This window comes from Phoca vitulina, unplaced genomic scaffold, assembly GCF_004348235.1.
Source record: "Phoca vitulina isolate PV1807 unplaced genomic scaffold, GSC_HSeal_1.0 scaffold38, whole genome shotgun sequence".
In the NCBI taxonomy this organism is placed as follows: Eukaryota; Metazoa; Chordata; class Mammalia; order Carnivora; family Phocidae; genus Phoca; species Phoca vitulina.
In genome coordinates, this window is record NW_022589741.1 from 976,832 (window position 1) to 1,042,552 (window position 65,721).

A 65,721-nucleotide genomic window follows, 5' to 3' on the forward strand; every position below is an offset into this window, starting at 1 on the left:
GAGAAATAGATAATACAAAAAAAAAAAAAAAAAAAAAATAGAAGCCACCAATTTCTGGTTGTTGCTGGGCTGTACTGGATGTGATCACATTTCTCCTACTTGTATCCTTCAGAGGTTCTCCATTGGCTGTAGGATCAAGTCCAAACACCTTACCATGGCCCTCCATGATCTAGTCCCTGCCTTTTTTCCAGACTCATATTTTGTTCTCATATTTCATGAGCTAACCGTACTCAATCATTTGCATCTCTCATCTGTGCCATGTTCCTTCTAGTCTCTATGTCTTACTACCTCCATCCCGTCTACCCAGAATATTATCTCTCCCACCCCTGTTTGCCTAGTTCTTCTACTCGTTGCTCAGGAAACCTCTCTAGAATCATCTCCTCCATGAGGCTTCTCGTACTTGCCCCCTCCTTTCCTGGCTGAGTTAAATGCACCTTTCTGCGTTTCCAGAGACTCAGTGTTTAATTCTGTCATAGCACGTAAGGGACTGCACTGACTATTTCTTTCATGAAGTGATGCATCTTTTCAGGGACTGTGTCTTGGCCACCTTTTATTCCTGGTGACTCTTGAACTGCCTATCAGTAGTGGATGCTTAATAACTGCTGCTGGGTATCCAGGTGTGTATTTGGATGGAGGAATGGTTAAATGTGCCTCCTATTCACCCATATTGGAAGTCTCACCACGCACGGTGAAACCACCTTTTTATCTCTCTCTCTCTCCCACTAGTCTGTTAGGTTCTAAATAGAAGACTGTCCATGGGTTTGCAACTCAGCCTATGGATCCTAAAGAAAAGGCTGAGCCTTCTGTGATGGAGCCTTGTCCAGTGATGTTTGAACAAAATAAACATGGAATGACCAAGGATTATTTAATGGTCCTTTAGGCTCTTCTGCTCTGGCCTTTGCTGGTGCCCCTTGTCTGGCTGTCAGTATCGCTGGGTGTGCTTTTGGCAAGATGGGACAAGGGACTCTGAAAAGAATTCAAACTCAGGTCATCTCAATGACTTCCAAAGCTTTATGCTAGCTTTTCAGACCCTGCATGGTCTGGATCCTGTCCACCATTTCTGCCACAACCCTGGTACTTGAGTTGGTTGGGTTATTCTTTCCAGAGCACTCTCTACTCCACTTTGCTTTCTGAGTTCCTGCTTATCCTTCAACTCAGGTTTGGTATCACTTCCTCCCCTGACCTCTGTGTTTGGGTTCAATTTTTTTTTACGTGCTCCTACTACATTGCTATAGTTTCCTTTATCCCAGTGTTGGTCATACTGATTTTAATTGCCATTTGAGTGTGTCCCCTAGACTGTAAACCCCTCAAGGGCAGGGTCTGAGTCTCGCACACTATCATGTACTCTATATCACAGAGCCTGGGTCATGGTGGATGTTGAGTAAAGGATTTCTGATTGACTTCATTTACCAAAATTGTAGAGTATCTATCATGTGCTGATTTGCAGAAACTACAAATACTGACCCACAGACTCTCTGGAGTTACTTGGTCAGGACTGAACTGTGTGATACTATATACCACACATCAGGAGACTCATAGCTGCTTTCCTGGGACCCAGGAAACCAGATACCAGACCCAAGGTGACTGTTGTCAATGACAGTAAATGGAGTGGGGAGAACCCTAAAGTCTCCTGAGCCTGCTCCTTTGTTGGATGCACATATTTTTACTATAGTAAAGTTTTGATTTTTGTTTGAAAAGTAATAAAAATTTTCTTATTTTAGTACCAGGCAGGCATATTAAAAGAAATAAAATCAACTCAGTTGGTCTGAAGGAATAGGTTGAACAAAGATTAGGGTCTAATTCTTTGGCAGGTGGGCAAGTGTTAGAAGAGTAAGTTCATGCCTTCAGATCGACCTTCTAGGGGCCATGGGCCCACAATACCATCCTTCAATCACTAACTCAGAATTACCACCTCCCTAGAGTCTTCCTCAATCCTGAAGCCAGAGATGACTTCTACCATTGGTGCAACACATAGCACACTCTGCCTTGTGGGGTGGTGTGTGGTCTGGGCCTCACACCACACAAGATCATGAAGCTCTGAAGGGTTGGAACTTGTCCAGTACAACTCTGTGGTCTGTCCAATGCCTTGCACAGTTCCAGGCCCACAGTGGACCTTCAGGCATTGTGGGTGTATGAACGAGTGTGCGAGTACACGAAGAATGCTCAGATCATGAAAGGATTAGCATCTGTATGAAGGCATTGTGTGGATAAGGCCCTGACCTGTACAAGCACAATTATCTAATAGATATTGAACACTTCCATCAATGTCATCTTGGAATATGGAAACTGTGGGGAAATTGAGAAGCAAAAAGCAACTAATTGCAAAGCTATTTCAGGGATTCTTTGGAATAATAAAATTTGGTTCATGAAGAAAATTGGGCTCACCTGCTCCATCCTTGGTCCAATTTTCATCCTCATCGAAGTGAGTGTCTCCACCCAGACCCAGACCGGGAGGAAAGGCATGGCCGAGGACTCCCAAGGGGCCATCAAAATAACGAGGACACCAGCCATGGACTGAGATACAGTTCACAGGGGGAAGAAAATGTCAGCCTCTCTAAATCTCCTGAGATGGAAATAGCCATACTTTTTTCTCTGCTGGAAACCTTACCTCGGGTCCTAAAGGCAATCATGATGTCTGCAATCCCCTTGGAAGTCTTGGTGAATGTCAGTGGAGTAACTCTGCTCCACACTTCTAGGCCGTTCTGGATAGCCTCGTCCACATCTGCTCGTGCCATATCTGGAGTGTAGTTTATGATTCTTCAAAAATCACCAAAATAGATCAGTTGGTGATGACACATGCATGTAGGCACACAAAGACAAAAAGATCCTTTCTTATAAATCATATGCTGCAGTAACGGATAGTATCGTGCTGTTCTTGGATTGGTATAATACGTTACTGTTTAAATAAAGCACGTTTACTTATGCTGTGTGATCCAATCCTGTCATCCGCCCTGTTCATCAGGGAGTATAATAACACTTCAACAAATGAGGCTCAGAGAGGGTCAGTGACTTTCCTAAGATCATATCCTGAGAGCGAGAGTATTAATCTCAGGTATGTGCTCACTGTGTACAGGAATGGAGATCTGCTTTCTCAGATGGCTTGTGGAAATCAGTCTTATGCATGTGTCATATATGAAGAGTCTCCCTTGAGAGCTTTAAAGAGTAAGTTACTCAGGAAAAAATTTCCCTCTGGTTTATATTCCCTATCTTGCTAAAGCTATTTTTAACCCCCAAGACTGAAGTGAAGAAAGATTTATGAGAAGCACTTCGGGGCCTGCCAGGAGGGCTTGAGAGCCACAGTCAAGGGCACCGACTCCGGTCGGAAGCACACCTCAGCCCCCTTTCCTTGAGATGCCTGGGGGCAAACTCCACACTTCACCCAGGGTCTACCTGAGATTTGATAACTCTCACCCACAAGTGTCTCTAACATGAACGGGTTGCTCCAGGCTCTTCCCCTTTTCTCTTGAGCATACTCCAGCCGTACCTTCAACCAGCTGCAATCAGATGGCTGTGTTTCTGGTCCTGAATTTATAAGCAAGTGGCCGAGGCTAGAGATTAAAGCATATCTGCCAGAGCCAGTCTGCTGGTAAGACTTGACGATGGTAAATAACCTTTTGTTTCAGTGTCCCTGTGTTTCAGGTGGTCCCGTCAGTGGTGCCTACATCCCAGTGTCATGGGGAGGATGGAATAAATGAGACCCATGAAGGGCCATGCACCTAGGAAGTGCTCGGTGCAATCAACTGTTGTCTTCCCGTGTTTGGGGACTAGGGGGAAAAGAGTGTGCAGAAGCATTACCTGTATGTGAGGTTGTATCGTCTCCACCCTGGGAGAGTGTAGCCGTACTGACCCGCGTCAGGCACCCCGCATCTGGGTGTCTTCATGACCTCAAGAGTGTTTGAGTCCAGTTGTCCAGTCACTGTCAATCCAAAAAATGCTTGCATTTCCCGAATTTTGCCATCTAAGAGACTCCTGTTCTTGCTTTGAACAAGATGACTCCCTTCTATTTCAAGAGAGTAGAACTGGTCGAGATATGCCTGACCAAAGAGACAAAAAAAGGACACAAACTACAGGACAGCAAATCTATATCTCAGGATAAAACAAAATCGTCTGAAATCCTTTTCAGCAGTAGGTGGGAAGAAAGAAGTAAGTAGTGAGGGGAAGGAAGGAGCGAGAGAGGAAAAAAGAAAGGAAGGAAGCAGAGTCATCCTGCCTCTTCAGTTCTCAACAAGTGGCTGAGCTGTGTGTGACCAGAATTATACAAACCCCAGAGCCTATAAAACTCCAAACCTCCAGGGAAGACAATCAGCTGATTCTGTGTGTTAAAGGATCACACAGCTTACACGTCTACTTTCATTTTGGTGTTTCCTTAAAACAAATTCTAAAAGAGATATGTCATTGTTCATTTTGCCAATTTAATTAATGTAACAAAATATGGCAAATTCACTGGACTGATTTTTAGAGGGAATCTCCAAGGCAAAGTATTTGTCATGCATGTAGGGGTAAGGGGACCTAAAGTTGTAGTTGGGTCCCCCTGGTTGGTATGGACATTCTTATATAGAGATCTCCATTTCTCCCAGGGCTGTCCCCTTTCTCCTCCCTCCATCTTCACTTGGACCCATTGCTTGAAATGGCAGCAAATCCTCCTTTCCCACCCCTACCCCCACCCCCCACCCCGTACATGGTTACTTGGTGTCCTTAGAGCTAGGGGAAAGTACCGGAATCTTTTGTAGGAATTTGCTGTCTTTTTAGGTTCCAAGACAATCAATAAAATTCATTTTTTATTGATAGTCATTATTAACATGTATTGAGACAGTACCTGTGCCAGCCGTATGTCCTCTTCAGTGTCCATCTTTCGGTCTGTAGGAAATGCAGAAGAAAACTTTATAAGGAGCAAAAATTGAAGCAAAAGGCTCTTCATTCCTCTCTCTTTTCTGTTGAAGCCTGTTTCTGTTTCCACAGAATTTAGAAAACAAGAGTAAGACGTGGCATGAATTGGCTTGTATCATCATTTAATTAATACCAGAAAAGGACATTTGCCATGAAGTGTGTCATGATATGCTTTTTTTCCCCTTAGGTTAACTTGATTTTGCAATCATGATCTGCAGTTTTTGAGTAAACACAATCACTGTTCATTATTGAATTGAATATAATAGGAAGCCAGCGTCCAAGTTACTGTTGTCCTTGCAAAGTTGGAGCTCTTCTTATCTTCGAAGTTCTTGAGAGATTGTAAAGCAATTTTCTTTTGAACGAAACCCCAGAATATCTTGGATAGAAAGGTATCACGAAAAGACAATTGAATCAGGAGTCAGATTACCGTAATGAACTAGGATAAACAGCCCATGTGTGTTGGGCACCTGCTATTTGCCTGTCACCGTAAACTGAAGCATGTGTAAGACACTGTTCCAATCTTGTTGGGGAATTCAGACGTGTACAGAAATTAATGCCAGATGAAACTGAGGCGAGTGGTGAAATGTGCACTGAAGATTCCAGAGCGTGAGAAGAGCCAAAGGTAGGATCGCCGTCGATGAGTGTGGTCTAGCGGCTCAGCCAGGTGGGGCTTCTGCTGGCTCTTGAAGAATGAAATGGGTGGGATGTGGATGACACAGGGGGTGTGTGGAGAGCCCAAGGAAGCAGGTAGCAGAGCCCAGATGAGCTTTGGGAGATCTGGCCGACTGACGCCAATATACTTGAAGATGGCCGAGGGAGATGGGGCGGACAGTGTAGAGGGTACAAGGAAAATGAATGTTTTCCATCTTTTCATGCCTAAGAATGTCCCTTATTCCATTTGACACCTGATTGAGAGTGCCTACAGAATTTCAGACCAAAATAAATTTTCTTTAAGACATTAGAAGCACGCTTGCATTGTTTTCTAGAATCTAGTGTTGCTGCTGGGAAGTCTTTCATTCTGATTCTTGATGTATTTTCTTCTGAAAAATGTTGGGAATGTTCTCTTTATGCAGATATTCTGAAATTTCATAATGATGTCTCTTGATGTGGTTTTCTTTTCTTTTTTCCTTTTCCTTTTCGCATTAACATTACTGGGCAGTAAGCAGACCCTTTCATTATGAAAACTTCAAGAAAACTTTCCTCTGTAGTTTCTTTGATAATTTCTTCCCACTCTATGTTCCCTTACCTTTTCTAGAATACACATCTGTTGGACTTTGTGGACTGAAACTCTGTGCTCCTGATATTTCTTTTACTACTTTCTGCCAACATTATTTTCCAGCCCAGTTGTGTTTTTAGTTTCCAAGAGCTTTAATTCTCTGAATATTTTATTTATTTTCTTGCATTTTGCTAGTGGTGTTTGGATGTAGAATATACCTTATCTTTTGAGAATGTATAGTATTTTTAAGTCTATCTTGAAATTTTCTTTTGCTCCAAGGATTGTCTCTATTTCTTCAAAGTTTCTTTCTGGGTGCCTGTTTCTCATGTCAGGAGGTTTTTTCACATGTTTAGAGACTCTGTGCTGTGCAATCTGTTTAAGAATGAGAGACCAGAGAGCTGACTGGAAGCCCTATGAGATGACCTTCACTGCAGGGAGCTGAGGTAGGTTTCAGATGTTTCGTGTGATGCTTTAGTTGGGATAAGATTTGGTTGAATAGAGAACTCAAACTAACAGATGATTCAGAAAATAAAAACTTATTTCTCCCTCACTTAAAAGAAGCACGGATAGCGTAGCCCAGGTTCATATGGCAACCCCCCATCCCCGAGGATACAGGCCGCCTCCACCTGGTTGCGCTGCTCTCTCAGTGCAATGCCTCGTGGTCTCCAGGTGGCTACTCAGGCTCTGATGGTTGTGTCTTCGTTACAGGCAGCAGGAAGGAGGACGGCAGAGAAAGCAAGCTCCCAGTCTCTTTCCAGAAGCGCACACAACACTCTGCATATGCATTTTGGCAAGAAATTAAACACTGGCCACACCTGGTCGTAAGCAAGACCACAAAATGTATTGTTGGATGTATTACGACCTCAAATGAAATTGGGGTCTTATCGCAGCAAAGGAGTGGGGAGAAGGTGTTAACATAGGTCAGTGTCAGTATCTATAAGTCTTCTTTCCTGGGCTGTGAAATTTCTCCAGAGGAGACTTCTCCAATTTCCCATCATTTTAATCGTCCATCAGCAAAGATGTAGGAGATGCCTCTGGCATGCTTTCTGCTTTCCTCCCAAGTGTTAGCCTAGAGCCACCCTATGCACGAAGGAACGGAAGGATGAATGCCCAGCCTCCCTTCCCTTCCAGATTTCAACAGTGAAAGGTGTTGGCTAGGCTTCTCAGGAGGTTCAACTGGCACCGAGCCCCGGCTGCCCGGCGTAGAAACCTCGAGAGCGCCCTTGTCTTGGTTTTCTCCTCTACCTCACTCTGCCTGCCTCCCCACTCTTGCTTCCTGGGAACATGTCCCCAATAAAATAACTGCACCAAGGTCTGGACTTAGCCTTTGCTTTCGAAGAAATTTAACCCAAGGTAAAAAGTACTCTCATTATTTAAATTCTAAGCTTAGATTCTTGGAGCTCTTGTATTCACATAAAACTTCAGTGTAACAGCCAGAAAATACCACATATTGTCAAGAAGAGAACTTTACAAAAAGGAGTAATTTTTGAATTCTTTGTTTCACTTCACATTGCTGTTCACTTGCTAAGACTCTGCGAAATATGGTTAAAGAAATAGTATGAACTCAGTTTTCATCTCAACAACGTGTGTATATATATGAGGTTTGGGGCAAGAACCTAGCATAACTAGCAGGTGTTCTGAACCTCCCATCTTCATGCTTGTAAAAAGGGACATAAGATGTCTTAGAAAATATGATAGTCTGAAATTGACTCTCATGTTTGCACTTGTTATATTGATGCAATGAATTATTTCTATCACTCCCTTTCCCTAGCACAGTCCCTGGGACATGTAGGTGATTACGTATTGTTGAATAAATGAATGTTAGTGTATCCTAGTTTGTTTTCTTATCTTGTAAAGTAAATGGAGAAAAAATGTGCTGACATATTTGAGGGGATCTGTAAAGGAAATTGAATATTTACAAAATATTTTGTAAATGGAAACTAAAAGTTAATGTCAATGCTGACAAGAAAATAAATGGCTGCAAATATACTGAAATTTGCCATTTGTTTTCATACTTTATATGAACTATGTGGTAGCATCTTAAGAAATTAGAGATCACAAGTCAGTCATTTAATATATCTATTTTGAACTCACTTAATTTTTGAACCAGAATAAGGTACCAAATTACTAAATTATCTGTGAGATGTAAAAATGAGCTGAAAAATAGAATGTTAGTAATAAATAGATTTTAAAACTTACTTATTTAATGTGTAATAAGCTGCATTATATTCTAACAACTGCAAATATAACATTATAATGATTTTGATATTTGGATTAGCCATTATGGTCCCAGAATCCTAAAGTTCTTGACAGAAAAGAACCACTATCAAATGTATGCATCTCAGCTTAGTTTAATTTAATGAGAGTCATTGAATTTTGTGCCCAACACTGTTTGGTTTGTGCAGTAAATCCCGCTTATGGGTAGTGTGCCCTCCTGAGTATCCCTGGAAAAGAAGAAATAAGGAACAACAGTTCCAATCACTAGCCCATTTGCTTAGACTCTAAAAGGATAGAGCTGGGAGGAGACAGAAGAGAAAGTGGTACCTCCCCTTTTTGCTCCTTTTTGGGGAAGGTGACAGTAATTCTTCCTGAGGGTTCAACTTTGTCGTTTTGTGTTGACTCATTTTCTTAAGTGCAGGGGTACGGTATCCAGCTGGTAGATATCCCAGGGCTGCCATAAGGAAGCTCCACAGGCTCCAACCCAGTTTATTCTCTCCCAGGTCTGGAAGCTACAAGTCTAAAACCAAGGTGTGGGGAGGATGAAATTCTTTTCTCTGAAGGCACTAGGAAGGATCCTTCCTTGCCTCTTCCCAGCTTCTGGTGGCTGCTGGCCACGGTTGGCTTTCTACAAGCACCGTTCCCAGGTTGGTCTTCACGTGCGCATGTCCTCATCTGCTATGTGTCTGTGTTGCTTCTCTTCTTCCAAGGACACCAGTCCCTAGGTCCACCCTGCTCCAGCATAACCTCATTCTAACTAACCGCATCTTCGAAGACCCTAGTTCCAAATAGGGTATATTCATAGGTACCTAGGATTGGACTTCAACCTCTCTCTCTTGGGGGGACACAATTCAAGCCACAACATAGATCAACAATATTTTTTTTCCAAGAGTGGAAAATAGTACTACATTTTCAGTAAAGGCAAGAGGGACTGTTTACGCTGTTCCTGGTCTCTACATTTCACCAAAACCCAGTGCTGAATTGTATGTAGCAGATAAAGGAGATTTAGGTATATATAAGCATTTTGGAAGTCAGGTAAGCAAGTAACGAAATAGTGAATACTGAAGTGACAGGGAAGGCTTCATCTCCTCCCTTGAGATGGAATCCATAGGCACTCAATCAGCCCTGGAGACAACAGGATACTCCAAATGTATTTCCACTGAAGGGAGATCCAATGAGGACAGTGATAGCAAACAGCATTACTCATTGTCGAGAGAAGTATAAATAGGACCCAGGAAAATGGCTACGCAAACTAGACTTTCCTTCCACATGCAGAAAATGGATGCAAATATGTGTGACTGCTTCAGCTTTATCTGCAGTTGAGCCATCGATTGCTTCTATCGATCCTAGTAACCCTGTGAGCACCAAGATCAAATGTATAATATGTCTGTCCACTGAAGAAAAGGAAGGCATCTGTAAAAAAAAAAAAAAAAAAGATAAAGTATTGAATTAGTTTGTGGATCTCAGATGTTTTCAATGGAAAAGACCCCATGCCCGTTCCAATATAACATTTAAATGCAAACACGTTATTTTAAAAATTTTAACAAATTTATTATTAGTTTTTTTTTCTACTTACGGTTCTGCTGGAAAACTGCATCAACTTTGCTTTCTATTCCTGGAAAGAGACTTGCTATGCTTTTGGGATAACCTGGTTCCATGGATTGTCTTTGGTTATCATATCTAATGAAAAAAAAAAAAGTCCCATGTTTTAAAACCAGTATAGTATAAAACGACAATGGTTTTCTTTAAATTGCATATACTTTACAAAGCGTCTTCACACATATTTTCTCATTTGGTCTTCATACTGTCTTATTTCCTGGGCCTAAGAATGGTAGACTTCTCTACCTAAGTGTACGATCCTATTTAAAAAATACCTGGGTAGCATTAACACTGAAACAGGCTTCCGATGGCTAGCACAGTGCTATTTTCCAAAAGAAGGGTTTTATTTTCTGAGGATTTCCTTAATGGGTACATAGTTAGTCTCTCTCTCTTCCTCCCTCCCCCTACCAGCACCCCCCCACCCTGAATAGTGAGGTAATAAGTCCAATGTGGGCACCACGTTTTGTAGGCTATCTGAATAGCGTTTTCTTGAGTGTGTTAGAATTCAACTCCTAACTGAGAATTAGCCTCTCTCTTTGCATCCCTTCCTGGTGCCTTATTAAGGTTTGCTGTTTCCTGATGTAGAATCCTCAATACCATTGTGAAGACTTTTTAATTTTATAAAAATGACACTTTCAAAAGCCTTGGCAACATCGATCATTTTGTGAAAAAGAATGCCTATCAGAGATCCCCTGGGTTTTTAAAAACCTTCAGATGGCTGGTTGTTAGTAGTCTGTAGACGGTAAATATGCAGATTTCAATCTCTAACTGAAACAAAGTTTGCCTTACCTCCAGATCTGGTCGTTTACAAAGAAGTAGGTTTTTCTCCTGTAGTAAACAGCTGCATCAATCGCTCGGACACTGCTTGGGAAGCCGTAGTCTGAGATTTCCCTGGGATAACCTTGCTCAATGTCATAGCCCCTCAGAGCCCAGTACCGGCAGCCTGCCAACAAACCAGGTTATACTTTAGATAAAGTCCTTCTGTTCCGATAACATAATGTGGTATCACTTCTTAGTCTTTGTGTAAATTCATCATAGAAACAATGGAACAAGAGTCTTTAAAAGACCAAGGTGGTCAAGTTCACTGGGCTGTAACAGTCTCAGTGGTTCCCCAGCACCTGCCAATAGATCTGGCTTCTCAGCCCGACAGGCAGGGCCTCACAGCTGGGGGACTTTCTCAGTCACAAGCCTTCGATGCAGAGACACTCTCACAGCCGCGGGGACTCGGAGACTGTTAGACCCGGGACGAGGGAGGAAGAACAGCATGGCTGGGAAAGCAGGGCTGAGCAGGGAAGGGTTAGCTGCTCAAGCTCATGCAGCAGTTAGGGGCAGGGACCCGACCTGACCCAGGTCTCCTGACCAAGTCCGGACAGGGTACCATGCTCTCATGGGCTCACCTCCTCTCACCCTGGAAGGGACCACAAAGAAGTCTTCCCCTCACCTCAGGGACAGCTAAAACAGGATGAAAATGTAGGCAGTTACCTTTAAATAAGAAAACGATGTCCTTGTCGGCATCCTCATAGGCCGCCTGTACACCATCGGGCAGGGACGGCCAGAACTGAGAGATGAAGCTGAGTTCGACCCTTCTCAGCTGAGGGTGTCTCCTCCATAAGAACCTAGTAGAGCACAAGGCTGTGAGTGGGCAGCCGCCCAGGATCCCGCATGAGCGCCCGCCCCACGAGCCTGCGGGGAGGTAGGATGATGTCGTGGAGGCAGTGCTGAGCTCCGTAGACAACATGCAGCGATGCTGTTCACCTGCTGGGCACTTCACAGGTTTTAGGGGACGTCCTAGGAATGACCTTCTATGATGACATTTGCCCTGTCCCCTCCGCACGCCCTGACAAGGCTCACTGTCGTTCCTACAAAACGCTGAGGATACTTAGAGTATTCCAGCAAAAGCAATACAAGTAAATCAGGCCCCGATCACACAATCACAAAGCAGCCAATGGAAGACTGAAAAATCCAACCGGTGAGATGACTTGCCCCCAGCTTATCACGTGATGGTTCCCATTTACTGGACTGAATGTGGGTGGGCGAGGATGGGGTTTCGCTGTCTGGTAAACCCCTGTGTGACGTTCCCGAGCACCTGGAGCCTGGTCAGCTACGCTATCACCCACAGCGGAATGTTTATGCGTGTTTGCATTTTTTTTTTTTTTTTAATTTTCCTGGATGTTTCAAGTTACCCAGAAAACACAATCCATTGCAATGAGATGCACAAGCACAGAATTCGAAGGAAAAGCTGAGCGGTATGTAACATGAGACTTGATTAGAATCCAGCTCTAAGTTATGCCAGTAAGTTAAGTCAAAGGAAGAAATAGTTCAGTCTTATACTTGTCTTTAAAGAACAGTATTTCTCCACGGAGGCTGGCGATGGCGTCAAACGTCAGTCTGGGGTCACAGGCTGTGGGTGTGCTCGGGCCGGTCGGTTGGACAGGGTTGTTTGAAAGACCTTAAACAACAACAACAACAACAAAGCTTTTTATAAGCTTCCATGTAGTGTGACTATTGGAGTACCTTAGACACGCCTCAGGAAAGCAAAGGGTTTTCACAAGAGAAACTCTACCAGACTACCCCACAAGGCATTAAAGTAACTGTACATTTGGCCCTCTCAAAGTTATTATTATTTTAAGTCAGAATGGTGATTTTCAGAGATCATTCCAGTTTAAGTTGTGAAGTAAAGCAATTTGAATTCTGTGCCTCCCCCCTTCCCCACCCTCTACTTAAAAATCCTAATCCCATCCCTCTTCTCGAAGAACATCCTAGACAAGCCCACGCCTCACCATGTACGCAGGGTTCTTCCGATGACCTTACCGTAGATGGTCTGAATCCCGTTGATGTCATCTTGAGGGAGGTTGTAGGTGCTGGGGTCGTGGAAAGCGTAGTTGGGATACATCAAGGCACCGGGGTCAGTGGAGTGAGCGAGCCCCAAGGAGTGGCCAAATTCATGGGCGGCAACAAGAAACAAATTGTAATCTGAAATGCAAGCGTGTGTGGTCAGTGGCTCCAAGTGGATCCAAGGGCAGAGACAATAGGATCTCAAGGAATGCAGCTTCCAAGCCAACAGAGCCTGGAGAAACTGCCCTTGCCAAGCCTGTCTTTCTCATTTTCCCTTCAGGCACCTGAAGAGAGAGGCTGGAAGCAATCAAGGTAGGAGTTGTAGGTTCAGGTTGGGGAAGCTTCTCATCAAATCTCAGAACCAAGAAATACTGCCTTTATTCTGACTCAGGTATTCCATGGATGTGGACCTGAGGCTGAGAGAAGGGATGGCAGGCCCCACAGTCCTGTGAGGCTCCGCAGCCCTCTCCAGCCTCCCAGGCCCTCAGCCCCTTCGACAGAGTTTCAGTGCATGGGCAGTTCGAGAAGAAGCCTGCTGGGCTGCCATTAGCCTTGGATGCAGATGGACCTGCTTTGCCTCCCTGCTCACCCATCAGCCAGCACCAGCTCCTCCCTGATTCCCGTTCTCAAAGTAGCTTCAAGGATTCTCTACCTTCCCCCTTGTTTGAAAGAGACAAACCCTGCCTCTTCCCCCATCTTTAACTTCTAGGAGCACAATGCCTTCCCCAGCTGGGAACCCCACTTCCAAGGCTCACATTTCTGTCAGGTACAGCCCAAGCTCCTTGGCCAAGTGCAAGAACCCCTCACTTGCCCAGCAGACACATGTGATGTGAACCCTTCGCTCCGGCTGCCCCACATACACAGTGCACACGGTGTTCCATGCCCACTTCTTAAAACTGAGTACTTTCTACATGCGGGGAAGCGTGATATGATTCAGTCCTCACAATATTTGTGTGAAGTATCGTTAGAAATATTTTTACAGTAAAGGAACTGCAAGCCCACAGAGTTTGGATATCTCGTTGGAGGTCTGGCAACTGGTAAGTGGTCGAGCTGGGGCCAAATCCAGGTTGATGGCAAGACCTGTGCTCTGACGACAGCATTCAACTTCCTACTGATAACTATCCGAGTGAAATTCTACCCGTGCTCCAAGATTTTTCTTCCTGACTGTCACATCCTTGCATTTTTGCATTCCTGAATGCATCTCAGAAAACCTCTCTGAGGGCCTGGAGCACGCTGTGCGGGGCCCTGGGGGATCTGCCATGATGCACAGTCTAGAAGGGAAGATGCACGTCAATGACGTGAATGGCACGAGAGCAGCTGAGAAAGAGAAACAAAGGCTGTTGGGATTCTGAGGAGAAAGTCCTCACTTCCAGCTGAAAGACAAGACGGGGCGGCATGGGGCAGAGCAGAGAGAGATTTTGGAAGGGGCCTGGGGGTGCAATGTGAGCAGATATAGGGAGCTTGGGAAGCACATGGGAATCTGGATCATTTAGTTCAGGTAAGAGGTGATGACCACGTGCACCAGTGGGGAAGGCAAGAGGAATTCAAAGTAGTGGAGTGTTAGTTATCCATCTTTGGGTACACACAGCTCCTAGCATAGGGACTTGGGTGGACAAAACACTCACAATATATATGTTGAGAAAATGGTGGGAGGAGCAGGTTCCAAGCAAAGATGAAAGGGTCCTTTCCTATTTTCTAAAGTGTTCTGTGGTGTACTGTTGCCCCGTGGCCTTGTGAACTACCGCGTGGTCTGCATATACCTCTCCTTATCCTCACTTCTTCCCTTCAGGGTCTGACTCTTCTCATTATCAGTCTTCTCCTGAAAGGGGTGGATTGTCCTACAGCAACAACCACTGAAAAAGAGTTCTTTGAAATGAAATAACTCGACGAAAAACATGGTGGCTGTTTTCTAAGTGGGATAGTTTTCCAAATGAACCCGATTATTTCTGGATTTCCAAAAATAAGGACATCCTCCAAACATCATTAAATTTCAGAATATTACAAAGAAACACATACCCTAAAGCAGTGGTCAGCAAACTTCTTCTGTGAAGGTTTAGATAGTAAGTATTTTAGGCTCTGTGAGCCGTGTGCTTTCCGTAGCGAGTACTCAGCTTTGCTGTTGTGCTGTGAGAACAGCCCTAGGTGATGCATGAACCAGTAAGGGTGTCCCTGTTTCAATAAAACTTTATTTATACAAACAGGACGGGGCAGGATCTAGCCACGGTCTGTAGCTTTTTGATTTCTGTCCTAGGAAAACAAGGTCAAGAGCTTTTTTAAAACCTAAATTTACTTAGCATTATGAGGTAGCAAAAATTTAAAACGATCAGCTTGTGTGAGTTTGAAATGTTGCAGTAACCTGGGTGTGTGTGTATGTATGCAGGAGGGGCTTCTGATGTGAGAAAAGCATATTCAGAGCTGCATGTTGATGCGACCTTGGTTAACTTACTGCTGGAGGTTTTGGTCCATGTTTCTTCTGCATCGAAGTGAGCGTCTCCTCCAATACCTTGGCCCGGCTGAAAGGCATGAGCGAGGATCCCATCGGGTCCATCGAATGGAGAATTGTCGCCATGATCTGAAACAAGACAGTTTGTCTCAGGTCCCTGCCGAGTCCCAGTTTAGCCAGGGAAGGCAAATCTGAGCACAACGGCTGCGAGCCTACCTCCTTGGACAAAGGTGATCTCGATGTCTGCTTCTCCCTGAGAGATCTTGGTGAAGGTCAGGGTTGACACATTGCTCCACACTTGAAAGGCTTTCTCAATAGCAGCTTCCACATCGGTCTCTGACAACTGTGTCGTGTACTTAATAATCCTTCAAAATGAGGAGACGGGAGGAGGACTTGTTATGGTTTAGAAGGGCAGGCCACCAGTGGACCACGCTTCTCCATTTGGGAGTGAGGGGTGTATGTGATGAGCTAGCCCTGGAGGGGGCCTAAGGAGGGGGGCAGGCGTCAAGGCTGCAGACAGATGTGGCCTCTGCACAGGTCCCTCCCTATCGTTAAACTCAGTTTCTTTATTCATAAGAGGAGGATCATAAAATAGTAGCCCTCTCATAGGGTGGTTGTGGGGATTAAGTACATGTCAAGTATTCAGCTCAGTACTTGGCACATCACAGTGTTGAACAAATACTGGGTATCATTAATTGTCATCATTAGGAGGCATGGAACGTGGGGCTAGTCTGTCCAGCAATGAGTGAGCCTTTTTTGGGGTCCTACATGGAGTTCACAGAGAGACAGCCTAATGTTGCCATCATCCTCTTGAGGCTGCTGGAGAAGGAGGACAAAAGCGTCAGGCTGTGAGGTGAGGAGAGCCTGTGGGGTCTTTGCTCCTTCACACCAGAGTGGCCTCTCCGGGGCAGGGACACCTGTGTCCCGTGAATCCCTCATCCTGGGACAGTGCCTGGCACGTCACAGATGCTCGACAAACACCCCTGTTGGGTTCTGGAACTCAAACTATCACCTGTAGGTCAGGTTAGTTTGTTCCCACTTGGGGTTTCCCGGGGTTAACATGAAGTCTCCACTGTCCGGCACCCCGCAGCGAGGCTTCTGCATCATCTCCAGCGTCTCGCGATCCGGCTTCCCCGTCTCGTTCAACCCAAAGAACCGCTGCATCTCTTTCAGCTTCTCAACAATCACACTAGCGCTGTTCTGCCTCGCAGACCGGAATCCTTTCTGCGGTAACTGGTAGAACTTTTCTAGGTAATCCTGGACAAAGAGACACACGTGAGGGGACCTGCTGTGTCCTTACCTTCGGCTCCCTGGGCCTTGTGCATCCTTTCTGCGCCACCGCAGACTTCTAGCAGGCTAATAACCTGATGGAGGAGCAACAACACGGATTTGGGGTCGAGTTTGAGAGAACAGGGACAATGGGTCAGAACAGCCCCTCCGTCCAGCGCTCCGGTTAGTGTTTATACATAAGAACATGTGTTTCATAAAGGATGAGGTCCAAGTCCCCATGCAAAACCCTAGTACACAGTCAGGAGACTGGCTCCTTCTTATAAAAAATAAAGAGCGCTGGTGTATATTGATTTCTTCGGGTGTTAATCGCATCGATGTGGATTCTCTTTTAATTATCTTTCCACTACTCTTGATAAGGTCTAATCATCCTCACTAAGACACGGACATGCACAGATGGAGGGAAATTGCCAAGATGACAAACTCAGGTCCCAACCATCCCTGAGGCTTCTCAAATGAGAACTGACAATTTCAGAAGAAGAACTCCAAACTGGTTTTGGGACATTGGCACCCTCATGGGCATCAGCCTTCTCCCCACCACAGCACCTCTGGAAGGGGCAGAGGTTCGGGGGGTGCTACGCCAGTTCTACGGCTTCTCTTGCCCTAAGCAGCCCGGGAACACCTGTCACCTGGCAGGTGACACAGGACAGAGCACTTTGTACTCTTACAGGCTGTGGGATTCAGAGAGGCTTGGGTTCAAATCTTAGCTCTGCCACAGATTAACTGAGTTTTTGGACACACCATTTAACGGACTTAAGATTCACTTTGGTCTCTAAGGTGGGAATAATAATACGCTGTCATAGGGTTGCAGTGAGGATGAATGAGATGCTCAGCAGGGCATCCTGGACGCAGTCAACACTCACTGAGCTCTAGCCATTAACCCCGGGGGGTTATTCCTATTACCACTGTAAGAGATATTTAAGAAAAAAGGAAAAGGATAAAACAAAAAGAACAATGCTTTCCTGAAACTGCAATGCTAAGGAAATTGTGCGTGACAAGTTTGTGACCATGTTCTCCGATGTTTCTTTAAAATTTGGCCTGACTTTCGTACAACAACGGAAAACAGCTGCTGGTTTTGCTTTATAAACATTTATAAACATGTTTGCTTATAAACAGAATCCGGTGTAGGAAATCTCATTGCGCTAGGAATTGACTTCCAGTTCCTTCTAATTGCCCGTCCTCGTGCTCTCCGGTCCACCTGAGATTTCTGGCTGCAGAGACAAGTCCCTACAGAAAGCACCAGGCGTGGAGAAACTGGGTTGTGGACAATGGCTGGGGAACGTCTTAGGTGAGTGAGAAAGAAAACCACTTAGTTTTGTAATTTAAACCATTCCTTCTCAACGGGGTCCCTGGCTGGAGGCAGCTTGGCTGCAGTGTTTCCCCAGAGTTTGAGGAGCCCAGCTAGGAACCCCCCAGATTCCTGAAGCGAGATGTTTGAGCTCAAACAGAACACACACATCATTTCAGGCTGATTTAACTAAAACGAAGAAACAAGCCACACGGACGTCACGCACCGACCTACCGGGGAGTCCGTTTACCTGAACGACTCGCGCGTTCTTCTCTTCTGGGGATGCCCCGGGGACCGGGAAGGCCTGGGCGAGCCGCGCGGAGAGCAGCAACAGCGGGGGGAGTATCCTCAGACTCAACGCGGCCTTTCCTGCCAAGGCTGCGGCCATCCTGGTGTCCTCCGGGTGGGCCCCCTCGTGGGCGTCTCTAGCTCACCGGACCGCGGCCCGGTCACTGCTCTCTCTTCTGGTCCCTTATAAAGCCGTGTCCTCAGCAGTTGCCACATCGCGACCGTGAGGCAACACAGGTTGATTACGCGCGGACGCTGTTGCAACGTTATAATGTGATTTAGTTCTCCAGGTCGGGGCGGGGGGGTGTCTTTCAACAGAAAAAAGAGTGCCAATTGCTATTCTTTGCTCTTGGGGTTTTGGGTCAGAGACTGACTCTGGCAAAGCTGTGTGGTCGAGGAGGAGGCGTGGGGGCTGACTCCTGAGGGCAACGCTCGCGCTGTCGGCGGGCGTGCTTTCCAGGCAGGGAGGCGCGGAGGCTCTGCTGCCTTAGGTCGGGTGCCGCGGGGTTCGTGGTGGCCAGCCTGGGACCGGGGAGCCCCGCGGGGCAGCTCTGTGGGCGCAGGGGCGAGCGGGCACCACGCAGGGCCCGGTGGGGGTCCCGGGGCAGCTTCTGGGGGATGCGGTTTCGGCTTCAGTGTATTAGAGAAGGCTGCAGGCTGGCTTTTCCACGGGCAGGACGAAGGGAGCAGTGCTGACGGCGATAATGATAAACAGTCCGTCGAATATTCTGTCCCGGACGTACACGCTGAACGGCCATCACCTCCTCCCGCGGCCTGGGGATGCTGGCATTCCTGCATTTTGCAGGTGAAATCAAATCCAGAGAAGTGAGAGGACTTGTGCTAAGTTGGGGGGTGCCTGGGATTCAGTCCCAAGTGAGGTGTTCAGAGACACTGAGCTGAGAGCCACCCCAGCAGGCTCTCCCCGCTGGGCGCGGCGGGCCCACGGCGGAGCCGAGGATCCAGGTCCGGCTCACAGAGGGGGACTGAGAGGGTGTGTCTGTGCCCCGGGGAAAAGGCCTCAGGAGAGGGTTTTCAGACCAGGTGGCTGCACCGGTCCGGGGCCCGGGGGCAGGTTTTAGAATCCTGTCACCTGCTCCCACTTATTCTGACTCCACGTGCATGGGATGAAGTCACTACGTGGTCTCTGCGTGTGCTCACTTGCATGTATTTATATGTTCAGCAAGGGTGGTGGTGTGTGTACAAATGCGTGCTCGACTTGTGTGATGCAGGACCTGCGTGAATATGTAAGCGATGCCTTTGAGATGCTGTGGTAAGTAGTTTGGGTCCCTCCTGGGGTCTCTCACACACTTTGTAAAAATCCAGACTGTGACGCGGGTTAGAGCGTATCTGGGCAGCAGGTTAATGTTCACCATGCAGACTCCTGCATTCCCTCGAGCGCTGGCTGCCGCCCACCATACGTCATGGTACCTGGTGACGGGTACCAGATCGCTGGAGGTAAGTTCATAGCGGTTCAGGGCGCCGGGGGGGCTCAATTGGTTAAGCGACTGCCTTCGGCTCAGGTCGTGATCCCAGGGTCCCAGGCTCGAGTCCCCTGCTTGGCGGAGAGCCTGCTTCTCCCTCTGCCTGCCATTCCCCAGCTTGTGCTCACTCGTTCTCTGTCAAATAAATAAAATCTTTTAAAAAAAATAATAGCAGTTCAGGTCAAATGCTACGGGAGTCTGGAAAAAAAAAAAAAAAAAAAAAACCAGGGGGGGGGGAGGTGCAATCAAGGAAGGCTTCATGGAGGAGGTTGACTCTGAGCTGGACCTTGAAGGGGAAATAGAATGTGGACATGCAGAGATGGGGCAATCCATTCCCTGTATGCATGTGGAAGCTCCCCACCCCCAGGTTGTCCAAGCTGCCCTGAGGTCATGATCATTGCAGCCATCCCTGGGTGCACAACTTAACCATTGCTGCGGCTTCCTCCACATTCGATCTTTAGTGAAGAAACCTTTTCTTACTGAATAAGAAGGTCTTAACATTTGTCTACCCTATGTGGAGTTATTTTAATACATTGGCTTGTTTACAAGGTTCGTAAAGGCACTGTCTTCTGAACATAATGCATGATTTAGACAAGAACCCAAAACTGGTGGTGTTTCTGTAAATGTTGTGTTAGACAGAATTGTCCAAAAAAAAAAAAATAAAAATAGAAGTACCAGATGTTCCAGTAATCCACTTCTGCGTATTCACCCAAGGAGAACAAAAACACTTATTGGAAAAGATACCTGCATCCTGATGTTTACTGCAGCGTTACTTACAGCAAGATACGGAAGCAACCCACGTGTCCATCGATAGATGGAGAAAGATGTGATACACACACAAAATGGAGTATTAGCCACGAAAAAGGAGATCTTGCCATTTGTGACAACACGGATGGACACAGAGGGTGTTATGCTAAGTGAAAGAAGTCAGAGAAAGACAAATGCCATGTGATTTTACTTTTATGTGGAATCGGAAAAAAAAATCAAAAGAACAAACAACAAAAAGAGGAACAGACTCAAATATGGGGGGCGAGGGGCCGCTGGAGGGGAGGGGGCAGGGAGAGAGAAGAAACGGGTGAAGGGGGTGAGAGGTGTGGACTCGCAGTTATAAACTAGCTCAGTCTCGGAGAGGACAAGCACAGCCTGGGAAGAGACAGGCATAGTGTAGGACCTTTGTGCGGGGACAGGTGGCGCCAGGACCCCCGCGGGGCGCACGGTTCTGTGCAGCCCTGTCCTCCAGCAGACACCAGGAGGAGGAGGTGGAGAAGGCGACCGAGGTTTGTTCTCCGAATCCTTTCTTCACGCCTGGCCACCGCGTGCCCGCATGGTGTGTGTGCCTCGCCCCTTCCGATGCTTGGAGCCCAGAGTTCCCTCAGGCCCTCTCCCCGCTGAAAACCTGCTGCGGGGAAAGGATCTTCCATCAGTCATTTACACCTTAGTGTGAATTTAGGGGCTATTTGTCTTTTGAGTCAACTTACTTGAGAGAGAAAAAAAAAAATCAAATGACTTATTAAAAATGAAGGCTTTTTTCCATATAACAGGAGTTCCAGACTGAGTAAGAAGATGGAAGAAATTAAGTTTTGGACAGAGACGATCCAAGGCAGGAACTTCCTATTTCCGTAAAGCCACGCCCTCCGGCAGCAACCTCGTCCGAGGATCTGATGTGCTATCCCACAGCAGAGATAGCAACTTGTATTTTTATAGCTCAGTTTTGCTTTTTAGGCCCAAAGAGGTGAAATGGATTGCAAGATTTAGTTTGTTTTCTCTTTAGTTAAAATAAAGTTGGCCTGGGGGGGTGGTTGGGGTCCAGCCATCTGGGATGGGCATAGGCAGCTCGCAAAGCTGTCTGGACGTGTGGACACGTGCCCGCATCTCAAAGGGGGAGTCGGAGTTCACAACGGGGACTGTGACCCAGCCGGGGAAACAGGTGCCCTGAGCCCAGGGGCATCCCCAGTGCAACACACGGCTAGTCCGACTCCTGTGAGCAAAGGGAGACCGTCCCGTGCATCGTGCATGTTTGAACTCTACTGATCAGGATGGAGGCTCACACTCTGATCAAGTTAACAGGATAATTGCTGGGGTCAGTTGTGCTGAAGGGTCAAGAATACTGCCCTTGAAATTATACTAACTGGGCTCCACTTTTTGTTCTGCCACTCCCCTACTTATGCAACTTTCAGCAACTCACCTCGGCTCTTTCGAGTCCCCCGTGACACCCTCCAACCCCGCCTGTTGGCACCTCCCTCACCGGCATCGGGAGGTCAGAGGTGCAGGGCCGAGCCCGTGTGAGCCCTCCAACCCTTGTGGGGGTGAATGTGGGGAGGCCGTGTGTCCCATTCTGTGAGTTGAGTCAGCACTGCTGAAAAGCTCTTTTCCAGAAAGAGAAATGTTCGTGGTTAAGCCACTGAGTGACGAAATCGCTTCCATGCAGTTTCTTTCTGCGTCCAGAGCTCAGTGCTGTCAGGGACCATGTGGGTGACTTAGATGCCCTTGGGGCCGAGCACAGCACAGGCGGTTCCGTTAAGCATCACAGCAATCATCGTGCCGGAAACGCTCTAGGCTGGCAGTCGGCTGGCCGGGGAGGTCAACGTGTGCACCACGCGTCTGGACCTGGTCCTAGACGTGCACTGTGTTGGCTCCCTGAGGCTTCAGAGGAACCCAAGGAAGGAGGGTTATTATCCCCATCTTGAAGGTAATGAAAATACGGTTCAGAGAGCTGATCAAATGTGCCTTCCTATCTATCGTTCCTGGTATGTCCTTTGCTCGCGCACCGAGGAGAAACTCAAAATAAGGCCATGGTTCTCCGTCTTGGCTCTTCCTCAGAATCTGTATTAAACGCAGATAAGCGGGTTCCGCTCCAGCTCCTGAGTCAGACTCTGGGGTGGGGCCCAGGCCTGTTCGATGTTGGCATCAGTGAGGGACCTCCGCGGCAAAGAGGATCGGGAATTGTAACAAGGGTTTAGAGGAAGGAACAGTCGCATCCTACTAGGGAGCCAGCAAAGCCTTGGTGGAAGGACTGGCCCTCGAGGTGCATTCTGGACGACGGGCTGAATGGTGGCATTGAGCCTGGGGTGAATGAGGGTGGGGATGGCAGAAACCCAGAGCAAAGGCGGAGAGGCTGTGCGTGGGGATTAACAAGGTTCTGAGGGCGCATCCACAGAACTTACACGGAGCCAGGCTGGACTGGCAGCTGGCGCATCGCAGACAGGGACACGCAGTCCTCGTCGGTTTCTGAGCCGAGTTCGAACCTCTGACCACAGCGTCTGGGGCAGACCCGGGTTGGGGGTGGGGTGGGGCTGTCAGGAGGACATTTCAAGGGTGCCATGGAGTTTGGGTGAAAGTTGGTGAAGATCTGGCTCGAGGGCGGCCTTAGGTCCTCGCCCAGGACGAGGAGACACACCCCTCCTTGTGCGGGGACGGATGGGGAAGAAAGGAGGCTGGGGCGGACGGGAGGCAGCTTGGAGCCTCCCCCCACGGGCTGGACACACAGCAGCTACCCCCAACTTGTGCCCCGGGGTCCACGCGGCTCCTGTCAACCATGCGGACTCAGTGGGAGCCTCTGTCTCACGGTGGCAGGTGGGAGCGGGTTCAATGGGCAGACGAAGCCAGGTGAGCGGGTGTGGGGGCGCCCACGCAGGCAGGGGGTGCCCTGAGCCGTGACCCACCTCTCCCAACCTTGTGCATCAGCTTCCGTGTGTCCGTGTCTTCCCCTCCCAGCTGGAGGGCGTTGAGAGTGGCTCGTCCGTGGCTGTCCACGAGCCAGCCTGACAGGGACGCCCGACGACAGACCAGGAACGATGGCCGTCTCCATGCCAGGCTGCTCGGTGCTCCTGGAGACAGGACGCTGCCCAGGGAATTTGCCAAAATTCTCTCCACCCCCCAACCCGTCCCCCTGGCCTGTGGCTGCGATTTCTCGTTGTTCTGGTTTCTGAGCCTTGTGTTTTCTAAATCTGCTCCCCTCCCAACGGTCGAGCCTCCCCCCCAGCAATACCGAGAGGACCTTACCTGTCCCCTCAGGCGGACAGTCTGCTGTTGCGTCCGTCCTCCCAGAGCCCTGTGAGCGCCCTGTGGTGGGTCCACGCACCTCTCGGTGTTTCGACGCCAGAACCCATCCTCGTTATACGCCACGCACCTGCTCCTCACCACGCCTGTCCCACCCGCACCGAGAAGTCCTCCGAATGATTCCTGCCCACACCGCAGGGTCCCCGCCTGACCCTGTTCTCCCTCGCCTCGGCTAACGCTTCCCAGCTTACTTTTCTTTTTAACCTGAAATAGCAGAAAAACAGCACACACACGCCCTTATGCCTGGCCAGTCCAGGGCACGAGCTTCCGATGGCGGCGCTAACAAGCTGCCACAAGCTTAGTGGCTTTGAGACAAGACAGCGTTGGTTCACGGCTCATGGTTAGATCACAGCTCATGGTTAGCTCCCGGCTCACGGTTAGATCACGGTTAGCTCACGATTCTGCGGGCTCCAGGGGAGAACCCACCTCCCTGCTGTTTCCAGCGTCCACGGCGGCCGGTGTGGCTGGGCTGCAGCCCCTTCCTCTAGCGGCAAAGCCAGCGAGGTTGGTCTCTCCGCGCGTCTCCCCACATCACGCGCGGCCCTGATTGCAGCCCACAAGGGTCTCCACGTTTAAGGACTCGTGTGATTGGATTGGGCGCACCTGGATAATCCATTCCACTCTCCCCATCTCCAGAGCCTTCACCTTCGTCGTACCTGTAAAGTCTCCTTCGCCGCATGAAGTAACGTATTCACAGACTGCAGGGAACAGGACGTGGGCATCTTGGGGCCATTATTCTGCCTCCTACAGACAGTCATTCTCAATGGGAAGGGAGGGGGTGGTCCGTAAGTGTGCGGAGTGATTGCACCTGAGGATCTGTGGGTCTGCATGTCCTATAATCCCAGGACGACCTGCACGTACTCTGCTCCTCATTCTGACTTTCAGTGCTGAGAATGTATTGCTTGAATAGTCACTCAACACCTGTTATAAGTCAGGTGTTGTCCTGAGTGCCTTTGTGAAGTCACTTTCGTGTAAATCTCCTAAGTCTAAAGCAGAAACAGGATCAGAGAGGTTAAGTGAATGATTCAAGGTCACACAGCTAACAGGTGGGTAATGTAAGAGGATTTGGGGACCCAGGTTTGGTTTTGTAACTCCAACTCTGAAGCTATTTCTGTTAAAGCTCAACAAAGTCATAGACTGGAGTTGACTTTTCACCCCAGGAGCTGCTGGTTTAAATGTTACACTGAGGTCACCCTAGGAATATTCTGAGTCTTCCTTCTCCCAGATTCCCGGGTGAGACTGCCTAGTGCTCAGGGATGGAGAAGCCTGAGGTGGCCACCTGTGGGCCCTCACAGGCGGCCACTTTCTCTTTCGCGTGTGGGGCTGAGGTCTGGAGACCTGGGCTTGAACTTTCACCCCTCAGTGCCCTTTTCTTGACCTTGGACAAGTTCCTTGGTTTCTGTGCCTCAGGTTCACGTCCCCGAGGAACCACTTACCGCTGTGAGGCCCTGAACAACTCGCTGCACGTCCTGAAGCCTCGGTTTCCCCAAGTGTCACCTGGCGGGAGCAACGTCACCCACGTCCCAGGGACGCCCAGCGCACAGCCCGCACGCGGTGCGGACCAGCAGCCTGACCGACGGCTGTGAGACTCCCTGGCAGGACAGCCGTGGGCTCTAGAGAGGCAGTTCCTAAATGATGTGCTCTTCCAAGACTTACTCTGAACATCATTTAAGAGTCTAGTAATACAGGACTACACCCTTTTCTGTGAAAAAGAGAGCAACTGCAAGCACTCAGAAGGACGACGAGTGAATGGGGTGCCCCCGACGCCCACCTCCCTCCACGGCCTCCTGGGGAGGTGACCACCGTCAGCATTTTGATGTCTCCATACAGGTGTTCTTCCAGATGAAAGCCCGTTCCTAGTTGCAGGGGAGGTGTCCGGGGCTGGTGTCCCCCAGTGTCAACTCAGGCGCCCCGAGGCTGGGCTCGCGGGCATCCAGGCCTGACCCACGTCCTGGGAGGCTGGGACCTGCCGGTGCTGAGCTGCTGCTGGGCCGGGCCGGGCGAGGCCAGGAGGGGGCGCCCGGGGTCCGCGCGGGCAGCTGTGTGGCTGGCCGGCCGCCTGAGCAGAAACCACCCTGGCCACCAGCTCGTTTAGGGAGGCTGGGCCAGGGATCCAACAAGGCAGCTTCGTGGGACAGCTGGGCATCGCACCCGGCCAGAGCTCACCGAAGTGCAGTTTACTGTAGGCGAGGACACAGAGTGAGACATTTGCCCGAGCGGCCACAGGGTTGTCCTCCTTCCGCCAAAGAGCATCTTCTTACTGTCCCCAGGCGGGTCCCAGTTTTAGAAGGTCACGGACAGGCCCCGTGTCGTTGGACGGGCTTCACGCACGGCGTGTCCCACCGCGGCTGACACCCGTCTGGAGGCCACAGGACCGCGCACAGGCACACGGCTTCTCCCTGCAGGGCAGCTTCTCAAGGAGTTCAGGGGCTGAGGGATGGCAGGTGGACCTCCTCTGCCAGGGAGGACGCTCCCCAAAGTCCAGACGCGTCACCGTTTGCTGTGGAAATAGAAGGAAAAACAGAGAACAGTTGAAGACTTGCTGACTATCCGCCGTCAACAGGAAGGGGGCCCCGTAGCACCTGCAAGAAGGCTGGTGTTTGCGCAGAGAATGGAAGGAAGGTGGTCCTGAGCCGCCAGCCGCCGTGGCCAGGACAACGGCCCTCCTGCCTGTCTCCTTGCTTCTCTCCAGTGTTGGACACAGCACCGGGCATATCCGGACAACGGCCTCCGAGGACCTTCCTGCTCAGGCCCCTCTCTTCCCTCCGTTCCTGCGCTTGGCGCCCCCCACGCAGGGGGAGCCGCACCGCCCCCTGGGTTCTCCTTGCCCCCGTGGGGCATGCCGTATCTTGGGGCCTCCACCCTGGCTAACGACCTCTGCTGGAGCACTCTTCCTCAGCCGTCCGGGTGCCCTGCCCCCGCTCCTCCCTGGGCGTCCCCCGGGCGTCCCCTCGAGGGACACCTTGTCAGTGAGCACTAACCTGACTGCTGCTGATGCTAGAGATGGGTTCCCGCCCCCTCCCCGTCACTTCATTCCCCTTAGCCTGTGCGATCCCCCATAACACTGGCATCTTCCCACGTACTTTGCTTCTAAATTGTATTTACTCTTTATCTGTCTTCCCTGAGCAGAAATGTGAACCCCATGAACACAGCTCACACTATTTTGCCAATGAATCCAAAACGCCTAAAACGGGGCATCCACATACTTGGTGGTCAAGACGTCCTTTTTCACTTAATACAATAGAGAGACTACTTAATATCATGACATTTGCTATGTGGAAAATCTGGGCGATAAAAATTGTGTACAGTGTATTTTCATATTTATAGAGGAAAACATAAGCATTAAAATATCAGAAGTGTATGACCCAAAGTGTTAATGGTGCTTATTGTCAGGTGGTAAGATTACAAAGGATTTCTGCTGTATTTTTAGAATGTTTAGGGTTTTTAAAGCAAGTGAATGTTTTAGCCCAGAAGAGCCACACGTTACCTCCACTCACAATTCACTGTCCATAACTAGTGGTCTGGCCGCAAACCACTGCCCTGGGCTAGAAAGTGTGATCCTTCTGTGTGTCCCGCAGGTGAAGACCTGGAAACACGTGGTGAAGAGTAGAAATCACAAACACCTCATGGAGAGCTAGAACCCGGCTTTATTTTCCCACATAGCATGCAAGTTTTCTCGAAGCCATTATTTGATAATCCATGTTCTTCCTTCTAATTTGTGATTCCACCTCTGTCCTACCGAGGACATGTTTCTGGACTCGTACTCGGTTCCATTAGCGTCTGTCTCTGCTTCGTTATCAGCTCCATGCCCTGGTGTCACCATGGCTCGGTGACATGGCTTCATGTCTGCTGGGACCCCCTCTGTCCTTGCTCTTTGTCAAAACTCTTAGCTCGTTGTGTGTATTAGTTCCTTCGTAAAAACTTCAAAATCAGCGTTTCAAGTTCCCTAAATAATCCCATTGGGGTTTAATTGAAGTTTCATTACATTTATAAATGAATTTGGGGGAAATTGTCATCTTTAGAGTATTAGGTCTTTCCATACATGGATACAGAGTTCAGTTTTTCTCCTTTATCTTTAATAGGGTCTGAAAACTTTATTTATTGAGGTCTTGTTCTGTTTTCGCTAGATTATTTCCTACATAGATCATAGATTTTGCTGTAGCAAGATTGTGAGTGTAGAGGAATATAAATGATTTCAAAATATGAATCAAAACATGATTTTGGTATGTTGATGTTATATTTGGAAACACTGAAATGTCTGTCCTGTCCGAAGAGTTGATTCTTTTGGGCTTTTCTAGGTAAGTGACCGAATTGTCTACCAATAATGGTAATTTGGACTCTTCCCTTTTTACCCTTTCACCTGATGTTATTTTTACCTTCTTTTTCTTTGTTATTTCTCTTGTCCTGCTTTTTGGCCAGAATTCCAGGACTGTGTGGACCAAGTATCAGTGAAGTAGGCAGGCTTCTCTTAGTTGAAGTATTAATAGGACTGTCACTAAAGCTTCCCCATATGTGCTCATAGTAGACTATACACTGTTTTCTCTGGAAGAGTTTACACAAGATTGGAATGATCTATTCCGTGAAAGGAACTTCTGACAAAACAAATGAGTAAAACTATCTAGGCCAGTGTTTCTGGGAAGATTTGTAAACCACTGTTTTTAATTGTTTTAGTAGTTATATAATGAATAAAACTTCCTTTTTCTGTTAGTTTCTATTTCATTTATATATTTTTGAGATATTACATACAGTGAAGTGTACAAACCTTACATGCATAATTCAGTGAATTTTACAGATATACCTGCTCATGTAACCCACACCTCATGAAGAACTAGAACATTTCCATCACCCTAGAAAGTTCTCTGTGCTCTTTTTCACCCAACCCTATTGCTTCCTCAGAGCCAACCACTGTTCTGATTTCTTTCCCTGTAGATTACTTTTCCTAATCATGAAGTTCATATAAATGGAATCAAGAGAATGTACCCTTTTGTGTGGAATAATGGTTTTCAGATTAATCTACGCTGTTGTGTGTACTAGTAGATCATTCACTCTCATTTTTCTATAATATTGTATTGTATGAATGTATCATTTCCAGATTTGGGCTACCATGCATAAAGCCATGAACCTTCTTAAACAAGCTTCTTATATGTTTGTATTTTCATTTAGTCCAGGAGAATGTGCAGAGGAGAGTAGGTAAAACATTTAACTTTGTGGGCAACTTCCATATCATATGAGAGGTACAAATATTCTAGCTCCTCATTTGGTGTTGTCAGTCATTAATATGAATGCATTTAGTGGTTTCATAATAATACCTTATAAGAATTTTATTTTTTTGATAACTAATGATAAGTACTTTTCTATGTGTTTATTGGCCATTTATAACTTTATGACTAGTTTGATTTAAGACTTCTGTGCATTTTTAATTGGATTATTTGTCATGTTATTATTGATTTGCAGGAACTTTTTATATATACTGGGTCAAAGTCCTTTGTCAGATATATGTATTACAAATGTTTCCATGAAACTGGCAGGTTCCCTAGCCTCTGCAGATCCTGGCTTGTTCTCTGTGAACTGGACGGAGATAGAATTGAAGCCGCTTGGGGCAGCGTGTTTGGTGAGAAAGTCTGCACAAACTGCTCTCATTTCTTATCCTCATCAGCGGGTCCTCCCCCTCAGGAACCACTCAGAAATTCTGTCTCAGGCTCTGAGCATTTCTGGGGGCTGCTATTATGTCTGATTCTCCAGGATCCGGGCTGGGGAGGACGGAAGGCTGGAGGCCTCCAATTGCTGGTCAAGCTGATGACACACCTTGTTATTGACTTCCCAGGTTTGCTGGCATCCTGCATCAGTTCTGTATTAGCTTATTAATTTTTTGAGCCCTTACTTGGTTCTTGAATTATATCAGTAAGTCAGACAAACAACACAAAACAACAATAAAGTCGAACCCAAACTATGGCCCCTTGTTCTCAGGGAGCCTCCACTGAAGAGGGCAGACAGGCGGTGAACAGCAGAGGTGATGAGGGATTATAGACCATGTTAGAAAGGTGTTAGGGGCTACGGGATAACTGCAGAGCTGTGTAGGACAATCGCAAATATGTTTATGTCTGTGTGGAGGGGAGGCGGACGTGGTAATACTGAAAGAGAAAGCCAGCGAAGGTCTCACGAAGAAGGACATCTGAGCAAAGCCGGAGAAAACGTGCAGGACGGAACCATGCAAACATCTGAGGGAACCTCAGGGAAAAGGGCTGAGGTCTGAATACATCTCACGTGCTGGAAAACAGGAAAGAAGCCACCACCGTGGAATGAAGCCACCAAGGGGGAGAATACGAGAGAAGGAGGCACAAAGGTGGCAGAGCTTGAGGGACCTTGTAGGGACCTGAGCTTTTGCAGTGTGTGAGATGGGGGTCACTGCCCTGACCTTATCCCTTGTCTCTCGCGGTCCTGCTGCCGCCAGGTCTGCCACGCAACGTGTGGGAGAGAAGGAACACCAGCAGAATGTGCTTCCAGAGCCTGGCCCCCTTGGAGGCTGCTGGGCCTCTCCCATACAGGATGCCTCCCCCCATGCCAGCTGGGTCCTTCTGCCCACTCAAGTGTTCTCCCTGTTCGTGTCTGATTCTAGGATGCACCCACCTCCCCTTACTTCTGCAGCTTTCGTTGAAAGGAAGGAGCCCACAGCTGGCTTGGCATCTTGCCCAGAGTTTCTGAGTGTGCGTTTATTATCATGGTAAACAGAAAAAAAAAAAAAAACACAACAATACACATTATAAAATCAAGGTACTCTTAACCACAGAGCTCCACCAGAAAACCTATGAGAAATAATTTGAACAAAAAAGGCAACTTGCATCACACTGATCCTTTCTCAGCAGCAATAGCTAGGCTCCGCAAACTTCCACCTGCACAATGTAACCTGAAACCCACCCCAGGTGTTCTGTAGGGCACCCCCGTGGGGGACAAGACCCATCACGCTAATAATCAGGGATAAGCTCCTAACTTTATGAAGTTAGCTAGAAGAATAGCTGAGAAGTTTTAACCTAGTGCTTCCACCAGGAGCCCTAGCCAAAGCTCAATAAATCTCTTCCCTTATCATTATTGTTTTTAAAACCTGCTCATTTTTATTTTTTTAAAAGTAAGCTCTGTGCCCAACGTGGGGCTTCAACTCACAGCCCTAAGATCCAGAATCGTGTGCGCTACACCTGAGCCAGCCAGGCGCCCCAGTCCCTTCCGTATTTGACTGAAAGGCTTAGCTTGAAATCAAAACAAGAGAGGAAGGCCAATAACCAGCCCCTTCCCTTTATGTGATGCATATGCCATGGGAAGTACTTGAAATTCTGTACATCCTATCTTCCCACATACTTGCATTGTGAATTTGCCTGACCTAGAGACAAAACATTGGAGAATGTGGTTATTATGAGAAGTATAATCACCTAAAATGGCATAGAATAGTGACAAAAAGCTTTTCCCTACTTAAGCCTAAGGATGAATTATGACCTCAGCACTCACTTGAAGCTAAATTGTGAAAGTTTGTGAAACAGCACAGTCTCATTAACACAGACTATCTTCAGATTGAGGTTAAACAAGATGGTACTCATATGTCTGTGTCTCAATATTGCCAAGAGATGAAAATAAAATACCGAAGTATCTGGTGGGTCCTCAGAAAAACACCTCCCCAGAGCTCATTAGAAGTATATTTCTTTTCTTTTCTCCTTTGTGATAGTCAATCATCATTTATTTTTGCAGTTGAACCAGCTGTTCATTTTCAGGAGAGTCAAAATTCGCTTTGTTTTAGGATCAAATTTGTACTGCCTTTTTCCATGAAAGAAATAGAAAAATCCTAGAAATAAGATGAAAGATAGTGACAATATTAGACAAATAGTGATATTACACATGAACTCTTGAAAAAAATATACATTTTCACACATGCAATTTGATTTCATGTCTAAGGAACAGCCCGTGTGTCATTTCTATGGTGGAAAAATGGAGAAACTGGACGGTCTTTACCTCCCTCTTGGAAGACAGCATCAACTTTTTTGCCAATTCCAGGAAACCCATGAGCTATCTCTTTGGGAAAACCTGTATCCATAGACCGTGTATTTTCATCATACCTGGTAAAAAAGAATTATTAGAAAAATCAGAATATAGGATTAATAACAATAAATAACACTCAATATTAAGCGTTAAGTCATTGTTCTGAGTAGTCTGAGTGTACAGATCATTTAGTCTTTGCTATAAATCTGAGAGGTGGGGGCTACCTTTATTTTCATTTTGTAGGAAACCGACAACTGCTTTAAATAGTTCTGAGTGGGCACATCACCAGCATGAAAATAATAGGAGCTTTTAACTAGAAAGGGTCCCAGTTCAACAGGGTTATGGGAGACTGGAACCCACTAGACCCTTCCTAGAGTGGCACCAACTCTAAATATGTGATTCAAATTTTCTCTCGGACTCCACTGTCTGCCCTATCAAGGAGAAATACTGTGGGAAAGAAGGTTCCTTTTGGATGCTCCTGCTTTTAATCTCCTTTTAAAACTCCATCCTACAAGTCCCTTGCCTTCCAAGGACAGACATGGCAAGATGATACCAGGTAGGGGACTCACGGATGCTCGGTCTGGCTGTGCCCATTCACCACTGAAGGATGGAGGTTTGGCACAGTTTGAGAATAATTTTATAGATTTTATTTATTTGTGTGTGTGAGAGAGAGTATGAGTGGGGGCGGGGAGCGGCAGAGGGAGAGAGAGAAGCAGACCCCCCACTGAGCAGGGAGCCCGATGCGGGACTTGATCCCAGGACCCTGAGATAATGACCTGAGCCGAAGGCAGATGCTTAACCCACTGAGCCACCCAGGCGCCCTGAGAATAATTTTAAAAGACAACTCTCCTTCCCCTGAGTGATCTGATTCTGAATCCCAAGGGTCTGTCGTTACCTCCAATACTCGTTGGCAACAAAGAAGTACGTCTTCCCAGTTTCATCCTCGTGAACAGCGGCATCAATTTTCTTTACCTTCTGTGGGAAGCCCAAGGAGTGGTAGATGTTCTTGGGGTAGCCTTGCACCATCTGATCCCCATTAAAGGCCCAGTATTTACTACCTGTCAACCAAAATATCGACCATGAAAACTTTGCCTGGGACTCTGGAGGACAGTCGGCAGGCTTCCCTCCAGACTTGCGCTCACGAGGGGCGCGTGCAGAGTTTTATTCCCCAGTGAGGTGCCCCTGAGTCGAGCATCTCTCCGGAGTGGAGTGGGCTCCCTCCCCCAGCGGCACAGGGCATGTGTGGGGCTGCATGTGGTCGGGCAGCCGGGCCACACACTCTCCTGTGGTTAGCGACTCACTGGACGGCACCTCTCGGCTCTTGGCTGGGCTGGGCCCTGACGGAGGATTTTGTATGTGTTCGCCGGGGTATCTGCGCAACCACATGCCACCACCCCACAGAAAGGCAGTGTGGAACTTCATATGTGCATAAATCCTCCTGATTTTCACTGCATGTGTGTTAGATCTGCTTCAAGATTCTTGACTTAAACGGCCCCCTTAATTCTCAGCCAAAGAACCTGATGAAAATGGGACTCATAGAAACATTGACAAAAAAAACCCCCAGAAGCTCTACCTTTAAAAAAGAAGACTTCATCTCTGTTAACAACGCCGTAAGCAGCGTCAACTCCCCGGGACAGCGATTGCCAGAAGTCAGCAATGACACCGAGATCCGCTGTTTCGTCGGAGGGAGTCGTGCGTAGGAAGAACCTGATTTGAAAGAAAGGGCCCGATCCTAGCTGGCGGCAAGTCTCTGGTTGATGTCCAGCATGTCTTCTCCCCGGACACGAGTCTCACGCACCGAGGGGTCGCGTCCGACGTGCCGGGCCCTTCCCTACATGATGGCTCGTCACCCAGAAATCCCCCAGGAAGCAGACAAGAAACGGAGGCTAACGGAGCTGCTCCGACCAGACCGGGTAAGAGACAGCACACACTTGTGCACGGGCTGGCGGACTGCTTCCAGGACCGCAGAGACCAGACGCAAGCACACAGCAAGCCACCAGCCTTGGGAAGGACCAGAGGCCACGTGCGCGGGCAGGGTCCTCCCTCTCACCCCTCAGCAGACACGGTCCACGCTCACACCCCGTCGCCGAAGTCGCCCTCGGCTTCGGAAACACAGGCCCTAAAATGCCTCTCAGCTACTGAGCTCGGCGGGCCCCAGGAGCGTGCTGGGCCTTCCTTCCTGGGCTGCAGGCCACACTGCCCCAGGCCTGGTGTAGACATCAGATCCGAGCAGTGGTACTCAGGTTCTAACTCACTGGCATGTTTCTCATCCTGGTCATGAGATGTGAAAGGAATTGGAAGACCATTTCTTGCTCCATTACTGACAAGCCTGTGGTCTTCAACAAGAATTCTGTCTGTCTGCCCAACTCCACAGATTTGTATGTCAGCAGTAGAGTGGGGGTCTTGCAAGGCCTTTTGCTCCATCAAGTTTCTGGCGACTGAAGGACTTACCTGTGATAAAAATTTTTTTCTTCTTTTTCTTTTAAAGTAATTTCTACACCCAGCATGGGGCCTGAATTCATGACCCTGAGATTGAGAGTCATGTGTTCTCCCAGCTGAGCCAGCCAGGCGCCCCTTCTCTGTGACATAAGTTTTTGAAGAATAAATCATTTCATGTAAATGCACAATTATTAAAATTACAAATTAAAAATATATTACTAAAGAAACATATAGAACATTCAACAAAATATCAGAACACTTTAAAAACATAAATCAGTGTTCATGGTAATTTCTTTGTTTTACCTTTTTTTTTTTAAAGGTTTTATTTATTTATTTGACACACAAGAGAGTGAGAGAGCGAGCACAAGCAGCGGAAGCGGCAGGCAGAGGGAGAAGCAGACTCCCCCCTGAGCAGGTAGCCCGAGGCGGGGCTCGATCCCAGGACCCTGGGATCACGACCTGAGCCGAAGGCAGACGCTTAAGGACTGAGCCACCCAGGTGCTCCGCCCCTCCCCCCCCTTTTTACCTGTTTTTAAAGAAGAATAATTCTCCATGAACTTTGGTGATAGCGTCAAATGTTAACTTGCTATCACAGGCTCGTGGTACTTGTGGTTCTCTTGGCTGGATGGGATTTTTGGAAGGTCCTAAAACATAAATACAGGTTCTGAAGTCAGGTGAAGTTGGTGTATTATGCTAACACAAAAGCACTTAGAATGCAGGCTCTTTCTTAAAGGACACAGCTAATAGCTATTTATTTGAACCCCACATATAGACCCCCAGTCGCCGGCCCAAGGTGCTTTGTGCTCACCGTAGAGGGCCTGGATGGCATCGATGTCCTTCTGAGACAGCAGGACATCCCCATAGTAGTTGTAGCTGGGGAACATCAAGGAACCAATGTCGTTATCATGCAACAGTCCAAGGGAATGGCCCACTTCATGTGCTGCGACGTGGAGCAAGTTGAAATCTAAAAACAGCAACAAAACGTGTTTGCAGTTCCTGGAATGCACTTCTGAGGAACCCGAGAAGGAAAGAGACGTTTCCAAACTACAACAGCGTTACTGTTGGCTTTGTGCAAGTTTGGTGTGTTTTTGGTGGTTTATGTCTTCGTGGGGTATCTGTGTGTATGTACGTTTAATCAAAGAAAGGAGAGGGCTTTAATAATTCTGGGTAGGCTGGTTAAAGTCTGAATTTCTGAGATTGGGGCTAGTATGATTCTTGGATGAAGTCAGCCAACACAGAAAAATCCCATTGATCAATAAATACCATAAAATAAGGTAGAAAGTGGTATACTCTAGAGGAATAATAGTATTCTATTAACATTTATTATTTTTTCCTGCTCATAAATATTATATTATGCCCAGTATGAAAATTTAGATAATATAGGAAAGTACCAAGAAAAATTCTCCAAAATCACTTTACCAAAAATAACCATTTTAAAATTTTGGTATAGGATTGTATACGCAACAAGGTGACTTAAAACATCCTATTTTCCGCGTACCATATTTTGTTGGTAAAAATTACTTGGAGAAATAATATTACCTTACATTTTTAAATAAATGGACACAAAAGAGTTACCATTACCTTTTTAAGCAATTATAGTTTTAATAAAAGCTTATGTTTATTAAAGTATTTAAGGCTGATCAAAAACTTGGCTCACTTTACTGAAGGCATTCTTTTAGATAAAACATGGACCCATGAAAGGGAAACAGGAAAAACTGGTGAACTCACTTCTGAAATCATTGGTCCATGTTTTTTCTTCATCAAAATGAATATCTCCTCCAATGTCTCTTCCTGGTAGGAAGGCATGAGCAAGAACGTTTCCAGGTCCACCGAAGGGGGAGTTGTCACCGTGATCTGTGAGAAACAGTGCGGCAAAGGCAAATTCCCGTTTCTATCCTGCTTCCCCCAGAGGGGAGAGAACAGTGACAAGGAGCCCGAAGGCATTCTTCATCTATGATGCTTCCCTTCTTTGGCCGGTAAAATCAACAGCCCGTTAGGAACACCCCTCCCTCAGCACGGTGGAGCCAGTCTGGGCGTGGGGGGAGGTGAAGTTCCGTATGGTTTTAGGAGACAAGAAGAGCTTACCTCTCCAGACAAAGGATATCATTATGTCCGCTTGCCCCTCAAAGACCTTGGTGAAGGTCAGGGGCGAGACATTACTCCAGAGTTGAAAGGCTTTCTCAATGGCACTGTCCACGTCCGCTCTTGGCAAATCTGGTGTGTAATTTTCAATCCTTAAAATGGAAAAAAACAGAGACACGTCGGACCCCATTGCTTACGGCTCCGCTGGGAAAGAGCGCCCTTGCTCTGGTGCTCGGTCTGATTACCTGTAGGTCAGGTGTGTGTGCTCCCATCGGAGGGTCCTATCAGCGACGGCGTACTGAGCCACGTCGGGCACCCCACATCTGGGCTGCTTCATCAGATTCAGGGTGTCGGCATCTATCTTCCCGGTCACCTTCAGCCCAAAGAATTCCTGCATTTGCTTCAGCTTCTCAGTCACCAAACTGCTGTTCCTCTGCCTTACGATTTGCTTCCCGTCACTCTTCAGGTTGTAGTAGTTCTGCAGGTAGTTCTGATAAAGAGAAAAAAAATGTGAAACACAGGACGTGAAATCTTTCTTATTTCTTCCTGAGAACCTTCAGGATTTCACTGTGGTGACAGAGAAGTTCTTTTGTCTTGAAGATTTCGTGCAAAGAGGAAAAATCCTGTCTGCAAATGCAGTGATTCCATAGGCTTACTGTTGGCGTGGTGGCTAAGTCTAGCTTTCCCGGGAAGTCGGTGTGAAGGTGGTCAGGGCTCCCTCTCTCTGTGGATCCCTCTACCTCTGTCTCTGAAGGAAAGTCCATGGGTGGTTAAGTAGATTTTTGTTTTTGTTATGTTCTAGTTACCCTAGAATGGATCCCACGCTCGCTTGCGCTTCTACCCTTTGACGTTGGAAAAATGAGAACGTAATGCTCCTACCTTTGTGGGGTGTGAAATTCAGCGTTTACCTGGACCACCTCCTCGTCCTGCTCTCGCGTTCCTGAGGTCGCTGCAGGGAAGCCATGGGACCCCACGCCCCAGACCAGCACTAGCAGAACGGGAAGGCTGGGCATGCTGTCTTCACTTTCCTTCTCTGCCCACGGCGTCCAGTGTCTCCGTACCTCCTGGGCAGGTTTCGGGTGCAGCCCTGCTTTATGTGCAGTCCCGGGGCATCCCCAGAAAAACAAAGGCTATCTGATTCACCTCTGACAAGAAGATTCACACCCCCTTTTTTGCAATGTGTGGTCTCAGCTTTCAAAAATTATGACATAAAGTAGATTAATCTTGAATCTTTTCTTCTCTTTGCAATCTTATGATTATGATCAAACAGGACATCCACAAAGAGACACGCCTCATCCCACATAGTTGTTTTCTCATATTAATTTTGTGCTATCTTAAGAGCCTCACTATCTACACTATAATGTACAACTTACAGGACAGTCCATGGACTTTGAAACGATTGGATTTCGCTGCTTAATTCTGCCGGTCCTGCACTGCTCCTGGGTGAGGGAAGACTGGCTGTCAGTGTGTCTTCTGCTCCTTCACTTCTACCCCCCACGACTGGCTTTAGGGATCACTGGCTTCTCCATTTGCAAAGGATTTCCTCCTGCTTTTTTTTTTTTTTTTAAGATTTTATTTATTTATTTGAAAGAGAGAGAGAAGGAGGGGGGAGCAGAGGGAGAGGGACAAGCAGACTCCTCCCTGAGCGCAGAGTCGAACGTGGGGCTCATCTCAGGACCCTGAGATCATGACCTGACCTGGAACCAAAAGTTGGATGCTTAACTGACTGAGCCACCCAGGCGCCCCTCCTCCTGCTTTTTTAAGCTTCTTGATATAATTTGTTTTTATAACGATCACGCACTGTCTAAATCACGAATCAGCTTGAAGTGACATTGTTGATGAGAGAGCTGCCTGGGCCACAGGCAGGTGTTATAATTCATCACTCAGTTTCAACCCTGCTTTGTCTGGTTCCTGGGACCCGGAAGGATAGCTGTGCAGAGGTCCCAGGTAAGGCCATGTCCGAAAGACCCGCGGCTGAGGTTCATTTCTCAGCCGTAGGCTTCTCCTGGCTGACCGAACACATTTAATGCGTGGGACTGGACTACAATTACTTATTCTTTCATATCGCATGAAATGGGTCAGTCAGTGTTTGTGCTGTAAGAGATTGGTACAAAGTGCCCCAGTTGCAGAGAAGACAGAGACATTAATCTCCCTGGAGACCCCAGGCACCCTGTGTTTCCTGACCTTCCTTAACCTTCATTCCTCCTCCTGGGTGTTGGCCAGATCTCATACCCCACTTTGATCTTATTTTTCTTCTTTTTATGATGCAATCCCTTTAAACACCCAACCTCCTCCTAAGCACAGATATCCATGGAAACCTGGTTAGTATCTCTGTACTACAAACACACATCTTCTGGGCCTCCAGTGCTCTAGCCCGATGGCTTCTCCCTTCTCACAGGCAAACTGCCTTCCCTGACACCATGAACCTGGCGTGCAAAGTAGACGGGATATTCATGGTGGATTCTTCTGCTCCTTCGTCTTTGGCAGGTGTCTCTCTTCTTTCCTTCCAAGGCAATTCAGTTTCACAGTGTTCCGTGGGCTTTGTAAATCTCTGCTCTCCAAGCAGTGACCCTGACATTACCTTGCGTCCCATCAATTTGGGGGCCCACACCGGCCAGGAACCTTGCTAAGTCAGTTTAGAGGGAAACTAACTAAACTAACTAAACCCTTGCCATCTCTCAGTGTCTCATCACCCCAGTCTGCGCTCAGCAAGAATCCTGCCAAGTTGGTCAGCCAGAATCTCCCCTGAACCTTGACGCTTCCTGTAGCATTTTCCATCCACGGACCCCCACCCAGCTCTTCAGCTACACACGGCCACTTTCCCACACTATATTCAGAAGTGAGCCTCGTGCTAGATTCTTTCCTCTGTTGCAATGACTCTAGCAGAATAGATTTTACCGCTTGAACTACCATCCCGCTCTGGTTTTCTGGAACCAGGGACTGGTGCCAGACAGTGGCCCCTGGGTCCCCAGAGTGGGCTCCCATGCACGCCCCACGGTTCCACAGGTTGACGAATTAAAGAAAAGAGCTGACCAAGAGTTGATTTATTGAAGAAAAGCAACAGGTCAAACTAGTGGGCCTTATAATAAATGAGGACTGAGGCATGAATAACCTAGGAAAATAAAAATACAGTGCCTAAGAATCGCGTAGGTTTTGCTTCATGTGAAAATTCCTCTTTGTCCAAAGCAGAGGCAAATTCAGCAAAACAGAACATAATCTGTTTCATAATCTGAACCTGATTCACAGAAAAAGGACTAAAGGCAGGAAATAAACACACTTTAGAGACACACAAGCAAGCAAGTCATCGTCTGGATTGCAGCATGACGAAGATCTGCCCTGAGCACCCTCGCACATCTCAGACCCTGTGCAGGGGGCGGGGGCCGAGGAAGCCAGGTTCTCGCTCTCCCCGCTGAACTACACCTCAGCATTTAGGTTCAGACTCCTTAGGGAAGAGCCACCCTTGTGAGAAGTTTGGCTCGCATGAGGACCGCACTCTCAGTGACTGACGTGCCACAGTGCGGACATCTTCCTGATTATTTCATAAATTACACCAGAGAGGAGACGTTCCTGGCATGTAAACAAACAAAGTGTGGAGTCAAACCTGAAAGGAAATGACCTTGGCGGGGGGTACCAGTCCTTAAGTACGGGCGTTGCGCTCGAAACATCCCCTCAACACCCACTCCTGCTCTTTCTAGGATGTTTTAAGTAATTATTCACCCCAAAGAAAGTAAAATAAACAGAATCTAATCAGACAGTCAAGCATTTTTACAAATTGAACCTGAAACAACCATCCCTTTCGTGTGTTCCTGCATTTGGTCCGCTCTTACGGGTCTTGTCCTAAGCGGCAGCTGGGCCGTGGCAGGAGTGACTATAAGCTCTCCTTGCCAAAAAAAAAAAACGAGGTGTGAAGAAGGGAAGAGAGACAGCAGTGGCAGTGTGAAGGGCAAGTTTGATCCCAGAAAGTTTCTGTTACGATTAGAGGGGATACGAATGAGGCAGGGAAGAAAGAGAAGAAAGCCCATTGAAAAGAGATTGATTTTTCTTCAATTAGTCAACTTCTGGAGGAAAAGAACAATATTTAGCAACTGTAGGGCTTCACCCCCTTTACGAAATGAGCTTAAACTTGTCTTTGCAACAATCCTGTGGAGTGTTGGATAGAAGAGGAAACCAGCTCCTCACAGGAATTCGGAGGCGTGCCTGAGTGTGCAGACAGAACGTAGTGGGGGAGGGTCTGGGACTCAGGTCTCTGGGCCCCAAAACAGGCAACCAAGCTCTAAGTATGAATCAGGGAACAATGCAGACATCTTGGCTTCTGAGTGAGTTGTGGAGGAAAGATGGATGGAGAGATAGACGATAGATCATTATTAAATATGGTTTTATCAGCTTACGGACCCACTAGGAGGACTTGGCTGGAGATTGGATCCTTTGCTGGAGAACAGGGATAATAAGAATAATATCTCCCAGAAATGTTCTCTTGGGAGAATTAAGTGCAATCATGTGTATTTATCAATGCTTGTCACGTTGAAATACATTGCTCAGTGAGAGCTGATTCTTCCTAGAATTGAAAGACCTCTGCTAGAAAGTAACTTAATGAAACGTTCTCACATGACAGAAGGGAAACAGATCCAGAAATGCTAAGTTTTTTCTTGAAAGAAAACAGCCTGGAAGTGACTGAGGGGCAGGTGAGATCATTCAAAGCAGGTTTCAACTTCTTAAAGGAAATGTGACTCTTAAATTGTTTCTGCCGTGAGACAAAACAAAAAATATTTTTAGCCGAATCCACATTACAAACTGCACTCTGAATCATGTCTTCCCTAAATTTGGGAGCCTCGTGCAAGAAAGAGCCATGTGGTCAGGTGTTTCTTGCTTGTGATCATCACCACCGTGAGCCGAATACAAGTCTAAGAATAATTGCTACACCAGCGAGATTCTAAGAGAGATAAACTGTGCCCCAAGTCATGTATCTTGCATAATCAAACTTGCGGTTTTACTAATGACAGTGCAATACCACCCCTTTAATCTTGTTAGAAAAGCTTACCGGTACATATACAAATCAGCTTCAGATATAAGTGATCTATCACTTATCAAGTCCAAGGACTCTCCCCCAAACAGCTGTGTTTCCTGCTGACTTTGCAGGGGGGACCAAGTTGGTACGAATCCAAGTATCAATGTGGCAGATAAGCAAATGCATTCCTGCCCCTCTCCGCGCCACCCCCCCAGCCTTGGAGAGATCAGGTCTATGTCCCCAGCCCCAGTCATCATCTGAGGACAATCAGAGCCTGAGCAAGAATGGGGGAGCTGGAAGCAGTCAACCCACAGAACCATGAGGGATTGTCTTTTTAAGCCCTTAGGTTTTAGAGTGTTTTTTTGTTATATAGGAATAAATAATGGAAAATCTCCCTTGATTACATCTTTCAGAGGCCCGGTCATTCCTTCCCCTGCACACGGGCTAACATAACGTGTGCCTCCCAGGTTACTGAAGACATGTAATAGTAGAGGGGACTCCAGTGTGCTTCCTAGCTGAGGACCTTCTCTTCCAATTTACATTTTGCTGGCTCAAAAAAATGCATTTGATGCTGTGATTGAATGATTATTGAATGAACAAATGAATGAATGTGGCAAATGAATCATGAAAAACATAAAGTCATGTGTGACATGAACTTTGTGGAGACTTTTAACTCAATTGTTTCATATACTGAGCAAAATTTCATGCTCTTCATTATAAGTCGACAAGTGGAATGCTTCAAAAGGTTATCTCCAAAATGTACATCAAAGGGGCCTATTCTTTTCTTGAGTCTAACCAGGCATCTTCGGAGTCCCCAAGCATGGCATCCCTCTAACAGCTCTGTGCTATTGCTCACACCATTCCCTGCCCCCAGGACACCCTCCCGCTCCTGACCTATGGCCGGTAATTCCCACTCTCCGCTCCAAGGTCCCACGTCCTTTCCTCCCCAGGATTACCGACCCATTTCTGCTTCACTCAGCAATCATCTACTGACCACCCGCTTCATGCCCATCATTGCGCCCCTGAGGAGGACAGAGTGGTAAACAGTTGAAGAAGGTTGCAGCCTGGTACGGGATAAATGGGAGGCAGGAGTTACAGCGGAGTGTGAGAAGTGTTTCGGGAGCCCTGGGGCATGAGGTGCAAGGCATCTGGGAGAAGCAGCTCCGAGCGGAGACCTGAAGTGCGAGGAGGCCGATGGAGAGCCAGGGGGAGAGGTGTGGGGAGAGCCTCTGGGGTGTGTTGGAGCTTCTGCTTATGTTTTTAATCCTATCCATCAAACTGAACTAGAAGAGGGCTAATTGTCAGTCCGTAGAGATTCGCACCACACCCGATAAGCAAGTTCTTTGAAGAAGCGGCAGAAAGGGAAACTGAGTTTCTCCATCGGTTCTTCCAGCCCCCCCCGCCCCCTGGTCCCCATTGCCAGGAGCCCGCTGTCTCTGTCAGAATAGTCGCTTGGGGCTAACGGTTCGGGGTGCGGAAGCTCCACAGTGACCACCGAGTCAGGTGCACGGGTCATTTCCAGACCTGGCTTTCAAGAGTCTGCGTGCCGGCTCCCCCCAGAAAGTGCTCCGGCTGGAGGCTTCCCTGAGGCCCCCCCGCCCCCCGCCTGTCTCCACTCGTACACCGCAGGTCATGCTGTCCCAGGCGTCGCTCCTGCTGGCCCACGTGCCGGTCGGTCCCTGTCCTATCGCGAAGCAGCCCAGGAAATGAGAACGAGTCCACACTTGAGCAGGAAGACAAGCAACTTGGGTCTAGAGAACCACGGAATGTAACAGTTGGGCCCTCTTAAAGTCTTTGTCATTTCCTTTTCCTAGTAATTCCTTTTATTCTATTTTACAAACACAGTGGCCTGTAATCTATTGAAAATCTAAGAACTGGGTTCTTTCCTGCAGGTGGTGTGAGAAGCCCTGATTTAGGGCACCAGGTCTAAGCAGCTCCCCAAGCTCTCCTTTCTCTCATCCTGAGCCTCCTCAATTCTTGCTCTGGGATTTTCCCCTTAGATGTTTGTTCCCCTTGGTGGCCTCCAGGGACTTTTCAGTATTGGATGTTGGGACGGAGCCTCTTCTAGGTGACCCCACAGCATCGCTTCCCCATTATGGCCGAAGCGCCAAATGGTACCAAATCAGCCAGGCCGCTCACTTCTCTGTCCCCCTCTGGGGCGTGTAAAGTCTGGGAGCACAGAGGTGTGTCCGTGGTGTCCCCAGTCTGCTGCAGCAGACCTCACAGGGTCTGTGAGGTGAGTGAGTTCTTGGGGTGCAGGAGCTGAGCAGGCAGAACTGCCATCCAGCCTCCAGGAGCATGCTCAGGCAAGCCCCTCTGTCCCCACGAGGAGAGCGCTCAGGGCTGGCTTCATAGGGGGACCAGCTTGCCGCTCTTGTCCCTCATATTTGAGGCATAAAGACCTCCTGCCAGGTTTTGCGTCTCACGCCAGGGTTGGGATGAAACTGCTCTCAGGCTGCTCTCCCCTCCTGACCCCAAGGTCGCTTCGTGGGTCACTTCCAGCTGCGGTCCTGCACGATGTCACCTCAGTCCTCCACCAAGTCAGACTTCTCGCTGGTCGGCTCAGGGCTGGATCATGTCTGTGCGTTTCCAACATGGCTCACGCGCTCTTGGCCACACTGTTCTTAACGACCTCCATGCTTCCCCTTCTCTTTTCTCTGTCCCTCCCTCTGTCTCTCTCTCTCCCTGACCCCCTTCCTGTCTCACTGTCTCTCATCCCTCTCCTCGTTCTCTCCCCGTTTGGCTCGGACTCTCCTATTTCTCCCCACAGGTGTATTTAACACATGTACTCTAATAATTGTCGATAGCAAGAGAGGGACATTTATAACTCAAACACACCGAACTTGTTATCATTCGTAATTTCCTTAATGACTCCGAGTGCTGTGTGATAGTGCCGCTTGGTGCCTGATAAGGAGGCCAGTAAAATGCAGGACGAGAAAGGGGAAGATGCCCCGAACCGCCTAAGGGCTTCATTGACCAGTTTTCCCTACTCCAAACATGTGCCTTAAAGCTCACGCTGGACACAGTCGTACGTGAAGGGTGTCTCTGGCAAACGGTGAGCTCCCAAAGGGGTACGCGGGTTCTGCCTTCAGACCCGCAGCACAACTGGATTTTGACCTGAATTATCTGGATACTCGCTACCTTCCTATAACTCCACCTGACATCACTCACTGTGTTAGATATGCGCTGCTGGTGTTAAAATTACCACAAACTTAGGGGTTAATACATTACTTATTTTAGTTTGTTGTTTTAGTTTCTGTGGTGCGAGAGTCTGGCTACGGCTTAGCTAGGTTCTTGCAGACAATCCCAAGGCCCTGGCTGGGCTACGTTCTCATCTGGGGCCAGGCGGGGTGCGGGGGGATCTCCTTCCAAACTCACTCAGACTGTATTCACTTCCATTCTCTCCCTTCTCATTCCCACCACCCTACAGCGATTTACTGACGAGTCCCAGCCTGTTTGCAACCTCAGCAGTCCTCTGTCTCCCCAAAGCCAGAATCCCTTGGTCCTTCCCTCTAGGCGAAGGCATACTTCTTCTGATTCCCTGAACCACTGCACGTCCACTGGGAATCCTCACCCACCGACCCCAGTGCTGGTCTTGTCCTGCTGTGGGGTCGAAATCTATCTCCCTGCCTGGATTTCCCAGTATTGCAGTGTTACCCCCACCTGCGGGGCTCTCCACTGACCCATCCTCAAATCTCATCAGCTTGACTCCACGGTGACTGGCCCCAGCTTTATGCCCCCTTGGATGTGTGTTTTGCCCGCTGGGCTGAATCTCCTCCTCAGCACTCACATCTGGAAGAGTTTCTTGCTCTAAGAAATTGGTTTTGCTTAAATTGATCCCAAGACTTACCAAATCCCTGTCAGGAGTTAGTTTTGTGTGGGAGGCTATCACGGACAAGGTGGACAATGATCCAGGCTTTGAGGAATGACTGGTCTTCGGCAGGTGAGAAGGTGAGAGGGCTGCGAGGTGGGGAACATCAGCACGAGCGTGTGGTCAGACAGTGCTGAGGACTGTCCCCTCTGCCGCTCTCCTGTCGAAGCCCTTACTTTGCTCTCTCTACACACAGCACAGGCGGAGTCCCGAGGACACGGCAAGTGAGCGAATGTGCCTGTGAGCCAAATAACAAGTCAAAGTTGACGGAGATTTCAAGAAGAAGGTGGTGCTCTTATCCGAACCAGGGAAGGAGGAAGAAGGAATGAAAAGTCCAGGAAGGCCATGTATGTTAAGGGAATGGTAGAACTGCAAGAGTCTGATTTCTCCTATCTTCAAGAACAGAGGCGTCCACTCAGTGTTGCTGAGCCTGACATCTCTAAACACACCCAAAGTGTCATAGGCCCAACACTTCTCTGCCAGTTCTGAGGGTGAGCAGAATCTCTTTTTGTCTCGGTGCCAGGGGTCCTGAGCCACTTTGCGACGCTGCGGTCTGCAGGATCAGGAGAACCCGGGAAGCCATGCAGCCGTCTCGGAGAACCACGATCTCAGCGGAACTTCTGTGCCTTTAAAAAGCAACGACATTAACTAGCACCTAATGGGGACAAAGTTAAACTAGATTAGGTTGACCTACGTACGGTCTATTGATCTAGCCTCAGGAAGAGCAAGATGTTTGAAACCGCAGAGTTCTGGAGTAGAATCTTGGTGTGACTACCAGTTGCTGATCCCAGGAAAGTCTGTCCTTCTGAGCCTAAGTTTCTGCAAGAGGCAGACATTACTATTTACTACAGTTCTGACGAAGACTACCTGAATTGCACATATAAAGCTTCTTGTGTAGGCCTATAGATTGAAATTCCACATTTTCCTTACCCCCAACCAAATGAAGGCATTCGTTAGCCTGGAAACAGAAGAGAAAACATTTTCGGGAGCACTTTCTTTGCCAACATCTCCCCGAGATTGTGCACACTTTGCACTTTCTCACCTCCCATTATTCGAGGTGGAAAACGCTGATGTTGCTGTCTTTACATCCCTTCTGTCGTCCCCCACTCACTGGAGGCAGGAGGATGAGGCTGGGATTAGGCACCTCCCCCCTTCGCCGGTCTAAGCCGGTCGTGGGGGTCCTCTCTCCTTCCCACGGCGGCTGACTCCGTGTGGCCCGGGAACGAAGGCAGCTCGCCCAGAGGAGAGCGGAGCCGTATTTGGTGGACAGAGATAACGTATTGAAGAAAGAAAAAGGCTGCAGCTTCCAGGCCCCCAGGAGAACATCCGGCCTGAAGGCGAAAACCATCATTCTGAGCGCAGAGCCAGGAAACTCTTGGAACCCACCCTAAGACATTTTCTGTTAGCCGGTGAGCCGCCTAACCGAGCAATCTCCACCTGAATCATCCCGGGACGCTGCGGTCAGACTTGTGCCCCGCGTCCGCACCCGCACTGCCCGTCGGGATGGCCCCCGACGGTGCTCACGGGACCCAGTCAGTGCGTTGCCTCTCCAGCCCTGCGTGCTCTAACCTCACCTTGCAGCTCCAGAGCTTCTCAGCAGGGGCACTTACACCTGTGACAGGTGTAAGATGACGCTCATTACATTATGGTTTTCAAAATCAAAATATTGGTTACCCTTTGGGGGTAAAACAAGGCTTCACGGACATGCTCATAAGTGCACAGAATAGATGGACAGATTCACTGGGATCAGTAGCACTGCTTACCTCTGGGAGGAGAAACACTTTTCCGTGAATAAATGATGTTTTCTTCCTTTGGACTTTGGGCTGCTTGTACTTCCAACTCAAAAAATCTCATGTAAAATACCTGAAGAAAAAATTTAAATGTTACAAATTTTTGCACGAGAAAATCCTTTGTGGTCATGATCTGTGGTCACGATGACTAAATATTTCTGAGCCCGCTCAGGCGCGGGACAGCGTGGCTTTTGTGTGTCTTTGGCCTTAGAGGAGGCAAAAGGCACATTTCCTCTGGCCAATGACAGGGACACAGAGGGACGTTTGTCCCATCCCCACGGAGTTGTAGGAGGCAGTGAGAAACAGAGCAATAACCCTTTCCCTCTGCACAGTGTGCTTCCAAGGGTGGCTGTTCCATCCACTGGGTCTTGAAGTGGGACAACCTGGAGTAGAAATCGCACGAGGACACCATGATGGGCTTTTAGTTTTATCCAGATTTGGGAGCCGTGCGTTCCCGCAGCACAGCCTGGTCCAGCCTGACACTCGTGCCAGAGGATTCGGTCCCTCACCATTCTCTTCTCCCTGCGGCCTCTCCGCGTACCCCCACCTATTCCCACGGCTTCACAGACGTCCCCCCATCTCCCACAGCTTCATCTTCTGTGTGCTGGGCTCCACGCTCCTTCATCTAACGGCCCACTGATGCCTTCACTCGGTTACCTCACAGAAATTGCTAAATTTGGAAAATGAGATGGTTCTTCCTCACTGTTAACCATCTCCCACAAAACGGCTTCTCTCCCAGGCCCCCCTCAACTGCCTTAGAGTCAGGCTACTGCAGGTGCTCACACCGGAAACCCAGTCGTGGTTCTGAACACCTTCCTTGCTCTCTGAGCCACCCACTGCTGAATCCGAATGATGTTAAGATACATCATAAGTCCATCATGTGTCCCAGTCTCCCATCACCTATAAGCATCCTTTAACCTATCCTCCAACTTCCAACACCACTTCCTTCCAATTCTCTCCAGCTAGAGCGCTCGTTCAACCTGCATACTGGCTTATGTCACTTTTCTGCTTAGAAACTCCCTCAACAAATCCATAATGCACTTAAAATAAGATACAGCTCTTTAATACATTGGACAAGATTGGATTCTTCCTACCTAACACCTTCTCACTCCACATCCGCCCTCCAACACACAACTCAGGCAGCACCTTCTTGCAGTCCCTGGAACATGCCAAGATTTTTCCACCTCTGAGCCTTGACATTATTTTGCATTTTCTCTTCCTAGAATGGTGCATCTTCTCCCACCCACCAGGCCTGGCTAACTGAATTTAGATGCATTTTTTCCGCTTCATGATTGTCCCAGAGAGACATTTTTGAACAACTAGACTTTAACTGGTAGCTCTCTCCCACCCCCAACATTATTCTCCCTTATCATTGTGTCATTTCTTTAATAACATCTTTATAATTTATAATTATCTATTAATTTGTGTTTGTTGTGTCTGATTTCTTACTCCCACCAGACAGAACTCAAAGAGATTGGGTTCAATGAGTTTTCCTCACTGTCTTACACCTTGTACTCAAGACAGTGTCTGTCATTAAGGGAATCAGTAAAAGAATGAGCAAGTCTCCGTAGGGTACCCGGTGTGGTGTGAAGCATACAGCTTAGTGATGGTAAGCCTGTCACATGGTTAGCAAGTCCACAGAATCTATTATTACTCAGGAGCTGCCATCTATAAAACGGGAACCAGAGAATATTTTAATGAAAGAGTGAGGAGGATATGAGAAATTTGGTCTCCAGGGCAGTCAGGGTTAAAAAAAAAAAAAAAAAAAAGAGGTGGCTGGATTTCAAACTAGTTTTATTTCACCTCTAAGTGATTACATTCATTAGATGATTTGCTAGCTTCTTAAGTGCCAATATTCTAGAATTCTATTTCCCAGCTTTGTCCAGACCAGTCACAGGACTACTAAGCTCTTTCTTCCTTAGGTGTATAAGGAACGCCTACGATATCTGGAGGTGAAAATAAACATCCTATGGGTGGAGAGACCGGAGAATGGGGGAGGTACGTGCCAGTCATAGGCGCCATGCGTGGAGCATGCGTTCCCACTGCACCTGCTAGCGGAACATCTGTTAAGTGCTCAGTCCACACTGTGGTCGTTATATTAAAAATGAATTAGTCTAGAAAGAAGGAACAGGTCAAAAATAAAAATCTTTATTAAATAGCGTATAAAACACCCATGGAGATACATTCTCTGACCAGTGCACATGGATGCCTCCCACTTCCACTCAGTGTGACCCAACAGCAAGTGAAGTGGTCTGGATAAATTCTCCAGGACACACAAAAGTGTCTACAGAGTTCATCATCTTTGGCCACTGCAGTCGGGAAAAACTCATCATTTTGACTTATAATAAATTAGGTGAATAATTACTATACTCATTTGAATCTATATCCTTCATTTCTCATCTAACAATATAACCAGTTGTTACTCTTCAACGTATGTGTCACCATCCTGGCATTGGGGTCAAACCCAAACTGTAACGATCCTCTGAAGAAATAGAAAAATCCTGTAAATATAGACGAGGAAAACAGTGAGACATCTTCAAGTAAATCCATTTTGCAACATGCATAACTCGGAATAAGAGTGAGCTGTTAGTGAATGGCATTTATGACGTGTGCTTGATAAATGTGCCACTGTGCTAAGGGCTCACGTGCTTCGTCTCATCTCTCCTTACCAAAAAAGTGTGAGATGTCACTAAGGAGGACAAAGGTGACAATTAGGGAGAGTTTGTGGTTTCCCCAAGGTAACATCTCTAATCTAAAGATGGAGGGAGAACTCCATCTCCTCTGACGTCAAGGCCAGTGTTCTTAAAACATTAGATTACACTACCTCCAAAGTAATAAGATTCTATCATATTTTAAATACTCCTACTTTAAATACTAGGTCCTAAGGTGCAGCTTGGGAGGCCATTGGACCCAAGAGAATCAGCCAACAGCACAAAGCCCTGGAGGACCATTTCCCTCTCCGTACACACTAAAGTCAAGTTATCTTAGCGATAAGATCATGAGCCTCATGAGCATTATGATGGTCAAACCCTGGCATCTCCCTGCAAATTCCTTCAGAACCAGCACAAGTGGTACCTTCCCATTTGCCCATTGCCAAGAATAAAATTTTGTCTATTTTGAGCATATGGGAAGACTACTATTTATTTACAAATGCATGACTTAATGTAGGCAATTACAGCCTGCAGCAGAAGTCCAGACAAATTCCCTTGGGATGGGAAAGAACAGGTAAGAGGATGAAAAAAGAGATGACAACCCACCATTAGTAACCCTGGCTCATACCTGGTTATATTTTTGTACCAACATAGTGACCTGAGTAATATGGTGTGAGGAAGTACCCTTTGATGTTATGTGTAGGTATGAAACAGAGACTTGGAAATGATTCGGGAAAAATAAAATTTAAACTCAATTTGCAGAAATTAGAAAGTTAAAATGTCCAGAAGTTTAGAGTAAAAAGAGTCTAAAACTAAATGATTTGAAAATTATTTGGATTCTCCTCATGATTTTGATTCCATAAAATGCCCCCGAGTGTCCCCATGGGCAATGAAAGGAGTACCTCCTTACCAAATTCCTGGAATGCAGCATCAACCTCCGGCTCAAGCCCTGCAAAGTCATCCGCTATTAGTCTGGGGAAGCCTTGCTCCAGGGACTGGTTGTTTTCATCAAATCTGTGCCAAGAGAAAGAAATCCAGCTCGACATCGTGCATGATACACTGCTACTGCCCGGTGTGGAATCGCAGATCACTCTCAAGTAGGGGAAACAAAAATGTATCACTTTCCTGGACTATCAGCTTAGCACAGAAACCAACATTTTCTCCAGGGACCAGAGTATCATGCTATTCCACAGAGGTTCTTTCTCTATATGTCTGAGGTCAAGTTTCTAAGCCTCGACACAGAGCCCAAATGCCTTTCTGCCACAAATGCATGAGGACTGCATACACAAGAGATGCGAAGTGAGTTAATCACTTGGCTAAAAACCTCCTGGTTCTCTATCACACCTGCCCTGTAGACCTGGTCTCCACAGTCTGACACACCTGGGCTTCCTATGGTGGCCTGGTGTCTGGAGCTCAGGTGGCCTCTCCTGATGTCTTCTGGTGTCTGGATCTATAATCCAGTGCCCAGCCATTCTGAGAGCCCTTTATTGTATTGGAGAAGTCAAGTAACTGTAAGTTGTCTTCTTCATAATCAGAAAGTGGGAAGTTAGAACAAGTTAGAGGGTGGGAGTGGGGGATTTCCTTAAAGAAAGCAAATAATTTCCCTAATGAGGCTCCATACAAAGCCATCCCATCCGAGTCTTACCACCAGTATTTGTCCCCTACGAAGAAGTACGTTTTCTTCTTTTCCTTATCAGAAACGGCTGCATCAATTTTCACTACGGTTGCGGGAAAACCCAGGGTGTGGATGTCTTTTGGATAACCTGCTTGTACCTCAGTTCCTCTGATGGCCCAGAACTCATTTCCTATTGAAAAAAAGAAAGCCAAGAAACTTTAGTGAAGACTTGTGGTTTTAGAAAAGATTTTAGTACATTTTTGTGGAAAACAAGAAGCCTTCGTTTTAATTCCAACCGCTAACCCAATGCCCAGGCGATAGCTAGTATTTAACAAATACTCACTGAGTGAGTGAATGAATAAATGAGTCATTAATTCTGGTCCCTGTCCTTTCTGGGTCGTACATTTATTATCTATAAATACTAGAGTTTATTACAGTTTATAATTACAGTGACTGGTCCTGGTTGCCGGTGACTTTTAATCTAAGTTTCTAACTTGGAACTCTCTTGTAAGCTTCGAATCACTAATAAGTCGGTTACTTATTGAACACTTTCCCTTGGATCTCTTATGGTCACTAGTCCAGATTGGGCTTCTTCTGAATACCTTAGGAAGCCACCCAAATTTCAGTGAATTAGGACAGTGGAATCCCATCAGCGTTTGTGCTTCTGTTTCATCACACCTCCCCTCCACGTCAACCCTGAATCTGTTCCTCACATCCCTGCTGGTTAACTAATCCAAAATGTCCATCTGTTGTCTCTCTTGCCTCACCTGAACTGAGGGAGGTGTACCTGTCTGAGCACCTCCAGATGCAGTCTTCCCTCGGTGTAGACAGCTCCTTCTGCCTTGAAGACATTTTCTACTCTCTACACACTCAGCCCCTGTCCACACAGCAAAGTTCTTCTCCTTCAACATGCATCCTAAACGTCATCTCCCCCCAGGGTCTTTGCTGAGCCCTGGGTGTGGGTCCAGGGCCAGCTTCCCTCAATCCCAGCTCTTACTGGATGTAACACTCGCGGCGGCGTCTCTGCTACTCTCTCTAGAACAGGAGCCACTTTTAGGTTTGACTTCCACTAACGAGTACACCGCCTGGCATGTTGCAAGGCTAAGTAAGTGCTAGATAAATTAACGGATGATAGCAATACTTCAGAGTCATAGAACCTTTTACAATATCCAATGCAACTTCACAATATTTCATTGACTCCTCATAAGAGTGAGATTGTCAGCAATACCTAATTTGAAAAATCCCCACACCAGTTTGAGGTTTAAAAATACTCCCCAAAACTTAAGAGTCAAGGGAAAAAGTTAAAAATGGAAAAAAAAAACTTAAAGATGAACAAAATGAAAATCCTACACATCAAAACTTGTAAGAATGAAGCAAAAGCTGAGAAGGGGTATTTACAGGCATAAATGTTTATACCAGAAGAGAAGAAAGGGCTGCAAGTTAAGGACCAAGCTTGAGTTATAAAAAACAACAGAATAGGGCGCCTGGGTGGCTCAGTTGGTTAAGCGACTGCCTTCGGCTCAGGTCATGATCCTGGAGTCCCTGGATCGAGTCCCGCATCGGGCTCCCTGCTCGGCAGGGAGTCTGTTTCTCCCTCTGACCCTCCCCCCTCTCATGTGCTGTCTCTCTCATTCTCTCTCTCTCAAATAAATAAATAAAATCTTAAAAAAAAAAACAACAACAGAATAAATTCAAAGATAGCACAGACGGGCAATAATGATGCAGAAAGAAACTAATTAAATAGAAAATCAAAATACGATAGAGAGGATTAACAAAGCTGAGAGTTTGTTCTTTGAGAGGATGAATAAAATTATTACATATCCTGTTGCCCAGAGATTGGTAAAGAGAAAAGCACAAAGATTCAGTATTAGGAAGGACAAAGGGAACAAAACTTCAACAATAATTAAAATAACACTCAGAAAGTTTCATTAAGTCTATTTTTAAAACGAAGTTGATAAATTCCTAGAAAAATATGTTAGCAAAACTGACTCAAGACGTAATAGCAGCTCAAAGAGCAGATTAACAGTGGAGGAAGTGGAAACAGCACTTTACAAATGTGATACAGGAGCAGAGAGGCCCGGTCAGTCCCATTTGCTACTGCACCCATCCTTGCCCTGACACTGCATTATCTCATCCACCCAAGCGCCACGATGCAGGACATTCCTCCTCATCTTATTCTTCTCCAGGAGCATCCTGCCTATTCTTGGCCTTTGCTCTCCCACACAAGTTCTTAATTTGTTAAGAACTTTGTTAATTTGTTAATTCGTCAAGTTCTGTGAAAAATATTTTGGCATTTGAATGGAAAATTCCTTGCATCTATAGATAAGTTGACATTTTTACTACATTGACGGTATCATTTCTATATTACATTATTACTATTTTTCTATTCATGAACATGGGATAGCATACTTAGGTCTCATTGAATATTTTAAAGTAAAACTTATAATGTTCTTTGTACACGTCCTATTTAAGCATCAACACTAGGTCTTGCAGTAATAAACCTCACAAAATTTAATTTAATGGAGAAAATTCATGTCTTGGTGAAACTTTTGCAATGGGATTTATTTCATCAAGTTAAAATTCTTATATAGCACTTACCTTTAAACACAAAAAGGATATCCTTGCTTGTAACTTCAGATGCAGCATCCAAGCCTGAGGGTGGAGAGGGCCAAAATGTAGCAATCAAACGAAATTCAAGTTCGAGGCTCCAGTGGGATCTGCGCCAAAAACACCTGGAAGACATAGACGTTAACCACAATGGTTTGTCCTTTAGGTGGGTATATAAAGGGACATATTCTCTTTCAATTAATGACAACTCCGAAGTCGGTATGGGACCATCTTCCTTCTTATGATCCCAGGGTAATGAAATCCATGGTCATGTAATTATTTAGCTTAGTAGTGTTCACTGAAGGGAAGGAGAAGTCTTCTCTACCTGGGGGTCTTCCAGCTGGACTAAGAAGTAAATTTACATGAGATGGTGAACAGGAGAAAAAAACCAAAGTTTATTATGTACACACAGAGTCCCTGTTATGATACTGAGACCTGAAGAAATGACCAAGGCGGGCAGTTTTTGAGACAAAGAGCCCATAAATCTGTGAGGCATTGACAGGACAAAGGAAACTTAACTTTGGGAGCTTTAGTCACTAAGGAATTGTAAACAGACTTGGGCCGGCAGAGTGAGTATATTAGCAAAAAGTCACGAGGGTTGTGGACACGGCCTTCTGGGCTCCAAATGTCCCATCTCTGGTGATAAGGATGGGTCTTTACCTCCTGACACAAGGAGGGCACCCTTTACCTGGACGTTTATCTCCTGCTTTCAGGGGGAGAGAGGACAGTCTCAGTGTCCTTCCTGCCCAGGCTGGCTCTTGAGTCACTTTTATTTAAAATAATCCATATGGTGGAGTGGTACATTTTAGGGCAGCCTGCCCTTGGCCCCTACCCATTGTAAAAGCCCATAAATGGTATGTATATTATGCACTCATTAACATTTTTGAAAAAAGTAGCAGGAAAAAATACACCTATTTATGTTTGTATGGGAATAGAATATCTTTGTAAAGGGATGAAGGATGGGTTGCGGTGATTGCCCATATGGGGAGAACGAGGCTCTGCAGAGGTCAGACGTGGGAGAGAGATTTTTCTCTCCACTCTGTGTCTTTTGGTGCTATTTTAATATTGTGCCAGAAGCATAGATCACTTTTTCTGAAATTATTTAATTTATTTAAATAGTAGCGTTTGTTAGCAAAGGTAAAGATATAGTCCTACTCCTAAAGATGCACCCATGTGTTCTGAAGCATGGCATGGTTGATGATATTTAAATGCAGCTATTACTCATTCGCTTATTCATCTCACTCACTGTGTGTGCCAGGCCTGTTCTAGGCCCTGGGACTCTAACACTGAACAACACAGATAAAACCCCACACCTTCGTCCAGCTTACATTCTAGGGACTCAGAATCATCCTTTGTAAGTCTGTTAAACAATGATCTGGACTATTTTAAGGAGGTGATAAAATGCAACAAGAACCAGGTCTGAATGATGTTAAAGTGTAGAGGAAATATTTTCTTTAAACATTTCTGTCAAGTCTCTGTTCTCCTTTCTAAGCATTGTGCATCAAAAGAAGGGAGAGAGAAATGGAATATTCTGGTCTGACCTGTCTTTAAAGAACAAGATTTCTCCCCTCAGAGTGCTGATTGCGTCGAAGGATAAAGCAGGGTCGCACACGGCTGGGGTCTCAGGTCCTGAAGGCACAGATTCCGTGGGTGCCACAGGGTCATCCGGGGAGACAGGGGGAGGTCCTGGAGGGAACAGATGCGGGGAGGCAAACAGAAGGACAACTGTGATGCTGTCGTCCATGTATGTGCTTTCCAAACACACTCAGGGTACTTTGAGGGGAATTGCAAACACTTTGTGCAGCATTTTAAAGTTTTCCCGAAGACCATCTCGTAACACTTTCCTAAAAACATCAGGAATGAGTGAGCATTGTTTCCAGCATCTCTCACCATACAGGAACTGGATGCCATCCACGTCATCCTGAGAAAGGCGGAAGCGGGCCAGGTCTGTGAGTGCGTTGTAGACCGGGTACATCAGAGCGCGAGGGTCAGCCGAGTGAAAGAGACCCAGGGAATGGCCAAGTTCATGAGCAGCAACCAGGAATAAGTTGGTTCCTATTGGAAGAACACATGCCAGTCAAACGGGCTATCCTGAGAACCACATGGCATCTTCTCCTTATTTGTGGACTGGTTCGTGATTGACATAATCCCTACTTAATTATTCTTCAAGGTTCCCTTGAAGTCAATATAATCTGAGAGCTTTTCACCATATTCCTCCTCCCCAGGTCTCTCTTCAGTCAGGGAAACCTGGTCACTTCACCTACAGTGACAATGATAAACACTGTTTCCAAAAGATATTATTTTTGGAGGTCCCAAGACTACCATGTCAACACGTGTCTCTTCATTGTCTCTACAAACACAAAGTTGGTTATCGTTCAAATTTAGTAACATGCGCCAGTGGTGACCTCAGTTGAAATTAGTCACAGAGGATTCATGTTATTCCTCAAACTCTTATGCAACAAAACTGGTCATTTCCTGTGGGGATTTAGCCTGAGTTGTTCTTCCTCCTTTTCAATATAATCAAATAATTTTTGGTGGTTAAAAACCTTTCCAGGAGTAGGTGCCATGGGATAGGTACAATCTTTATTTTAAAACAACAATATGTCCAATAACAGTTTTCTGCAGCCCAAACACAGCTGAATTCAGCTTTTCTTTATATGATAAAAACTTTTATTAAAATTAATAGTAGAAATTATTTAATCAAGCCTCCAAGTAATTATGCAGAAAAGAATAGTTGTTCGAATAAAGCAAGATCATTTCTTGCAGCACAAGTTTGTACTCTCCATAAAGATGCTCTTTGCATTTGTTTTAAAAATCCAAACAATCTTGAAAATAGCAATTGTTTCAACAATGTGTTTGCAAACTTCAGAAGCCACTTGAAAAAAATAAAACGTAGTTAATTTTGCTCATTGTGTTTAAACCTAGTAAAATCTTTCAGAATTAATTTAGGGGGGAAAAAAACTCCTAAGCTAGAGATAGTTACAGGCTTACTTAAATAGATGACTTAACAATTTCCTTTGCTTTCTGGCATTTTTCCTGATCTTTTAAGAGGAAAAGAGGCCAATGGAAAGAAAAGGAGAACCCCCAAGGGCACATTTTATGTTGGAAGTGAGTCAATGCAATTCATTCTACCTTTATCATTTCTAGATAAAATAATGAAATGCCCATTCACACATCGTAGTTATTAGGATGTTACATTTAGTGCTCATTCTGAATAATCAAAGTATTCTTGGATAGTGTTATACATTATTCCTGAAGCCATCCAGAGAGGTATGTGACCCACCTGATTTATCCTCCACCCATAGTTCATCATCATCAAAGTGAACGTCTCCATAAAAGCCGGGCCCGGGCGGGTAGGCGTGAGCCAAAACATGTCCTGATCCATCAAAAGGGTTAAAGTCTCCATGATCTAACAGAGAAAATGTTTTTATTGGAAAGATAGGTAGTCAAGACCTCTTTGGAAAATCCGCCCCCCCATCCCCCAACAGCAACTAGATAAATGGATGCATTTCATGTTCGTTTTTTTGGTTTTTTTTACCTCTAACTGCAAAAGAGATCTTGATGTCAGCCTCCCCTTCATCAGTCCTGGAGAAAGTAAGTGGAGTCACCTCCTTCCAGACATTGAGCTTTCTCAGTGGCAGAATCCACAGCATCTCTCAGCAAATCCAGTGTATAATTCATAATCCTTTAAGAGAAAAAGTGAAGAAGACATTATTCCTCCTGTGATTGTCCTTTGTAAAATCTCGATAGTACGTGGAAACCTCTTTGGACCCATTACCTGTAGGTAAGGTGGGTTTTCCTCCACTTGGGCATGCCAGGGAAGGTGATGAAGTCCCCAACATCGGGAACGCCACACCTGGGCTTGCGCATCATGTCCAGAGTGTCCGAGTCCAGCTTCCCCGTCACCGCCAACCCGAGGAACTTCTGCATTTCTCGGATTTTTTCAACAACAGGACCACCATCCCTTCTTCTAACAAATGGTTTCGTATCTTTTGCAAGGTTGTAGTAGTTTTCCAGGTATTGCTAATGGGGTAGTAAACAACAAAAACTCAACCTAATAATTTAAAAGATCAAATTGGCATTATTAAGTAGTTCAAGAGTTAGTCAGCAACCCATCTCGGATGTGTAAAGGAGCTCCGTCCAGCTATAGAAAAGGAAAGGTTTTTAAAGGCAGAAAAGGGGCAGAAATTTATCCTGTTAATATAGACCTGGTTCAAGACTGAAGTGGGATCAATTCTTTTGCCTAAACATGACAAGTAACAATATGAACATTATTACCTGAAATTATTTGAAAATCAAAATGAGTGTGTTCCTCCTATTTCAACCAAAGAAGTTCTAAAGCCAGAGAAGTTTCACCCATTTCTCATTTGCTCCTCTCATTCAGCCCCAAAGCAGCTGCTAGTATTTTCTTAGACAAGCTGGAGGAATTCGATGCCCTTCCTGCACCTTGCTTCCCTTCTCTGCTCAAAAGTACGGACAACCCACTGCTAGCATTTTAACGTTCCCAGGGCTAACTTATTCCAACACAGTAACTACCGATCAAAGCATCCTTTGTGTGGCAAGACCAAGCAGGCACATTAGTTTCTGCCCCTGGGACTGGCCAGTGGCTGCCACCACAAAGTACCTGCGCAAAATCCATGCTCGAGTCCTCTTTCCTCGCTGCTCCGTTCAGTAGATACGCTGAGCAGACTGGCAGACATAACAGCACGAGGGTGGCGAGATGCCCCATTCTCACTGCCCTGACCTCAAGAAAACACTTTTTCTGCCTGTTGGCTTCCGTGTCTACCATCTAGTGGCTGCCCTTTTATAGGGGGATGCTGCTTTTATCTGAACAGCATGATTCACACATGTGTTTTCTTTTTAATCTGAACATCAAGAATATTCATAAAAATGTAATGTGAAGCCTTCCCCTTTTAAACTTGGATGAGGAAAGAATGACTGATTTCCAAGAAATGGTTTCTGTGTTTGTACAGAGGAAAAAGAATTGACTATTCACCTCGATGTGTTTACTGAGAAGTAGCTGAAAAGCCTGGTAAAATGTCACATGTGTAGACATTTTGAAAGCAGTGCCATTTTCTTTTAAAAAGACTATATTTTAAACTCAAATATAAGCGAGTTAGGAATAAGTAGATGCATGGAAAGAAATTCCAGATATAACTTTGGTCTCAATGTGGGCATTGTTATCTAGAAGATCCTAGAAGAGATATTTCATTTCTTGAGTTCGACCTCAGCCATTACTGATTTTCAGATGGATTTACTGTCCCTGGGGGGGCGGGGCGGGCACTGAGCGGAGGAAGCTGGTGCTGGAGAGGAGGGTCTGTTGAGGAAGGAAGGAGCACACGGATACTCCTGCCTTGTTCGCTCATTCTGAGCGGATGCCATGCATTTCAGAATGGAAGACTTGCTTACAGTAACCACTCTGTAAAACCTCATTACCTTGGATTAAATAAAATCGTATCTTAGACTGAAAAATGCCTCCTACCTTCTTCTTTGCTTTAAAAAAAAAACTTTTCATCTTCATTTCCTCCCCCACCAAGTGCACAGGAGACGGATGGATATTTGTATCAGGGAGTGATCACCGTCACCACTCACCTCCGCACGCACATCGAACGTTCTGTCTCCTTCTCTCCCTCAGCCCAATGGGGTGTTGTTCACATCGTAAGTCTGTGATAACTTATTTTTATCAAATCCACCTATCAATATGGAGAACCCTAAAATCTTCGTAGAGTAGAATTCTGATTTTATCCACTAGAGATGAATCATCTCCCCCGTGCCTGAAGGACGTATCCCAGCGAAGTGACACGACTGTCAGTCCCTGAGGGTGTGGGAGTAGCCCCTCAGCACCACCCGCCCCCTGCACAGAAGCAGCCGAATGCACGGGGTGGACTTCCAGGAGGAGGCGGCTCTGGGGCCAGGGGCTAGCTCAGGTGCGGTGGCGTGGATGGCTGTCAGCCTGAGCGTGGGCTGGGGCTGACAGCTAGACTCGGGGCAAGTGTATCATTTCTGTGGGCCACTGTCATCTGTAAAATTGGGGTGGACGTAACCTCACTCACGGGCTTGTCACGTATGTTTTATGCCGGGAACGAGTCTTCTCTTACTGGCTCCCAAATCCTTACCAGACGCAGCTCGCTGGTCTGACCAGCCGTTGGCGGTGCTCGCAGGCACCCGTCCAGCGAGCTCTGGGATGCCCTGGCTCCCTCGGGGTCATCGTTGCATCGGTGTGGGCACGTCCTGTTGACGGATCTCAGGCTGTGGGAAGGACACATGGAAGTTCACGTGGTAACGAGAGCTGGGATTGTAATTGTCTGGGCCGAAGCACGTGTGTCACGGGAGCGGAGCTGCTGTGTGTGCTGACGCCCCACTAACCCATCGCAGCTGGACACAATTAAGGAGCCGGAGCGGGGGGAGTCCCGGGTTTGCGGGTAGGTCACTGGTTACGTTGTTGAACACATTAAAGTGTGTACGTGGTCAGGCAAGTCTAGAACTGTTCCTTTTTTAAAAAAGCTGAAATCTTTCTAGTTATACACCACCGTATGCCAGGCCCTAAAATGTGTGTTATTCCATTATGGGCGCCTGGGGGGCTCAGGTCGTGATCCCGGGGTCCTGGGATCGAGCCCCGCATCGGGCTCCCTGCTCAGCGGGGGGCCTCCCTCTCCCTCTGCCCCACCCCCGCTTGTGTTCTGTCTCTCCCTCTCAAATGAATAAATAAAATCTTTAAAAAAAAAATCAACCATTACCACTTATATTTTTACCAAAAGCCTCTTGGCTCGTGAACCTTGGCTCTCGCCCCAACACTTTTCTCTCACGTTTTTTGACACTTTTTGTTTGTTTTTCCTCATTCTTGAGACTCACCCCTGAAATCGCCTACAGCTCACCTCTTTAGCTTCTGTTCTTTTCTCAGCTGTCTGATCCTCCCGCTAATCCAGGCTTTTCTTTTGGTCCACGTCTCCCCGCTCTGTCCCCTGCAGCTTTTGGCCTGGTGTCAGGAGGGGGAGGAGGGCCGCGCGTATCCCCCAGGCTGAGAAGGCGCTTCCATGCCCTCCACAAAGCCAGCCACCTCCCAGCGTTTACACAGTTCAACTCAGGGCAACCCCCCGCCGGGGCGCCAGGCGGACGAGCCAGGCCCCGCCGCTCTCCCACACACTTAGCCTCTGTCCCCGGTCCCAGCTTTTACGGAGTGAGGGTCGTGTGGTGAGGTCACGGGGTAGTTATCTCAGGTGGGTGCCACCTGTGAGCCACAGAGGACCTTTGTTAGTTATCTGAAGTGCAGCGGAGGGGGGAGCACGACGGGAGGGCAAAGATCGAGTCCGTCAGTCCTGCCACACCTGGGCCGCGCAGGTGTCATCCAGATGGCATGCAGTCTACGGTTCAGCGCGTCCTGTCCCTAAGCCTGAGAAATGTACAGTGCTCCCCACCTAGAGATGGCCCGATTCCTGGAAAACTGGTTACCTATCACTTCAACATCCGGCAACGGCTGATTCTCAGATTGTAGGCACACACGTGATCCCGGGTCGGCCGTATCAGGACACCAGCCACAGTAATTTGCAACTTCTTTCATTAGAAATCCTGATATTGTTACAGGTTGGGGTTATCGTGCAAAGCCAGAGACTTCCTTTCCCATGCTTTTAATACCACATTGATTGCTTCAGTATGGGAACACAGCCTACTGCTGAATTTTTACCTGTTTTATTTCTCTCCTAGTAATTCAGGTGAAGATTTTAGGTCACAAGTTTTTGCCATGAAAACGACTATCCACTAAGGAGACAAATTGTCAAAGCAGGGGTTAGACCTATCTCAGAATCGTGGCTTTAGTGCTTACTGTAAATATTAGAAAGTGTGATTATGTATGGTGACCTATAATAGCCATTATTATTAATAATAGTTGGATACGCAAAATAATGTTACTATATTTTCAGTTTGGATTCGGATTCATTGTTGGGTTGGTTCACCAGTATGGTGGGATTTTTTTTTTTGGTAGGAAGAAACCTGTGAGAGAGGAGAGTAACAAAGATGAAAAATTCTGGGCTTTGGAGGACGTGGGAAAGAAAACACAGCAATCATTTCTTCAATATTTTCTATGGGGCAGGTTCTGTGCTGGGCGATGTGGCCTTGTCCGTCTTCAGGAAGACCCTGGGAGTTTGCACTAGTTTTCCTGTCACAGATAGGAGATGAAGATTCAGAAAAGTCCGGGTCGTTTGCTTAAGAGCTCAGAGTTGAGTGGTGGAGCAGATCTCCTGCCCTCACTACAATTAGTCGGCCAGCACATTGCCTCTTCGAGACCCCTGGACTAGGTCTAGAAAAAAAGCTACTACTTCTCCTTATTGTAGCGTTTGGGGCTAAATTCTCCCCAAAGCCTCCAATTAGAAAAGCTAGACTTTTGCTTAAAACCAAACCAAAACACAAACAAGCAAATAGTATACTTTTCAGTGCAGCTGGGCTCATAGAAAATAGGGGAAATCTTCAACCATTCCTCCTGAATCCCTCCATGCTGAGATTCTGCAGCTGGATCGATTTGCTCCAGGAGAGTAATCATGTCTGGGGCAGTCGCTGGGATGTGCGCTACCCGCGTGGTGAGTTTACACAAGTCCACCATCACCCCACCGTGGTTCATTTGGTTTAAGCAAGGGCCAGATGATGAACTGAATGGGGTTGTGATCGGGACCACCCTTCCTGTTGCTTTTAAGTCTTTGATGGTATGACTGCTTTTTGCAATCCTTCAGGATGTGGTATTGTTTTTTTGTTGCTTCTAATTTACCATCTTGACAGAGAATGTAGGGAGGAGCAGTTTTGGAGGCTTCCAGTTGATCCTTCCTAGTATAAGGTTCTAACTCCACAAGTCAGCAAACAAAGAGGAAAGTTTGACCAAAGAAATGGCCACAGGATGTGTGCATGGCTCACCGGACGCAATGTGAGCTTGAGTCAGAGCTTTATTTATTACTAACTTTCGTAAGACTTCTTTCGTCAGTTAACATACAGTGCAATGTGAGTTTCAGGTGTAACATAAGGTTCCTTTCTAAGCCAGAAGATCTCTTTGAGATCTCTTTATCAGTGCCCATCCAGATCTGGTATCCATTTGTTTTTGAAAAATCTGGATATTCCTCTTTCCCCAGAGCACAGTTACCTTGGTAAATGGACACAAGTCCCTTTGTGGGGATAATTTACCACATGCACGTGTGTGTGCACGTGCGCGCATACACACACACACGCACACACATAGGCTAAGTGTTTGTTGTGGACTGAATTTTGTCTCCAAAATTCATATGTTGAAGTCCCAGCACCCCCTATGACTCAAGATGGGACTGCATTTGGACATTGGGTCTTTAAAGAGTCAACTGAGTTAGAACAAGGTCATTAGCGTGGCCCTAATCGAATATAACTGGTGTTTGTATTAGAAGAGGAGATTAGGACACCGACACACTCAGAGGAAAGTCCACAGGAAGAAACAGGGAGAAGATAACCCTCTACAAGCTAAGGAGAGAAGCCTCAGTAGAACCCAACTCTGTCAACACCTTCATCTCAGAATTATAGCCTCTAGAATCCTGAGAAAGTAAACTTCTGTTGTTTAAGCCACACAATCTATGGTATTTGCTACAGCAGCTCTAGCAAACTATCACAGCCCCTGTGAAGAAGGATCCTTATGTAGTAACATATACACATAGGTATGAAGGAAGCTCCTTCTTCAAGGAGACCTAGCCTCCTCTGCAATCAATGGGCTTGAAATTGTACATCTTTTTAGATTTGGAAATTAAATGAGAAACAGGGATTTTCTATTGTAGTAACTGATATCAGCGATTTTTAATTTTTAAAAAATATAAGTTCAGCAATACCTCTATTGGCCATTCATCTGCTTACTACTAGAAACACATGATCTGTGGAGATTAAGGCCCTCTAGTACCATTCTAGCCTCCCTGTTAATTAGAGTAGCTTTTGATGATTAAGTGTGCCATCTGCCCTTTCCCATCATCCTAATGACACTAGAGAGCCCAAGTCCAAGCAACACCTCATACTGTCACCGCCCCCCCCAAAGAACGACCATCATTGTGTATCTCTGAGGCACCAGTATGTCCCCTCACTAGTGCATTCTGTGCAGCCTCCGGGAAGCCAGTGCCCTCTGGACCAGGAGGAGTCCAGGATGGGTCCTCCAATATCATGTAATAAATCCATTCTAAGATTCCCATTTCCCTATGGTTTCGGGCTCATTCCCTAATACTACGCTACAGAAGGTTGGACATCTCTACCTCATACACTGTATGACATCCTTGTGTCCAAGATTAGAGACTCCAGGTCAGCAGAGTATTGAACAAACTCCTGGTTTCCTTGCCAGATTATGGACTCTTGAGTCGAGAATGAGTGCACCATGGTAATAAATTCTCCCCTGTCCAGTCTTATGTGCCCCCGTCCTGGTCCAACACCTTTCAAGTCCACTCCACACATGTTCCCCTGGTTCCTGATGATACTTAAGGGCTAATTCCTTTGGTTTGTAAGCAGTCTCCTGCCATAGCTAGGATTTGAACTATGCTGAGACCTGACCTTAGTCATTTGCCTGGAAACAATGAGTGAAGGAAGCAATTTGGGAGGTGGACAAGCATCATCTTGTGAGGTATTGACTCAGGTAAGGGCTTTGTTGATTCCCTAGGCAAGGCTATGTTGCCTTCCTCTGGCAAAGGGACATCCTACTTCTGCCCATCTGGAGCTTTCAAGAAAATGTAGGTGTTCAGTATTTTCAGATTTGTACCCCCATTATTTCAGCTTCCTAACCCAACTTTGCAATTAGATCTGGGACTGATTTTCAGCACAGCCTGCAATAGATGAGGATTTCCTTAAATGTCATTAATGTCTTTTGACTCTACTTAGCTGCCCTGAACGAATGACTTTCTTTCTACCAAATTCCCAGTGTGGTTGACAAGACCACTCCACACTTCCCATAACCCCAACCCCCTCATGTCATCTGTCACGGCTAGCTGATGACCCGTTACTCATCGTTCACCTCTATTTCTTCACAATCAACCACAGATTAGAGTCTTGGTAACTGTGATGACACGGGGATACCAAGGGTTATCTCTACTCCACTTCTAGCAAAAAGTAGCTTAATCTGGCATTTTTAGAAAGCAGAGCCTGAGACGAAATGTTAAGGGTAAGTACCACTGAGGCATGTGATCCAGAGAGAGGGCTGGGTTGAGGGTTGGGGAGAGCAAAACAGGGAAAGGGGGGTAGACAATGCAAAGATGGATTGCCAGCCAGGCAGAGATGAGAAACGTCTTGCTTAGAATGGGACCGTCTGAGGACCCACCTGAAATACATCTTAGGAACATCTCTCTAGGGAAAGAGAGGGAGACACATTTATTCATCCATCTCACATTTGGTAAAATGATGGCTCCACCAGCGTCTGATCTTCTCGCTTGTAGGTGCTTGTGCATGAGTTCTGAGTGAGTTCCACAGCAGAGCTGGACTCAGCACCAACAGAAAAGGCACATGAACCCTGGAGCAGAAAGTACAGGCCCGATGAGAGCAGCTAGAAGGCTAGAAGCTGGTTTCAAACCTGGAGAGAACCAGTCACTGCTGCTGTGGCTGGAAGGACAGGAGGCCAAGGGAAGATCTGCAGAAGTCACGTGCACTGAGAACCTCCATGGCTCGGCAAGGGCACTCTTAGGTATAAAACCAACAGAAATGCCTACATAAGTGCAGCATTATTTATTAAAAAAAAAAAAAAACCCAAATGGTAAGAAATCAAAGTACATCACCTATGGATGAAGTGCAGAAACGTGATGTTGAACGCAGCAAGGTAGATACAGGAGAATATAAACTTGATCTAATTTCATTCAAAAATACGCAGGTTCCATCTCAGAGGTTCCAAGTTAGCATGGTGGTTGCCTCTGGGAAATAGAGAATGTAGAGTGGCTGCAGTCGGTCGTGTCTCCAGACCCGCGTTAGCACCAGGGCACTCGCCCTCCTGGCTGCTTTGGGGGTCGGCGGCGGCTTGCTGTTCCCACTTGTCCCGTTTCTTTGCCAAATGGGAGCCATCTTGCCCGGGAGCTATGC

General features: G+C 46.8%; 4 protein-coding genes across 4 annotated transcripts in view; all 4 read right to left on the minus strand.

The window, feature by feature from the left end:
* MMP27 (matrix metallopeptidase 27) overlaps positions 1-4,918 on the minus strand; it is a 10,872-nt gene extending 5,954 nt beyond the window's left edge. Inside the window, exons 1-4 of the mRNA XM_032427914.1 lie at positions 4,817-4,918; positions 3,796-4,034; positions 2,609-2,757; positions 2,386-2,514 (exon numbers count right to left, since the gene is read on the minus strand). Coding sequence (XP_032283805.1) covers positions 2,386-2,514; positions 2,609-2,757; positions 3,796-4,034; positions 4,817-4,918 — 619 coding nt within the window. The remainder of the gene's footprint in view (positions 1-2,385; positions 2,515-2,608; positions 2,758-3,795; positions 4,035-4,816) is intronic.
* Positions 4,919-8,399: 3,481 nt separating this feature from the next.
* Positions 8,400-18,203, minus strand: MMP8 (matrix metallopeptidase 8). Its single transcript, XM_032427913.1, has 10 exons — positions 18,023-18,203; positions 16,210-16,454; positions 15,414-15,562; positions 15,201-15,326; positions 12,731-12,892; positions 12,251-12,368; positions 11,402-11,535; positions 10,709-10,862; positions 9,897-10,000; positions 8,400-9,733 (listed from the first exon to the last, which is right to left on the minus strand). The coding sequence occupies exons 1-10, from the start codon at positions 18,158-18,160 to the stop codon at positions 9,630-9,632; spliced, it is 1,434 nt and encodes a 477-aa protein (XP_032283804.1). The 5' UTR covers positions 18,161-18,203; the 3' UTR covers positions 8,400-9,629.
* A 12,759-nt stretch (positions 18,204-30,962) lies between these two features.
* On the minus strand, positions 30,963-37,195 carry LOC116646953 (interstitial collagenase-like). Its single transcript, XM_032428026.1, has 10 exons — positions 37,052-37,195; positions 36,389-36,633; positions 36,147-36,295; positions 35,790-35,915; positions 34,870-35,025; positions 34,588-34,705; positions 33,196-33,329; positions 32,518-32,680; positions 31,596-31,699; positions 30,963-31,428 (listed from the first exon to the last, which is right to left on the minus strand). Exons 1-10 carry the CDS (start codon positions 37,154-37,156, stop codon positions 31,319-31,321), a joined length of 1,410 nt encoding a protein of 469 aa, XP_032283917.1. The 5' UTR covers positions 37,157-37,195; the 3' UTR covers positions 30,963-31,318.
* A 12,014-nt stretch (positions 37,196-49,209) lies between these two features.
* MMP10 (matrix metallopeptidase 10) lies at positions 49,210-58,411 on the minus strand. Its single transcript, XM_032428025.1, is given in 11 exon segments — positions 49,210-49,310; positions 50,371-50,474; positions 51,106-51,265; positions 53,674-53,807; positions 55,224-55,368; positions 55,573-55,737; positions 56,966-57,091; positions 57,221-57,309; positions 57,311-57,367; positions 57,461-57,705; positions 58,307-58,411. Coding segments are annotated over 11 exon segments (1,431 nt in total).
* Between the last annotated feature and the right edge of the window lie 7,310 nt (positions 58,412-65,721).

Bases quoted from the DNA above. Each gene is read 5' to 3' on its own strand.
- MMP8 (XM_032427913.1), bottom strand. From the start codon at position 18,160: ATGGCCGCAGCCTTGGCAGGAAAGGCCGCGTTGAGTCTGAGGATACTC. The intron at 12,369-12,730 runs GTAAGGTCATCG...TTGTTGTTTAAG, and splicing joins CGGGATTCAGACCATCTACG to GTCTTTCAAACAACCCTGTC. The intron at 11,536-12,250 runs GTATAAGACTGA...GTGCTCTACTAG, and splicing joins ATACTGTTCTTTAAAGACAA to GTTCTTATGGAGGAGACACC.
- LOC116646953 (XM_032428026.1), bottom strand. From the start codon at position 37,156: ATGCCCAGCCTTCCCGTTCTGCTAGTGCTGGTCTGGGGCGTGGGGTCC. The intron at 36,296-36,388 runs GTAATCAGACCG...TTCCATTTTAAG, and splicing joins CACACACACCTGACCTACAG to GATTGAAAATTACACACCAG. The intron at 31,700-32,517 runs GTAACGACAGAC...CTTTTTTACCAG, and splicing joins GTTGCCAACGAGTATTGGAG to GTATGATGAAAATACACGGT.